Genomic DNA, 71,312 nt, shown 5'->3' on the forward strand with positions numbered 1-71,312 from the left:
CATTGATCTATCTTTACCTAGGTGGAATAAGAGGTATTGACCATTGCAGTGCTATTTTGATTATTGATAAGTTTCAGCAAATATGGAAAAAAATCATCCACATAACCCGATAGATGTTGCAGATTAAAATAGATTTAAACTGAAACTTTCACAAAAGATAATTATCTACGTCAAGTTTGATGGAGATGAGACCTGTGATATTGGGAAGAATAAGAGACAGCGAGGATGATTGCTCAACCGTAATTGATGCAGCAGCAATGGAGATCAGAGCAGCAGAAAAGGAGAAAATAGATGCTATAGAAGAAGAAAAATTTAGAGATGTATTGGACATTGTTATGGTAGTAATTGGAGCAAAGGGAGTATTGATTTGGGGGAGAGATGTTGAAGAATTGGATGCATTTTTATGTTCTTATGCCATGTTGATGTTTAGAGTCACAAAGAAAATAGCGACAAAGTGTTTATGGTAGCTCAACCTCAATTAAGATTGAATAATATGTATTTATAGGAGTGATTAATTACATATAGGTACTAATAAAAACATAATTATAGAAATACCCAATAATACATATAAACTACATATTAATACAGAGTTCAACGCATTGCTATTGGAGCTTGTTTAGAGACTACATGGGAAATATGATTGACTGGCAACTGCTTTGCTAAGGATTGATTTTTGCAATGCAATTAGAGAACTTTGTTACCCCGATCATTGTGGCATTGCTATGCTATAATGCTCATGGTAAACCCTATTCATCTATGGCTATATAATCTTTTGTTATAATCCCCTTTAAGATAACCCCAACACTTCTTTGAACACTCAACTAATTTTATTGAGTTAAAATAGCCCATATTCTCTCAAAAAAAAAAAAAAAAAAACCGGATAGTACTATCTAAGAAAAAAAAAAGGCTTGTTTGTGTTCTTAATGTTTTTGCGCAAATTCGTTTTCTTTACTTGAATAAATCTTTTTCTACATTGAAAAAGTCCAAATCGAGGCACGGTCAAAATAGAGGCAACTTGATCAAAGGTATATCCTTCCAGCATTTACTAATAGGTTATAAAGCAAATCCAAAGATAATACAAAGCTGCGTGATGTTATTAAGATTAATCGTAATTATCAATGTTAAACAATGGACAAAATCGCAATTCAAAAGATAGCGATAAACAAAAGGGCGATTACTAACATGTCTAGTACTTTCCCAACACAAATTCAAGATGCTACATTACGATACTTTAAATTCAATTTTTTTCCTATTGGACCAAATGTTTGACCCGATCATTGTTAGTTTTTGATAAATTTTAGTGTTTGTCGTGCATGATGAGTCGTTCTTTGCGAGGGCCTACCGTGACAATAGGTTGTGCAATCGAGCAGAATTTGATGTTATTTTATCAATGATGATCTTGCTCTTGCTCCCCCTGCCAATCTGCAAGAAAACAAAAATACAGGGTGCTACTGCTATTACAACTTTACAAGAACTTCATGTCCTTATCACAAAGTTTCGGTGAAATTAATGTCCAAACCACACTTTTATTCCCTGAGCATATGTTCTGTCACATTCACGCAAATGGTCAAGAAAGGGTAAATTCGCTTGTAAAAATCTATGCCATTCGGAGTAAATCGGGTTTATGTGATAATGGCTTTTTGTATTTTCATGTAAATAATTTTTTTCCTATAAAAAAAGACCGTTATGGATATAAATCACTTTGGAGAATCAATATGATCACTTCACTTTTCTTAATTGTCTATTTGTATGCAGAAAATAAGCAATTCAGAAAGTTTTCCTAATTGTGACGAACTTTCTATCTAGGAAAATATTTGGATCATACGAACAATATATGTCTATACAATTTTTTAGGGAAATTCAAAATAAGGACATGAAGTAGATATAGAAGTTTCAAATAAGAGCTTGACTTCACTGGATATTTTCATCAAAAGACAATTTTAATTTTAATTTTTTTTTCTCTTTTCTTTTAATTTTTTATTTCCTCTTCTCCTTTTTTTTTCTTTCCAGTGAATGCCGGGGCCTACAAGCCCTCTTCGGCCACTAGCAAGGGCCGCAACCCTTGCTCAAGCCCTCACTAGCTATGGGCGAGGCGACCCTCACCAAAATCTAGCAAGGGTCGACCTTGCCTAAGGGCGTGGATAGCCCTCACCTGTGGTCGGTGAGGGTGGCTCTTGCCCAGCCCTCTCCAAGCATTGTTGGTGGCCGAAAAAGAAGAAAGAGAAAACTAGAAAAAGCAAGAAAAAAAAAAAAAAAAAAATTCAAAAAGGTAAAAGGACAAAAGGGCCTTTGACCAACTGGAAAATCGGGCAATTTTTTAGAACTGGCATAACCTCACTTCCAGCCTTTAGTTGAAACAAAATCCACTCCAAACTCTTATTTGAGAAAATGAAAACACTTCAAACTTCTATTTGGAATTTTCCCTACATATGGAGAAAAAAAATTTGACAACTTATTTGTCTAAGGTGATATAACACAATCCAATTAAGAATTCTTTTTTTAATTTTTAATTTTATTTTTCGTGTGACAAGTTGAATCGCCCTCCAAATTGCTCCTCCTTCTCAAGTTTTTGAATCCTCATAGCTGTAAAGTTCAACAAAGAGAGATTCTTGAAAAATATTGCCAAAACAAATGGATTAATCCTCACAAGGCCTTTGAATTTCTATATTAAATGACATTACATGCCTCATCTACAATATCTTGGCATGTAAAATTTAAGGAAGTCGCAAAAGAATGAGGAAAAATTACATAATTAGCAATTGATAGTTGCCGGTGACTTGTAATTCTCTATCATAGCCTGGTCATGTTCATCATCGATCATAAACTCCATAGATCATATTCATCATCACGTAATTTCGAATTTCGGGACTTAAATTGTTGGTCATTTCAATTAATCTACGAGCAGTAACGAGGTAGATACTCAGAGAAATCAGAACGCTATCGATTTAATGGAAGCTTACAAAAGAAGCGTTTGTGTTTTATTGATACAATGGACATTACACTGCAAGTCTCCTTCTACATAGCATGATGCTGCTAAAGAAACGCTTTAGTTAACCCTGCTAGAGCTACAACTGAAAGTGTAAGTGTGATTTGATGTCGAAGCAAACTCCTAGCCATACAGCGTGAGAGCTGAGAATCGTTCCGTTCTCTCTCTTTTTTTCGGTTTTCCGGGGCAGACAAAGAATGATTAGCTGTTAAAAAAAAAAATTAAACCTATCAGTGAGAAAAAGAATTCCTCCTGTCGGGCGGTTGGGAGCGACAATCATGTTCCAGTTCGGCGTGAAACTCAGTTAAGCACAGAGAAGGCATGGAAGAGAGGATCCCAGGAGGCGTTGGCACCACCCGGGAAGTTGCTTTCATAGTGAAGCATCTGCTGCTCAGTGGGCCAAGCACATTCCATGCCCGTTTGATGATCGTTTTCAGACATCGGCATACTCATGGAGCTTACTTTCCAGCTCCTACTCGCCGACAGTTCGGCGGAGCATTGATCTGTGTAGGGCGCACTGATGCTTGTCCCAGCAGCCTCGGAAATCAGCCACGCCTGTGGCATGAAGATGGTGTCGCTGATGGTGGTGCCGTGATTGAATAGGCCATTCTCCAGGACTGGATTAGTATTGGTGTCCCAGGGCACTTCGAAGGATGGCTCGCTAGACCACATAGCGGTGCTCGTCATGGCCACACTTTGGCCGGGGTACTGAAATTGGATCTGGGCATGAACTGGCGCGACTCCGTGCCGCTCTTGATGGTCGTAGCTAGGGATGCATTCAGGATTTTGTCTCTCGGTCTGGAGGGACGCCGAGTTGCCGGGATTACCCTGTGCGGGATTGGCCAACCTATTAGAGGCAGGAGCAGTCGGGGCGGCCGAGACTCGGGGCTTGTCCATGCTGGTCCTGCAAGATGAGTTCACCATGACTTTCGGCTGGGCGGGCCAGTTGCTCAGGGGCGGAAGCATGTTCCGTGACTTCCCGTCAAACAGCCTCGCTTTCAACGCACCCACAAGCCCTTCCGCCTCATTCGCATTCCCGCACATCTCGTCAAATGAGAACGGCACCAAGTTATCCGTGATGCAGCTGCCTCCGCTGCCATTCCCGCCGCTCGAGTTCAGCTCGGACTTGGGCAGCTCGAAGTTGGTCCGAGCATTGGCCCCGCGCAAGGCCCTGGCAGCCTCATCATAGGCCTGCGCCGCATCCTCGGCTGTGTCAAAGTCCCTAGCCAAAGCCTAACCTTTTGCAACGAGTCTTTGATCTCCGCTACCCACCTCCCCGACGGCCTTTGCCTCACTCCGACGAACTTATGGTGGCCTCGGGACGAGGACTTCTTCCGGCCCCTTAAACTTCCTTCTGGCATGCCCATTTTTTCCTCGGCCGATTGGAATCGGTCCTTTTTTTAATCGAACTAGCCCTATTTCCGAGGTGGTTGATGTTTATAAGAGCCCTTGATGAATCTAGCATCTGCAGGACTTGAGAAATGGACAAGGAGGAACTGGCCAAGCTCCATGCGTTGGATTGATTGTGACATTACAATTGCAGGCTAACGTCGTTCATATCGACCAAAAATCCAGAATTGAATAAATATTGCAACTGGTTAAAATCAACAACGTAAGTGTTGAGGAACTTCTATACATAAGCAGACAGAATTTGACAGTTCTTTAATATATTTTTGTACGTGTGGACTGGGCACTATGTCAAAAGGTGAGACACTCAATGTGTCCTTGTGGAATACCAATTCAAAGGAAACCATTTCAGTACCTATCACTATCGATCTGAGACAATCTGCCTGATGAATTCTTCGTATTGACAAGATCTGCGCTGCAAGGTACCGCTAGATTTGCACATACATGTCAGTCTTATGTCCGCAGTATGCCTGGCACGGTATTTTCGTGATGGTAATAACGTGGGACTAAAGCCCGTTTGGAGTAGTCGAATCTACCGTGACTAATGAAGGCGACATGAAATTAACAGGGAACATTGAGATAGCAGCGCGAATTAGACAAGTGGAGCGCATACTTTGGTAATTCACTGGTCAACCATGAACTTGGCTGAGGTAAGAAGATTGGGTCGCATTAGGCCATGAAGACATCAATATGTCCAGTATTTTTCACTCGGTTTCGAATTTACTAGCCAAATTATGTTTAGCACTTATCAAATTGAGTGGTCATATGTTTCGATTCACGTCCAAAGTTTTGGAATAAAATTTGGGTTCCACGATAGTATTTCCAGGTTGGGTTTGATAGGAACCACCAATTTTAGACTAAGCTCCTAGTGAACATCTGCATTCGATGTAGAATCCTAGAGTATAATCCGAACTGGGAATTCAGGATGAGAGAGAAGATCAAGCAGAGAAAATACCTAGGAAGCTGTCCGTCTTTTAGCCATCATATGCCTTGACGAACTCAGTTAAATCCTTGGGTACAATATCTCATTTTTGTGCCAGTAATTGATTTCAATTTGCCAAAAACTGGTAACTACGACACCGTAAGAGAATATAGTTGATCGATACTGCACAGTACAAAAGCAATTTCCACTTCATTCTTTAGCTGATTTTTTTCCATAAAAAACCAAGCATCATATCGTCACTCTGAAGCGACGAACTAATCGTAGGGCTTAGTCCGTCTCTCTTTTGAATTACACAGCTACCTTCTCGTTCATCAGTCACTCCTTTTGTACCCAGCATCTTAAACCTCAGAATTACCCTCCATACCTCGGGTCCACTACAAAAATTTACCATGATATATTGGAATAATGCAACATGAAATTGTAACGGTGACAAAAATCTTCTCCCCGAACATGCAACACTCAAAAATTCTATGCAAGAGGACTCAGACTGATGATTTGAGAAGCAAAGAAAACATATGAATGGGTTTGCCACCATATAGATGAGAAACAAATGGTAGACAACCACCAAACCTACTCAAAGATTATTCAAAGCACCAATCACGCGATAATTTTCACAGAATAAGACATTTCTTCACATAGAAAGGTGAAAGGGCGACTAGCGTTGGTACTCCTATGATCGTCATTATACGAGTTCCATACTCTACACACCCCGTAAAATGTCTAATCTGACAGATAACTACTGCCTAGAAAGGTGTGCCCATCACCACATGACGCAGTCCATGACAATGCAATTGAAGGATCAATTTAGCACAAGGGTCATTCACAGATTAACCAAGAAGCAATTCGTATCTGAACCTAGGACCAAGGCTTCTTCATACTATTTGGGCATGAACAATGCAACTTGTACCACTTGGCCAGCTGCCTGAGTAACAAGTCTCGTAAACAGGACATAAAATAGGGGCTAAAGTTTCAGTTGAGAACCAAAGCAAACAACACATTCAATTGAACAGCAGATATAACCGACGGCTAACAACAGCAACAAAATAACATTTCAAACATTTCCCCTGTTCCCAAAACATAATAATTTCTAGACATCCGTCTACCATTCCTAGAAATAACTATCACTGCAAAGTAGTACTTACCATAATATTAACAAAGGCTGGCAAGTTATGCATCCCAAAAGGTTTAGGAAGTCCCACAGGAGGAAACATCAGCCATTCGATCCTAAAGACTGACCACGACCAAATTATCTTTTGCCAGCAAATTGATCTCAATTACCACCTCGGCCACCACCCCACCCACTTCTCCCACCTGACCATCCTTGGCCCCCATCAGATGGTCTCGGCTTCTCCCAACTGCTCCCATCTGCATCATCCATATTCCCTGACCCTCCTTTCTTCCAACCACCGGAACCCTCTCCTCCATCAGAACTCACAGTTTTCTTCCAACCATCACCACTGGTTCCACTTCCCTGCCCAGCCCAGGAAGACCCACCACCTTGTTTGCCCCATGAAGAATCTCCACTTTCTTTATTTGAAGATCCTCCATTTTTGTTCCAAGACCCACCCTCAGCGTCATCTCTGTTTCCAGACCAACTCTTATTCCAACCACCAGATCCTTCTCCTCTGGAACTCTCAGTTTTCTTCCAACCATCACCATTGTTTCCACTTCCCTGCCCAGCCCAGGAGGACCGATCACCTTGTTTGCCCCATGAAGAATCTCCACTCTCTTTATTCCATGACCCTCTGCCAGGGTCATCTTTGTTTCCCGACCATCCCTTCTTCCAATTACTGTACCCTTCTCCTCCACCAGAATTCTCAGTTTTCTTCGAACCATCACCATTGTTTCCACTTCCCTGCCCAGCCCAGGAGGACCCACCACCTTGTTTGCCCCATGCAGATTCTCCACTTTCTTTACCAAGAGAGCCTCCATTTTTATTCCATGACCCACCATCAGAATTATATTTGTTTCCAGACCATCCCTTGTTCCGACCACCAGACCCTTCTCCCCCAACAGAACAGTCAGTTTTCTTCCAACCATCAACATTTTTCCCACTTTCCAAACCACTCAAAAAAGAGCCTCCATCTTGTTTACCATAGGAAGAATCTTTATCTTGTTTATTCCAAGAGCCTCCGCTTTTGTTCCATGACCCTCCAATGGCATCGGAAGCCTTTGGCTTGCTCCACTGGTCCATCTCCTGGCCAGTAGATCCACCTTCATTCAATGCATCCGCACCAGAATCTGCATTTCCAGTGTCGCAAGATTCCTCGGATTTTTTCCTGCTGCTCTCAGCGTTGCTTGTGAATTTGTTCTTTCCCCATGGTGCAGCACTGGAAGAAGACTTATTAAGGTTTCCAATCATATCATCCCACTTGTCATCCCCAGCTCTTGAAGTGTCTCCTGCGTGTTCATTCCATGAAGCATTTTCACCTTGTTTGTTCCATGAAGACCATTCAGAAGAAATCTTTGGCTTGTTCCAGCTATCAGTTTGATTGTTGCCACCAGATTTACCTGTGCTCCATCCACCAGGTCCTGAATCCCCCTTCTCTTTCTCCCAGGAGTCCTTGGATTTAGCCCAGTCACTCTTCGAACCTTCTTTGTTCCCCCAGGAAGATGCAAAATCAGCTTTCAGTTCCTGATTGCCAGAGTTACCTCCAGCATCATTCCAAGATCCTCTAACCGGTTTACTCCAGGATGATCCTTCATCTTGTTTACTCCAAGATCCTCCATCTTGTTTATTCCAAGATCCTCCATCAGCGCCAAAAGATTTGGGTTTGTTCCAACTGCCTCTTTGATTGCGGCTCTCATATCCACCATTACCCCCAGAAGAAGAATCCACCTTTCTGTTGCCCCAGGATCCCTCTGAGCTTCCCCATCCACTGCCTGAACTTTTTTCTTTAACCCAAGATGCAGCACCATCACCTGGAGCAAATATCACAATCTTCCTGAAACCAACTGATTTTTGACTAAATAAATTTGACAAGAGGAAAGTCTATGGCAAAAAGAAACCAGATGAAGGCATAATGAAAATAAGCAGAGGTTCACCTGACATTATAAACTAGTAAAGATTGAAGGTGAAAAGATCTTCAATCTCTACAACAAATTACGAACATTAGAGAAATGTAAATGTTCTTGAGTTTTCCTGTTCTCATTGTTCCCAAATTTACTACAAAAAATTTCATCCATGAAGTTAGCTTGTTGCTTATTCAGTGAAAATTTAAGGATATGTATCTGACAAACTAAAATTACATAATAAAACATGTGCAATAATTTTTTATTGATGTAACCTATTCAGAGTATTCAAAGAGAAATGGTAATATACTGCAGTGAAAGTAATGCCATGCAGGGCATATAAATGATGACAATTTATAAGACAGGATAATCTCACAATATATAATCAAGCCACTAAATAAACAGGTAGAAAGATATCCCCCTAAAAACTGACTTTAATTTAGCCGAGCAAAATAAATCAATAGTACTTAATCGTCCAGATTTCAGGAAAAAATAAGGAATCAACTTTAAAAGTCTTGTCAGCTTATTTCATCTATTGTTTCTTCAACTTCAATACGGTTGACCAGACTTCAGTTGTTCTATGCAATCCTTGACTTTGTTGTAGTATACTTTCTTCTTTCTCTTTAATTTTGCAGTATCATTAGTAAAGTAGTGGCTGGTGTTTTGTCTGTTCACTGAATTAAACTCATGATTCGTTTTTTTTTTTTTTTTTTGGTGAATAAAACTCATGATTCTTTATACCTACATAATGTAAACAATCCCCCATCAAGGTTCTATAATCTATAACAGAATGTACTCCAGTTAGCAGTACATGGACCATCTAAAAAGGCTCGGAGTATTTGCAGCAGACCTTCATTTTTCCATCCAGATGACGAATCCTGACCGTATGATCTTCCTCTTCCAAAACGACCACCACCTTGTTGACCACCTCTTCCTCTTCTCCCACCTGATCCACGACCCCCATCAAATGTTTTCCGCCTCTCCCATGAGTCTTGCTTATTTGAATCATCTTTCTTTTCCTTCCCCCAATCTCTGCACCCTTGATCTCCACCAACAGTTTGAGATGTACTCCATCTGTGACTTCGGTCCTCATTTCCTTGTTTGTCCCATGAAGATCCTCCAGTTTGCTTACCCCAAGAAGAACTTCCATCTCCTTTCCCCCAGGAACCGCCATCTTCTTTATGTGCGTCAGCTTGCTTACTCCATGATGAAACCCCATCTGCTTTACTTGTTTTATCCCAATGACGGTCAGCTCGTTTGCCCCATGTAGAAGAGCCATCTTTCTCATTACCATCATCTAATTTACTCCATGAAGAAACTCCATCTTGTTTCTTCCACGAAGAAACCCCTTCATCTCTCTTTAATGATGAGCCCTCATCAGCTGCATTCCAAGAACTTCCATCTGTTCTCTTCCAAGAACCTCCAGCTTGTTTACCCCATTTATCACTTAAATCCTTGTTCTTTTCTTCAAAAGCTGCAGCCTCACTAGAGGAATCAAGATGACTTTTCGTCTTGAGGTTCACACCACCCCAACTATGAGAATCCTTTGAAGGGTCTTCCGCTTTTCCCAATGATGAACTAGCATCTTGATTATTCCAATTATTCCAAGAAGAACCGCCATCAGTGCTAGAAGTCTTTGGTTTGTTCCAACCACCTTTATCCCCACCAAAGGCATTATCCTCCCCTCTACCAAAAGATTCATCCGAATCCTTCTGTGCACTTTTGTTAGTGACATTCCCATCCTTTTCATTCCCAGCTCCAAGTGTTGCATTGCCCCAATTGCCTGCATCATTTTTAGAAGATTCTGCAGCAACTCCAGTTTGTTGCGATCCTTTACCCCAGCTGCCTGAAGAACTGCCACCAAAACTACCTTTTGTGCTAGCTTTGTTCCACATGTCATCACCTTTTCCCCACCCACTTATTTGATCATCATGAGAGGCCTCTTTATCAGTGGATGCAGCTTTACCCCAAGTGGAGTGCTGTTCTGGAGCCACTTTTTTCTCCCATCCGTTGTCCTCTACATCTACATAATTGTAAACAAAGGGATATGAGACAGTTCAAACACGATGACAAATAGATCAAACAAAGATCAAACATATAAAAATTCTCCTGACCCTTTTTGGAATCAAAACCTGCAGAGCTAGATGGATCTGCAGAATCATGTTCAGTTGGAACCTGCATAGCCAGACCATTTTTTGTACCAAACTTCTGACATTTGCATTAAATAAAAGGAATGGAAAAGTGAGTAATATATAAAATAACAAGAGCCAGTTTACTAACCGAAAATCCTGAGGCAGAAAAACTAGGCCAGGAACTCCTAGAATAGAGAAGAGGCAATGAAGGATTGTCACAACTACCATTATGTAATTAAAGAAAGAAACAATCCCCCACTGGTACAATATTCATGCAACCACATGCAATGCCTCCAGTAACAACCCAATACTGGATTAACACCTGGACTTAGGCATTTTATACGACAAAAGTTTCACCCATTCTTTGAGATCACTTAGGCAACTAGACTTTGTCTGAGCTCTGAATTCCTAAGATAGAAAGCAAAGTTACATATATTGCACTCAGATCGAGAGGTACAGAATCAGATATTCTAATCATAGAGCTGATGTTCAGTAACCAACAAAAAAATTCCAGAGAGTACTAATAGCACAAAGAACCAAGGACTAAGTGACCAAGCAAAATCACATCAAAGGCATGCAGTCACAATGCTTCATGACAACACTATCACTAACAAACCAGTGAATCAATAAAGTAGATCTTAGAGGCTGCTCTTTGGCTATATGACCAGGCATGTGACTACAGTTGACTTGGTCCACAGAAACATAAAAGTCCATGCTAAAGACATACATTTCAAGCACAAGAGAAAGCAACAGAAGTTCTAAAATTGCGGGGAATGTTTCTTGCATATGGTAGCTTATTTGTTTTCTTTTTTGGTTCGAATATGCACCAAATAAATAGCTACTTAAACCATGAGAGTACCCCGTATCAGATGACCCTCCAACGTTCCAGCCACTGCCACCTGCTGAAGGTCCAGCTCCACCTATCCAATCTACATATAGGAAAGAACACAAAATATTTTATGACACCTAATTTCAATCATTAGGGCATCTCTTTTATATGTTCTCAAAAACCCAAACCAGTACGAAATTGAGAAAGGAAAGACATCAAAGATATATGTTCAAAGCAGAGCATTAAAGAACAAAGATCAGAGAAAATTTCCAAACCAAATGAATCAGGAGATGCAAATAAAACCTCCTAACATAATAATTCAAAGATGTGATTTAGTAAAACAATGAATGAAAAACGAACATTTGTTATATGAACAGTAACAATTGGGCGACCTAAGAGATTCACCTGTAGAACATCCCTCATTTCCAGAAAGATCAAATGGTTTTGAGGTACTGGAGTCAGGATCCACCCTATAAAAACCCAAAGAAGTTACATAAGAGCAAAGTACAGGTGCATCTCAGAGTTCAGGAATACTCACAGATCACGGAATATATAAGAATTACCCATTCAATATAGCAGTGCTCCTTCCACGAAGTTCAGCAAGATGCTCCGATTTAACTGTAGCAATAATGACCCATGAAAATGTCACCATGCTGACTGACCTAATCAAAAGAACAAGTTCAAAATGATAAACAAACCTGTAAGAACTTTTTGTTGAGAGTCAAGCTTCACTGTGATGTCAGAACGCCTTACAGCTATGACACGGCAAAGATATCCCTTCAAAGGGCCAACCCTGATTCTCAATGTTTGCCCGACCGAGAATGGTCCATCTTTATCACCTCGAGTAACTTCACATAGATGTTAATTACCCAACCACATGAAAGTATGGACACTTACACCAAGTAGTTAGATACTTACAGTCATTGTTTTCCCTCGCTTGCCATGACTTCTTAGGTGACAAAGGGGATTTGGGAGAAGATGGTGAATCATCAAATCCAAAAAAACCTGATTCAGCACCCTGAAAGTGGGAGAGTTTAAAACAGAGAAAAGGAAGAAAAGATCCTCATGTATCAGAAAGGAGCAATACAAAGACACTTGGCACCTTCATATTTTGAAGAGATTGCAGAAAAAGAGAACCTTTTCAGAGCATGCATGAACTGGAGCTTTCATTTTCTCGCAACATTGAGCTTTGCAACAGGTATAACCCCCATTTTCCTCCTCATTCTCATTGTGTAGAAAGACAATCCCTCTGTAGATTTGCTTGACAATCCCTTCCTTATCCTGCAAGAGATGAATCAGAATGCCAAGGTTGAAGTCTGTGCACGCATTAATCAAGAGTAAAATTAGTTAGTCTGCAACTGTGTAGCAACTGCTACAGACCTTTGATGGACCTTCCAGCACCCGAACTGAGTCATTAACTGAAATGGGTTTCTTGTGCTGATCAAATGCTGTAAACTTTCCCTCAAAGGGTCCATTCTTTATATCATGAACACCCACATTCAACACTTTACTTCCCTCTGAGCCCTCTTGAAGGATCTGGACAATGATAAACCAGTAACCGGGAAATAAGAAGTAACAACTGTACATATAAGGTTAAAAAGGTGCATCTATAAAAAGAGACAATAAAGTAGACATTAAAAGTTTACCTTGTAACTATCATCTTTGTCAAATCCAACAATAAGACCAAAGTCTTTTCCCCTATAAGCGCAATGGATGCAGGTATTCAAATTATATTTAGAAAAAAGGAGCAATAGATGCAGAGGCAAAGTAAATGCAAGTGACTGATGTATCATGATCAATTATCACTGCACAAGTAAACAAAGACTCACCCAAGACTGACAAGTTCATATAGTTCGTATTTTTTTGCAGAATTGGAGCTGGATGAGCCATCTCCTTTTTCACCACCTTTATCACACTCTATTGTTCGCTTTTTCTTTTTCTCACCATAAATCTGTGAAAGCCATTCCAAATCTCCAGATTCATTATTCTCAGAAGGCTGAAACTTCAATAATTCCTCTTCTGTAGGCATGACACTCCAAAAGCTTAATGCTTCTAATGACATTCTTTTGTATAAATATCCATCCTTGAACATCAATCCATCAAGAACCTCAAAATGTTTGCCAGTATCACGATCGCGCCGAAACTGCATCATAGGACGGAACTCCCTATACACGAGATGGAAAGATATATGTCATAAACCAGAGCTGATAAACTATATCAACTAAGATGTCTATCTTACACTTACTCGAGTTCACTTGAGCTGATTAATTTGGGCGCTGGTACAGCTGTTCTCTTAATAGAAGCACCCCCACCCTGGGGAAAGGAAAATATGCTGATCACAAATCATGATTACAAACTCATGAAATAAATCATAGTGCCATCAGACTTCACAAAGCAGTAGAAACTCTGTGCTTTAAACAGCCTCCACTAAAATTTTCATGTAAAGCCAACCATTAGTGGCCAGAATTCTTATAATCATAACAAGACAAAGCGTAATGCCTATAAGAATAAAATGAAGAACTTATAATAATGGTCCTTCACGTAGGACGAGGACAAAAGAACTTGCGATGTCGTGCTGCTCTCAAACAAGACAACTGAGTACAAAAAAACCCACAAGAAGTAGCACAACACAATGACAGAGCCACATCAGGATACAAAATTCAGGATCCAATAGCTGATTGTGAATTAACTGAGGGAAAGATATCCATAGGAGAAAAGCAATATCAGAACTAAGTTAAGTAATTACAAATTTCTCAGCCATCGCCTGTAAGTCGATTCTGGGGATCAACTTCACTGTTGCCCTTCTTCGCTCATTATTTACCGCAACAATCTACAAAACATAAGTTTCAATGAATAAGTAATAGTTAAATCCGATTACTAATAGCAACCTAACCCCTGAAATCATACCTTTGCAAGGTCCCCCTTGTATTTACCATTCTTCACACGGGCCCATGTGTCCACAGAGACTTCACTGCGATTGCTTCTCAAAGAAAGCAAATGGGAAACTTCGTTTCTCGGAACTGGTGCTATTCGACTAGTATAGATACTACAGAGGCCCCTACATGACTGATATAAGAATGAAAATAACCAATTACCAGTCATTACCATAAATAAACCTTCGAAAGTTTAAAAAAAAAATTAGTACCGATGACTTCTTTTAGATTGATCCATAAATCAAACAAGAAGACACATAATATGCACATTTTCGTGTACTAACATCCATAAACAAATCAGTTACCTCAATTACATCAGACTGACGGTCTGCTTCAATGTAAATGTAACCTTTAACATGGTCAATAGCAAATGCAGATATAATCTGAATCTTGTTACCCAGTGACATTAAGTCAACATACTTCTGCATAAGACAAAAGGCTGAATTTCTCTCTCGACCAACCTGAAACATTTAATCAATGCGAGAAATCCTATTAGGCAGGAAGAAGATGAAAAGAAACCAGAAAAGATTTGGCTCTATGTCACAGAATAAAGGAAAATAAATATCTACCGTGCATTTAACTTTCCAGACCACTGGATCCTTAACAGAAGGCATACCAGAACCTACTTCAACCGAGTCCTTCGCATCATATTCATCAGCAAATCTTACAAGCGCTGAGCCATCTCTGTAACGTGCTTCCATAATTTTATCAAATTCCTCCTCGAACTGCTCTTCTTTGGGGAAAACCGGAAGGTTATGTGCTTTAAATGCATCATTCTTGAGATTTTGCACAGCATCAACTTCTTCCATGAAACCTGTTACCGAATAATAAACAGCACAATGGACAGAAATAAAGATTAGTCATTTCATAACTCATCATTACACCTCAAGAGGCTTTAAGCTTGCAAACTGTACATGTGCAATTCAACATTGGATCATTGCTCACGACTCAACATAAAATCATCACTACTTCCTAAGGACCAAAACTAGTCTTCACTGTTCAATACCACGAGATTATCCAGAGACTAATCGGTCCTATGGAAATGCAGAGTCACAAACATTAACCACCACAACTGACCATGAGCCTCTAACAAAAAAAATATGTTCAATTCAACCAAAAGTTTAAAGACTAACATCCCCAGAGCATAAGAACAAGCAAAGAGAAATTTGATTTTGATTATATCGAGTAAATATGATATCCGGCCTCGCAAAGTTGAAATTGACCAAAGACTCTTTGTCTGAGAAGGAGGCGAGGTGAAGAAATTGGACAGTGGGTGAGGAAAATTGTAAAAAAATTCTTGAGAAGAAAAGAGCAGGAAAATTTTGAAATCTTATTCTCTAAACCTATATTTTCTCTCTTCTCAGATATAGCACACGGGTTAGGAAAAAATCAACTACTCCACAAGCAACTCCAAGTCATGCAATTCTTTATACTTGTGAGTGCAGATGGTAGGAGAGGACATGAAATGCACACTTATCTTCTCCAATGTATTGTCAAGCCAAATCTAGGTCAAAACAACTAATACAACTGCATTCTAAGTAAAGAGAAGTCATTGGCTGAAAGGAAGGCACACCATACAAACATACATAAAGGAGAAGCTAATTGACTAATCAAATTAAAGCTAACTAGAAAAAGATCAGGCAAAGTTTCCGCACCACGGGACTCTAAACAGCATGCATTTTAGCTCTCACTTCAAATGTTTCCAGTCTGTCAAATGTGCTCTTGTTTACATCTCACAAAATATCCACTTTAAGTGCAACCGTTCCTTCTCCAGCTTCCTATCAACTTTAGAGCCACTAAATTAACTAAACGAGAAAGGTCGATGGCTCCACCTATTTTAATAACTTCGTACAAAGCTTGCTCATCGCCCTTCTTACATCACCTTACATCATAAAATACCTGGAGAAACTAGACAATCGCAACATCTCCTCACTCTCCAGCGTTAACCAGAAAAAATTATGCAAATTGAACTCTGAGCCGCTTGGATAAAAATATAATGAAGAAAGAATCTTCCGACCCCAAAACCTTCAACTGGATGACTAACTGATAGCAAATTTTCAAAGAGAAACCAACATGCAAACACTAGTCATGATCTCCAGTCGCAAGCGATGATTCAAGCAGAGAACTTGCATTAAGCATCAGCTGCCAGCAAACCACGGCATTCTCCCAAAAAAATCGAAAAAATCGAAAAAATCGAAAAAATCGAAAAAATCGGAAACAGAAAACCTCAAAGCCCTCCCTTCCCTCACCCTGAAACCCTAGATTGTGAACATTCCAGCATATCCAACCCCATAACCTCAAGCTTCCGGAGAATACAGGACGCGAGCTCAACGTCATCACCCATCTCCACAGTTCGGAATCCGCGACATTGTTTCAGCGCACGCACATACAACCCGCGGACGGAAACCAAAAAACACCGTAAGAACACCAAAGCACAATAAACTCCCCCCCATCCATTCACCGCAATCCCCCCCCAAAACCCTCCCGGAAAAGGCAGAACCGGAATGCAGACCCAAATGCGGGCTGTCGCGGAGGAAGGCGCGCGAGAGAGAGAGGGAGAGAGAGGGAGAGAGAAGGAGAGTCGCGGACCTTCATCGTCGAAGATGCTGTCGTCGCTGGAGTCGTCGCCGCCGCCGGTCTCGTCGGCGGCGTCCTCGAAGAACTGGAGGACGCCGCGGTTCCTCCGCTTGCGGCCGCCGCCGGTCTTGTCGTCGTCGCGGCGGTCGTCGTCGACCTTCCGCTTGCCGGACGATCCTTTCCCGGCGACTTCCTTGCCCTTCTTCCTCGCCATTTCGCCGGACACACCCACCGGACGGTCGCTCTCAGGCTGACATTAAGAGAGAGAGAGAGAGAGAGAGAGCTTTTCAATTTTGTGAGGGAGCCGGAACGACTTCTGAAGAGAGAGAGAGAGAGAGTGGCACCGTAAAAATGTGATCGGACGTTTTTACCTCGATCGCTGCGTGCGACACGTGGCCTGGAAAAATTGACAGAAATCATGTTTGAACTTTAACGCGAAGTGCTATATCTTTCCTAAATAAGTGCTAAATCTAAATCCTTAAACGATATATGATTATATTCGATATTATCCTCTCGTCCATTCAAGTTAACGGATCGTGTCAATTTGACTTTCAATGGTAAGTTTGAATTATGGGAAAAAAATTATAGCTTGATCGAACAAGACTTTAGAATGTTATAACTTTTATTGCTCTACCATCCTTTTCGGGTAATTATTTTTTGGGAAAGATTCACAAATATTCTTAATCCGCATTCAACACACATTTACGTTAAACTTAAATTCTCCATCATGACACATTTACTCTAAACTCAAATTTGCATTTGTATGACACATTTATCACTCATCAAAATTTCATTAGATGATTTTTTGGCCGAAACAATGCTATTTTTATTTCATTTCATATTGACACTATGTCAACATTGTTTGCTTTTTCGGTATCCATATAGGTATATTTTTAACGGTTCTAATTGATAGAAAATTGACGAAAAATAAATAAATCACACAAATACAAATTAAGGATTTCTAATATCATAAAAAAAACTTTACCATAAATGTGTTATGGTAAGCATAATTTAGGGTTTTTATGTGACTTCCGCCCTTTTATATTATTCATTTTGCATAAATTTCCAAGTGAAATGTCATGGCATATAAGATATTACTACAAGCTTGTTTGGAAAAAAGCTATTAAAACACTTCTCCCATTATTTCTTACCAACTTTTTAGAGATTATATTAAACAAATTGAAAGCTTAACAATGACATTTTTACATGAAGTTAAAATTCATGGATCATTAAAAGACCATTTGGGTTTTTTTTTTTTTTTGGTAAAAACCATTTGTGGTATTATCTTCTCTTGTTAATAGAAATATTATACTATTCATTTTAATGTTAGATCATAATCATACTTAATTACGAAGACAAATCACAACATTTCATGCGTTCCCGTTCTATCATCAACTCTTAAAGTTCTTACTCATATGTTAGTAAAATTCATCGCATCCTATTATTTACTCGCCTTGTACCTTATTGTCGAGCCATTAGTAACTTGTATTTCATTATATTTATAGGATATTCTCCGTTTAGTCCAACAATCTTTGCAAAAAGTATGTCATTAACACTTTATAAGTACATCTACATAGTTATCATTGTAACATCAATTTTATATCAAAGTAAGAACTCAAGGCTTTGCTAGCTAGAGTAGCACAAGGTTGGAGAAGGGTAGGAAGCTGGAGGGAGAACATTTGTGCGTTTTCCTCTTTTATAGTACTTCCACCTCTTTTGCTCGAGCTTTAATTTCTCTTATTGAATTTGATTTAATGATTTTTCATTATTTTTTTTTCCATTTAAAGTGACCATCATGTTATAAATGCTTATGTTGACCGTAACAAGATATAGTAATCACTGCTAAGATTATATTCAAATCACTATACTTGGAAAGAATCCCAAGGACAACTTAGGAGATTAGGTCCATGTGCCCCAATAATAATCCCGTGCCCGCAGGTGGGCGAATTCCATTTCAAGTGCAAACTAGTTAATTGAGCCTAAACTTTAAGATACTCGATTGAAGTGGCTTGTGAGTCTAATCGAGTGATCATAACTACTATATTATAAATTTGAATAATACATACATACACATTAATAAGTATATAGTAAATATTCCAATTATGGTATATTTTGACAATTCAAGCTCAAGTTCGAGTATGATTCGAGTTTTAACTAGAATTTGTTAATTATTAAGTGGACTTGAATTTAAATTCAATGAAAACTTTATTCAACGAACTCAAGCTCATTAAAAACTTAATTGAGCACTCGAGGCTTCTTTTATTTAATTTAAATCTCCTAAAACTTTTAGAAATCTATAAATTATTTAAAATCAACAAGAGTACATTTACTTCTCCAAAAATGAATGATTCGAAATATATTTTCAAAAAATATGATTGTTTGAATCAATTAAAAAAAAAATTAACTGAGTGAAAAATATAATTATAGTCGAAGAAATTATTTAGACATAAATTGTTATCAATAATAAAATATTACTCATTAGCCAACAGGCAATATGGGCAACTAATTTTTTGAAAAATCTTTTCTAAATGATTCTCGTCTTCGGAAAATAAACAGAACCTTAAATTTATATAACTTAATGGTCAAATGAAAAAATTTAAATAATTTCAAATGTTAACAATATGCAATTTCGATGATATAAGGAGTTAATTATTAAGTAACACATATAAGGGTCAAACACTTGCATCGTTCGCAATGACTTGCTTGTTTTCCCTCCTGTTTTTCGGCTCACAGGCCAACTCAAGGTGCTCGGAGAAAGGGAGGAATCTATTATTGTGCATGCAAATTATCAAGCACCATAGTAGATCAGTGTCATCTAGAAGAAGCACGTACATAGAAAAAACATGACCTAAGTTTTCATAGAACACGCCAGCTGGTAGGAGGGGTGGCACGGTACATAGACAAAAACCAAATGAAAAGGAAGAAGTACTTAAAAACATGCTAATTGTCACAGCTGAAACATCCTACATGAAGATAAGCAGGACATCGACAGTCGGGCATATAGCCTACGCAAGACCAGAGGCAGGACAGTCGGAGAGCACTCCCCGAGTGTTCAATAGCGCTCAAATGAAGATGGGCGGCCTCCCCGGCTTGGGCGGTCATAAGGACCAGCCCTGCTTCGGTAGCTCCGATCCTCGTTACGTGCCGGCCCTCCACTTCCATACCTATCACCACCTCCTCGTGGGCCAGCATCCCTGTCATAGCCTCTATCTTTGTTGAAACCGTTCTGAGGATAACGATCTGAACCACCACCATATCTGTCGCTTGCAAAGCGATCACCAGAGGGGTACCTGAATGATTAGCAGAACACACGTCAACTACAAGTGACGGCATCACTATCACATCACAAGCACATCTTGTCTTACTTGAATTGTTACCCAGACAAAAGGAAGAGCACTTATCTTTGGGATCTAGGACAATATACCTACATAATATATATATTACAAGAAGTAGGAGCTTTGTACATGGCTTCATACTAGTCTATACAGGTGTTATTAACATGACAAAATAAGTAGAGCTTAAGACCAACCTTAGTACCAACAAACAGACAGGAAGCACGAAATGCACCTCTCAGTAAACAAATGTCGAGTTGAACTCCACCCTTTCCATATAGCTGAATGAAAAAAAAGAAGAAAAGGAAGAAGAAGAAGAAGATTCAAGTACCTGTCGCTAACATAGCGATCACGGCCAGTATGTTTGAGATCTCTGCTCTCAAAGCGGTCCCTATCCCCAAAACGGCCTCCATCATAGCGGTCATCAATTAAACGATCACGTTCTCCTCCGAAGCGATCTCCACCACCACCACCACCACTGTAACGAGAATGTGAGGAGAATGGAGGACCACCCCCACCTCGTCCACTACCTGCCGAAGGGCAATCACGAGCCCAATGACCAAGGCGCCCACATTTGAAGCATTCGTCTTGTGAAGCAGGCCTGTCTCCTCCATAATTTCCCCGGCCCCCCGATGAGTAGCCTCCACGATAGGCATGATCTGCATCTTCCGCCATTTTAGGTTGAGCTTTGTTCACTGAGATAATACGGTCACCAAATTCACGTCCATGCATCTCTCTGATAGCATCCTCCATACCACGGCGATCTGAATAGGTTACAAACCCAAATCCACGTGGACGGCCTGTGTCTCTTTCCAGCATAATCTACAGAAGAACAATGTTAGAGAAACTGTGCAAATGAAGCATTTGACAGAAGTCTAGTCATTTGTAAACTGGACCAAAATTAAAGCACAATTTGTTCTAGAGCAAAAGCCAAACATCATATGCAAAAATGGACCCAAAAAAAAAAAATCATATGCAACAGAAAGCTACGGTGAGATATTCATTCTATTTGGCAGTTACTCTTGCTTATATATTACCAGAAACATCTAGTACGCTCAAAAGATAAACACAAGACAAAATATGAATCTCAAAAGAGGGAGGGAAAGAAGATAGATTAAAGCCCTTATGAAGACCAAAATCACGACAACAAGAGAGATACAAAATAAATCATTGGCTAGCTAAATGGTACCAGAAACATATACTCTATTTTACAAGCAATAAATCCAGAAACATGTAAAATTCCTTCAGATTCATTAAGGGCCAAGTTCAACCATACTGACAAAACGTAACAGCCTCAATGCAACAGCTGTGGGAGTAGAGATACAAGAAAAAGGGAGGCAACTTTCCTCAGCCACTGCATCATTTTCACAGATAAGGTGCCAGAATGCTTCTTTATGAACATGGCAAGAATCCAGATGAAAACCCAAATCTGGTATTATTCCGCAGGGCTAAACAGACCAAACAGAATTTTCACCAAGCTAATACTAAGAAGACATGATGGTTAAATGACAAAGGAACAATGTTCACATACTATTTATACAAAGATATCGGAAAGAAAGTTAACAAGTTGAACATGCTCTGTCCATGGTTTCATCAATACCATATTCAAGGATCCTACCTCTTTCACACTTTCATAAAAATAACTGAAGTTAGAGATTAACTTATGGTTTATGTAAGCTTCATATTCACATACGCAGTAAATAGAGAGCTAATCAGTAATAAAGAAGCTGAACTTACTCGTTTTGTATAACAAGAAAGGCATGGGAAGAAGTCAAACAAATGCAATGTATCTAACACAAGACGGTCTGCCATTGCACAGTCCAAAATTAGTTGTAACAGAATTTCGTTCTCAGTACCCCAAAAGATTGAGAAAACAATTCTGGCATCAGCCAATCAAGTCATAGACCACACAACTGACAACTTTTGAATGGGATTAGAAGTGTCCATCACATCTGATTTTCTTCATTTTCTCTACAAAGTGGTGGTGCTGCCAAGAGACTTAAACTCAAACAGCTCATACCAGCAATGAACACTGTAAAGATCAAACTCACGTCAAGGGTTCTGCAAGCATCAATTTTTCTTAATTGTCCTCTCAACAGATAGTGGATAGGCATTACCCACAGAAGAGAAAACTTTACAGTGATCCAGCATTTTTGTCAATGGATACTGAATTTACTCAATACTAATGGCAGATGACGGTATGTTTCCTCAGATTTGTGTTGGAAATTTTGGTTCATAATTCGACTGCATTCTTGGCACTACAACATTCTGATTGGAAAGCTATCTTGATTCCAGAAAAGGAAACGGTGAAAGAAAGAGAATAGAGACAGCACTCAAAGGAAAATCTACAATCTTTCAGGATTAGCACGCAGATACAACTGTAGGTGTCCACGCTCCACCTTGCCCTTGTTATATGAAAGTCGCTGATCCGCCATCAGAAGATCACACATCATACTACCACTTCTCTTTGGTAGGGTATTCCCAAGTTATACTAAGAGGACAGAATGCATCTCAAGAGAGGACAGGAACGAAAGGTTATTCACGCCAATCAGCACTTGAAACTGCCAAAAGCTGAGCCAATCAAACAAACTCAAATGCTAAATCACAGATGGTACCACTCCAGACTGACAACACAAAATTTGCGAGAGCTGATCCCTGAGGCAGAGCTGATTCTCCTCTCGGACGGACAAAACAGATCTGATGAGTCTCAATATGGCTATCAAGCAGCAGGACGTAAACCTAACATGGACAGCTGTTGATGAACATATACTGGGTTGCATTAGTATCCTTGTATTGCAGCCCATGCAGGAAGATTTCTTATTACATCCTCAGCTTCTACATAAGCAACCAAATCATCAGGGTCTAATTTTAAGTTTCCTTATCCATAAAAAGTTTGCTATCAAAAAGTTATATGTTAATCTCAATCAGTAATCAGCATTAGCAATCAATCTTTGATCTCCATGGAGCTTAAAATGAATCTTCTCACCATCCCTCCTCGCAAATGGACAAACAGAGCCATTTGACTCTGCCTACAACATATTTTCCACAGAGCAACAGATCAAGGATCGGCAATCCCCTCCTGCTTTACACTGAATACTGAACAGGCAACGAAATAACTGATTCTTTAGATTCTCAGGACACTAAAAACAAGCAAAGTACTTTCTCAAGATTGGCGAGGAAACTGTTGATTTACTCTTACTTCAACTGAACTTCCCACATCCTTTAGTTCTGTACCGTTGCTTATATATAGATCAATGGAAAAAGGTAACAAGGAGCATATTTGGCCAAAAAGGAGATGGTTGATATCAGAAGCCAATCACTCTAGCAGATATCTCAAGCTAGCCTCAAACACATTCCCCTAGCAGCCGGGAATTGTTATCCAACATATCCTCACCAAAAAAGAATGGTTAAAGTCGGTGTATCTCTTCCAGCTGCAAAGTTACAGTTGATAAAATCATAAATCCCCTGCTCTGACATCTCCAAAGATAACATGTGAAAACTCGAAACAGAGATCGGAAGCCCTGAACTACTAAAAAAGGAGGCAAACCAGCAAACCGCATCCCATTTCCACAAAAGGATGATGCAGGAAGGCATGGATTCTAGGCCTCTCGTATCAAGTAACTTCTAGGAACCAGGCATCGTTTCTTCATCTCAAAGAAAAAAAAAATTGCACTTCCATCGTGCAAAAGCAACTTTGCACTGTCTTTGTGTAGAGACTGGGAAAGCAAGCTACCCAGAAATCTCTCTTCTGCTGCTAAAACAGAACCTTCTATTTGCTTTTCAAGTAATTCCCACAATTCTACGTGCTACTCTCATTTCAAATGTGTGACCATCATTAGCCGCTGTGCCCAAGTATGGACCCTTTCATGAAGACTCTTTCATGCTTAGTCAAAAATATAGAGATTCCTTCCACAAAATCGCATACCATCCACTGAGATATAGAGAAGATCGGATTACATACATCAGCCATGTCTTAGTTCATTGAAATAGCCTTCTGATATACTCTACTAAATGAGCCTCCAGAGATTCTGCAATTAAACTGAGCAATAGCATCTCTAAAACCATCTACAGCATCTCAAAAAACCAAACCAGCATCCAGCAGCAAAAGAAATGAACCACGATTAATATAGTACTAAAATATTTGAATATAGAGATAGCCAATAGCGAAACCAGCATTTTGAAATAACATGAAACAATGATTCCAAAAAAATAAAAATAAAAAACTTTATCTATGAAGATTTTGACCATTTTTCCTTTACTCGTGTTGTGCGCTCCACTTTTCCCCCACATACTCATGCTGTAGAACCATCGGTACAAATGCAATAACTGTATCATGAAACAAAAGGAGAAAGCATCTGACTATAGCCAACGCTCCTGAACCCTTTCATTATTATTCACATCTTTACTCAAAATGGATATTTGCCGATTCATTATAATTTTTTGCTATTAACTGGCCTCATGAATGCCCATCTAATTAAAAACATAATTAAACAGGAGAACAGGAAGAACTAAGGACCAACGTACTCCACTTTTAGTAACATCGACAGCAAACACGGTAAAACACCAGCATTTCTCTCTTGAGAAACGCACCCAAATTATTCCATTTTGATCGGCACTTCACATTAACACAGTAAACTTCCAAATACTGCCAAAATTACAAGATTTACCAAGAAAAAGAACAGATAAACTTTCTAAGATGCCTAATGCTAGGCAGCTATTAAGCCTCACCGGTCCTTGAGAAATAAAACACAGTTTCTTAAGCGAATTGTCCTTTTCCTTTATAAAAGAAAAAGAGTTTCAGCGTACGAAAACCTAATTTACACCCAACTAGGTTTGCATGCCCTTCTTCATGTCGAAAATTTTACCCACGACAGAGCTCAAGTGCTCAAAAGAAACCCAACAAAAATCAGTCCCCACGTGCCTCGCCAATTTACAGTGCCAAACCTAGCTTTCTTCTCCAACAGAAGAAAATTATTTCAAATGTGCTTCACATGAACCAAAGAAAAAAAAAAAACCAACTTGACAGAGAAAAACACCTCAAACACGTCCAATTTCCTCTCGAGAAACCGAAACCGAGGGTGGGTTGGAAGCCCGGAGAACGATTTTCCTTTTTTACCTGAGCCTCGATAACCTTGCCGAAACGGCCGAAAGCCCTCTCGAGCTGCCGCTCGGTAATGTCCCACGACAAGCCGCCCACGAATATGCGATAATCCTCCTTCACCATCTCCGCGCCCTTCTCGCTCAATCGCCTGAAAGCCCAAAAAAAAAAAAAAAAAAAAAAAAAGACCCACACTCAATGACCAAGAACCCTAGAAAAGACACCGGGCCAGCCCTGATTTCGCAGACGCCGCCGGCAAAACGTAAATGGCGAGAGGAGAGCGGCGACGTCGCTGCATACCTAGCTGCTGCTTCGTCTTCTTCTTCCTGGGTGTTTCGGAAACTGCGCAAAGGGGAGAACTTTTTTTTTTTTTTGAAAAACCCTAGCGGATGGATTTTGGGGAAGGGAAGGGACGGTGCCTTGGTCCGTTTCCTGCGGGAGCGTATAAATATCTTCGTGCCGAATCCCCGACTCAGTGAGTCACTCGTTCCCACGTCGGAGGAATCGAACCGTCCCGACGTTCGCAAGGCCCTTTCTCGGTCTCGGGGTCACGTGTACGTTTTCAACAGCACAAATAACGTAAATTGTCCGTCAATTTTGGGCCCAATTCGCAATTTTGTCCCCCAAATTTTTAATTTATTCCATTTGGTCTCTAAAACATTTGTGATCTCTAAACACTTTTAAGCCCAATGTATATTGTCATTCATGAATTTTTAACATATTCAATTTAGTCCGTAGACTATATGAATATGTTTAATATTATTTGTAAATTTGAATGAGTGGAACAATAACTTGGATGTTTTCATAAGAGATGTGGAGAAGCAATTTTCCATTTATTTGCTTTTCTTTCTATTTGATTATTTTCAATTTGGCATTCGACTAGGACCAAATAATTTTTATCCCATCCCTATATAGGATGAATAATATAGTTTTCATACAGATTTTCCTTGATGTTACTCATTTGAAGGTTACAAGACTCTAGTTAAGATATAAGTCATCCTATTCAAGCTACTATAATATGACTTCCAATAACAGCACATAATAGCATGTAGTTATCCAAAAAGAGTTAATTATAGCAAGTTTTCACATCATGTGACACCGGGTTGTGTAAAATTTGTACCTCTACATATTACAAGCAACATAGCTACTTGTAGCATTCTCCGTGATTCTTTATGTTGCCTTGATGCAGCGAAAAAAATTACAATTCGAAATGTGAAAGCAAGCTCCACGCTCTGAAGCATTTGAGAGACATTTATCATGAATTTCATCACTCTACAATGGTCAAACTTTTCATGGGAATCATTTGCACATAAGCAGAACCTCTTCTGATATGAATTGTTTGTTGCTGGTGTAGAGAAATCATTTGCAGAGAAGCCAGACGATACTTGAAAGAGAATGTTGGAAGTTAGGACATGGAGACAGGCTAAAAGGCACGTCTAGGAGAGCCTAGGAAGGGCCAAGGGGATCAGGAAAGCGAGAGGGAGAGGGAGAGGCAAGAGGCTGGCGACCTGAAAGTAGGCCGGTTGGGCGAACTGTCGGGGAAAGTTCAAGTACCATGTCTGGTATAACAAGCCGGACTGTGATCTGAGTTTGAAGGACGTCAAGTCGACGGGCTGGGTGGATGACCGGGAGGCAGGCCGTGGGAATGATGGCATAAATTGGAGAGACAACCACAAGAGTTCATCTGCCGATGGCCGGGCCAATATGAGGCTTAGGACTTTTTCATGAACCTAGGGGAAGAAGAAGACATCAGAGCCAATTGGCAGCAACTCTACATTAGTTATTTAGTAAATAAAGCATCGACACGAACTGAGAGCATGAAGACCCTGCAAACTCTATCTGGATAAAGATCTAGGCAGAGATAAATGCGCTCGATCAGTTAGGACGACTAAGGCTCGCATCTTCAAGTGAAAATCATTAAAACACGATCATCTATCGCCTTTCACTGGACATGAAGACCAGAAAGAACATGATCATCCATCGCCGTTCACCAGAGATGAAGACCAGAAAGAACAGATAACATACGACTTGCCTCCACTTAGATAGTTAATCATGTAAGGAAGGTGACCTTCATTTAGAGGCTCTTTATTTCCAATTGAGTCTCTTGAGCTGAGACTCATCCTTCCAAAGAATTAATGGTTATTAACATTTTAGCATTCCCCTGTAGCCAAATGATCAGACCAACTAGGATGTAATAATATACATGACTGTACAAGACATAGCACATACCCAAATTACTGCTACCCTATTATCGGTCAGAGACAAGGGTTGGGTTACTCGGGTAAAAGAGGCAGCTTGGTTAAACTTGTGCCTCCGCCGCCGCCGCCTCCATTAGTCAACAATTTAGAGCTTGTTTCTTTTCGTCCGCTCGAACCAGACTTCGAGAGCTTAGAAGTTTTCCTGTTTATCTTGAGCGGAAGAATCTGCAATCTGGGGTTCAGCTCAGTGCCTGAATTTTCTGCAGTTAGCTGATAGCTTTCCACCAGCTTGAGCTGTCGAGCAACTATCTCAGAGCGTCTAGGGAGAAGTTCTACTGGCTCTCCACCAGGAATGACGATGTACTCAATTGCAAGACGGACCTCCTGTCATACAATCGAGAAAGTTAACAGGAATGATCATGCGAAACAAACTATATTTCCTTTTGTCACTTAGAAGCAGAAATAAAAGATACGTAGATATGAGACACAATGTCTTTTCAGGGTGCAGCGAATAACTGAGCACTCAATGCAAATCTAAACTAACAACGGTGACCAGATTATGGGAGAACTAAGCTACTAGCGCAAGAGACAGACAAAAATGCAATGTCAAGTCACTTTCTGGAGACTTTAGTCCATGAAGTTAGGTTATCATGAGTTGACCATTCTGCGAGGAACAGCAGATATTTTTCAAGAGCATATTTCTCCAAAGAAAAAAATTCTTTTGAAACAAATCAAAACATATTAATTATTCACACCCTTTTACTTTCCTAGATCTCCTAAAGAATAAGCCATATTGCATAGAACATGTAATACATATTCCCTGGTGTGAAAGCACGAGCCCGTCTAGGCTTTTGCCTAATCTAAGGTAGATGCATAAAAAGGCTGGACACCACAAATTTCTGTCAAGAATAATGCATGACAAGCAAAAATTGACCAGAAATTTCTACATCTCTGTTAGAGTAGTGCACAAGCATATGTTTAATGTGTCAATGCAGGACAAATATTTTTTTCTTAATCGATACAACACATGAATGATTGGATCTTTCTTTACTTCTTTCAAGTAGCAGATGGGATCTTTCTGAATCAAGGCTTCAATCAAATGCTTTATCCACATTTCCCTATCTGAGGAAGAAGAAAATTTACCTCCAGCGCATCAATCTCCTCAAGGGACGGTTTCTGTGTCGGTGCATCATCTTCAATTTCAACATCTATATAGTTTTTGACAGGCTGCTTCCGTGAAGAGCTATATGACTCCATTCCGAGGATCATACGGACTGCCTTGACCATCTGGGCCATGGTATTTGACTGCGATACCAGAGAAATAACATTTTATTTAGAAGCATGCAACAAAAATGTTGCTGGAGAAGAGAATGGGTTCATATATACCTTGATAACAAATACTGGCAACTGGTGAAACTTAGCTACACTACGGATCCAAGGGTTCTCCTTCATTTCAGCACTGCAGGCAAGAATTGCATCTGCCGTTCCAATGTCATCGGTTACATCCATCTCATCTTCAAGCCCCATCACCATGGCCACTTGTAGTAGATCAGCTTCAAGAATCTGGATCACACCAAAAGTCAGGTATAAATGTTCTAATATCATCGGTGGCGTCATAAAAATTTCACATGACTAGCTTAAGATCGAAAGAGGGAAGAATACAGATCTGGTATTTGACAGAAGTGCCCTGGTGCAATGGGGTAGAAATGATGAAAATTGTATAATAATAGGATGAACAGTCGGAATATTTACCTTGTAAGTGTAAACAGAGACCGGCGAGCTTCTCTTTCTTGCAGAGCGATTAGTGCTATGACTTTTAGCCTTACTGGAATGATGATCCATATTTTCCTCATCAGACTCTATATCGTTACTTAAGCCTGTATTATCAGCCGAACTGTGCTCTTCTCTGCTTTCCTCCTCAAATGGTGGAGTAGATTTCAGAGGATCATTGGCCTTAAATTGCAGACGACGGATTTCAAACAGGGGAGATTTTCCTACAACACAGAAATGTTTTTTCATTAGAGAAACTGTCATTTGGAAAATCATATTGAGAGACATAGTCCTTCGACAATGTTGGAGGGTAGATATAATGATAAGGTCCCACTTCAATCTTTAAACTGGGGACGCATAAGTACCTGCCAGTATAGCATCAACACTCACATCCAATCGGTGATGAACGCGACACTCTGTTTTAGATATCATCTCAATAGCACAAGTAAATGTAGGGGGGCCTTTCCTCTCAAGAATCGTCTTCTGCACTTTCCTTTTCCTTGCTTCCTCGTCACCAAGTGTGACACTCTGTTTGAAAGGTAAATTTTCAGGCTTAATTTACCATAGAATCCTAAGGACTATGACTTTAGATGGACTGCTTTTCAACTCTCAAGGAAATTAGGAACATTTTCAGATATACTTTTGCCAATATCCTTGGAAGACTGTGTAACATTAAACATTAGAATAAAGAAACCTCGAGATACACGGACACCAACCCACATCAGCAGCCAATGGTGCCAAAAAGCACCTCGTCTCTACACTATCATGTACTGGGACTGTGCAGGTTCATATCTGGCTGATTGTGAGTTTATTCGCCAAGATGAAATGAAGGAACTGGAAAAGCAATTGGTAGCAGTAGATCAGTACAAACTAATTGATAACTGCATCACACCTCTATGCCCCCAACGAGGATCTGCAAAGATGGGTTTTTTATTATGTTATCAATTGTCATTCCATGTGCTGTGCCGACAAGTTGAACTCCTCTTTGAGCAATAGTACTGGCTGCTAGCGCTTCAAGTTCAGTTCCAATTTCATCAATTATGATTGTCTCAGGCATGTGATTTTCGACGGCTTCTATCATAACCTGTATAGAAAACACATGGTTTATAGCACGTCTGAGCAGAAACTACAAGAGCTTATAACCTAGTTAGAGTCAAAGCAGTGGTGAAAAGCTATATTAAAATTAAAACCTACATTATGTTGCATATGGACATTGGGCACTTGCATTCTCCTTGCCCGGCCTATTCCTGAATGAGGGACATCTCCATCACCTCCAATCTCATTAGAAGTGTCTACTATGATGACGCGTTTCATGTGCTCATCTGCCAACATTCTAGCAATTTCTCTGTCAAAACAAACTCCATTTAGATAAACCAGCCATTCTAGCACCAAGAAAAATAAGAAATAAAAATGAGCTAAATAGCAACAGAAAATGCCTAAAACACGACTTTAGGTTAAAACAATCTCAGTTGGAAGGTCTACTGGAGGAGAGAAGTACCTAATTAAGGTAGTTTTTCCAACTCCAGGTGGACCAATGACCAAGATCGAGCCTCCTCCCTCAATCAAATCACAAATTGTCTCAGCACTCCCAGATATAGCTCTCCCTACTCGGCAAGTTAGTCCAATAACTTGCATCTGACGGTTTCGGATGGCACTTATACGATGCAAGGAACTATCGATTCCCGATCTGTTGTCATCAGAAAACTCTCCAACCTGAAGAGAGAGAAGCCAACACAATGTAAAGCCAATTAATTTCCATGTCATCACAAATTTTCTTTCTTATGTCCAGATGATCAGAATTATCAGAGACCAGGTAAAATTGCTCAACTATCTAATATTCACTGTAAAGAACACAGTGTGGACATTGCATCCTAACAATATGAATTATGAATTTTTTCATATAAAAAGTACTGATCCAACGCCCGACTTCTTGTAGCTCAACAGTCAAATAGAAAGGATTTTCAAGCGCCACAATCACATCATCTATCCTATTCATCAATTCGTGACACCCATGTAACTGCAATACGCAGTTCGATTCTCGCAACGGAAAGCTGTTACTGCAAGATGCAATTCAGCAACAGATTACAAACTTTGCATCAGTCCTGTTCACTTAATATACTCAGGGCTGGCTTCATCAACATAGAAAATGATAACCCAGTAGCTTGATCTCAGACACTTTTTCCTCGAACCAAGCAATTATAATTATCAACAATGTCTAGCTACAACAACCGACTTAAAAAGATCACCTTGGATATAGCATGCCTCAAATCATCCAACTTAATCGGCTGCTCCGATATCACCCAGTCGCCCGACGGGAACCTGGCGAGCGGCTTCCTACCCAAATCCATCACGACCTCAATCAACGCCCCGATCTCCTCATGCTCGTACAGCTCACTCCTCATCCTCAAGGGCAACAGCTCAAGAAACATCTCCAGCTCCGAGTCCGCCGAGGCGGACCGCGACGTCGAAGCCGCGCCCGACGGTGGGTTCGGCACCGACCCATTTCCCCCGAAGAGCCGGTCCGACGGCCGCCGGATCTCCGGGGACGGAGCCGAGGGGGCCCGCGACCTCGGCGACGCGATCCCTCTGCGCCCGCGACCCGTTCGACGGAATGACGAAGAGACCGCGGGGGCGAAGGCGGAGCCCCGGAGGTACGTGAGGGTGGAGGTGGGGATCTGGTTAGCCGAGTGCCATGAGGTCTTGAGGTCAATGAGCAGGAATTCCGAGCACGACGCTCTCATCCTTCGCTCAAGCAACAAACTCTGCAGTGCTCTGCGATCTGGGTTTCTCACTCGGTGCTGCTTTTTATGTGGGTTTTGGGCAGAGACGGAGAGGTTGAAGATGAAGGAGGAAGAGGGAAGGAGGGAAGGAGAAGGAAGGAGGAGGAGGAGGAGAAGATTCGAAGGGATCTCCTATGGCATCGGAGGAGAAGTGGGAGGCCACCACGAGGGCGAGCGGAAGGGGACAAAGCGTTAACGACCATGGAAAAGATCGAAAGCGGGGAGCTGAACTCGAGACCACGTGGCGGCTGCTCGCGAGCGCAAGTGGGATCGCGTTTTGTCCGTGTTGGCATGGTGCGTGATAACTTGGAGTGGGATTGTTCTACAAGTCAAGGCCAGAAGAGTCTCGTCGGCGGTGGCCATCTTGATTTTTGATTGCTCACGAAGAAGACAGGAGAGACTCAAATGCATAAGAAGTTTGCAATTTCTTTTATGGATTGGGTGATATGACGAGACAATAATTGTATGCGATTATGACTTCACTTATCTAATTTGATAACATAATTTATCAGCATTAAGTTAAATGAATTGTAAGCAATAATTTTTTTTTTGTGATGAGACTGATCTAAGGATTTAGATGGTGTAATTTTCCTTTTGAAAGAAAGATGGTTGAGGAATGTGGAATTATAGCACTGGAAAACAAACTCCAAAGATTAGATTGATAGTGTGTCTTTCCTCTCGACTTTCACCATATGATTTTCTCTTTATGATAACTTACATCTTGGAAATTAGCAATTTTTATATATACGTTCTATTTGTTTCGCAAAAAATGATGATTTGAAAAATATATTTCTTAAAAACAATCGCTTATATCGTTAGATATAATTAATCGATAAAAAAATATTTTGATTATCGATAATAATTTATGCTTAAATATTTTTGTGGACAATAACAATAGTATATTTATATATATTCATTTTCTAAGTGATACAATTTTTTTATTATTTTTTAAAAAAATATTTTTCAAATCATATATTTTTTTGTGAAATAGATACATCCATAATTTCAAAATACATTCCTTGGGAAAGAAAGTTCATCAATTTCAATACTTCAAGTCTCGTTATTTTTGCTGGCGAACGATGAGCATTAATATTCATTACAGAATCTTAGTGTTTTTAGGAAGGAAAAAAATATAGTGCTTTTCTTTAAATTCCAGAATCTTAGTTTTCAACTTTAAGACAAAAAAAAAAAAAAAGGAAGAAGAAGAAAAAGAAAAGTCATCAAATGAGTTTTCGAGCAGGAAAAAGAAACTTCTATATTCAATAAATAAAACCCAAATTTCTGATTTGCTTTCTCAACCTTCCCTCCCTCCCTCCTTGTCCTTCTCTCTTTCTCTCTCAAATTTGCATGTGCTTCCTTTCCTTTTCACAAACAAGAACATTAATTCGTCCTAGTTCTAGTTGACCAAACCCCAAAACATGAATCTTCACATCGAAACAAGACGTGACGCCAACGTGAAAAGAAAACTAGGCAAATGACAAACCATCACGCGCCCCATGCACGCAACTCCCTCTTTGACCGCCGATTATCTCTCGTGTTCCTGGCCACCGGCCTCGCCGAGCCGCCAGCTCAAACGACGCTTTTCAGTTTCTCGAGAGACGACTCCGCCTTAGCCAACTCCAGTATCTCTACTCTGTTATAATCAGGACATCTTATGACATTGATAGTTAGCGTTCATTACTTAGAAAGATGGAGAATAAATTTTAAACTCGTTGAGTTTCGGATTTTCAAATATATATAAAGATTAATTATGTGTCGTTGACTATACTCGTGAGTATCATGGCTAATGTGTATGCGTGGAGGACCGATGATGGTGGTCAATTGCTTCCCCGTCTTAATCAGCTACCTCAACCATACCCACCCCGCCGTCCCCAGCTACGACGCGTCGGAGTGGGACTAGTTCCGGGGAGCGGTCCCCACGGCGGACCGCCACTACAGCATCCTCGACAGGGTCTTCAACCACATCACTATCACCTATTCCTTGCCATGCCTCACTATCTCGCAGCGGAGGCGGCTCAAGCCCTCAAGCCCTCAAGCTCGTCCTCGGCTTGTAACGCCCGGTCGACACCACCCCCGTCGCCGAAGCTCTCCGGAGGGAGGTTAGAGAGTGCCTTTACGTGGAGCAAGACGTCGGCGGCAATGATGGCGGCTCGCAAAAAGGCCTTTTCAGGTCTAAGAACAAGACCTGAGTTGTGCACATGGTCATGTTTGCAGGAGTGCTAAGTGTCCTTTAAAATTTGTGAGCCATTTAAGATACTTTCGTGATGATTGTTTAAAATTGTGATTCAATTAAGTGATGCATGATAAACTTTGATACCTGAAGATATGTTTGAATGTGTTGAATCAACTTAATCGAAGGTGGGATCAATGTGTTCAATGTATAGAATATGAATGTTTAATGAATTTATGGAAAAGTCTGTATAGAATTAGGAAACTTTGTCACCTGAGGAATTGTAGTTTAGATTCTTAGTTTTAATTTGATATAAAGTTCATAAATTTTGAATGTCATTAAGGTTGTGAAAGTCTAGTTTGAAAATACTGAAGTAGCCTAGAGTTTGATCTGAAAATTTTTGTATCCGAGTCAATTAATTTCGTTTCGCAAATAAGAAATAGTTTGAGGGCTAGTTTACAAAAGCTCAAATATGAAACTTCTAGGAGAGGTCCTAAACTGCAAATACCCAAATTTTCATTAAATTTTAGCAAGGATAAGTCGGTCAATTTGAATGAATAAGGTCAAAGTGGGAATTGACTTACAAAATTGATACAGATAGTCATTGCGGGTAAATTGCATAATTTCAAATAGTTAGAGGGCTATTTTATAAAATTTTAAAAAATAAAGTTGTAGAGCGTGTAATGAGCCGTTTGTCCATTTGGTGGTCGTTTAACTTTTTTTTTTTTTTTTTATTTTAAAAGAACCTGGTTGAAATAGGGTCAAATCTAGAGCAATCCGGCTAAAATCGAACTTTTTGTATCAATTGGGCCACATTAGGAAGAAATAATTTTAATGAGTTGAAGAGGACATCCTAAGCTTTAATTGGTAACTAGAATCACTTGATTTGGAATACGTTAAGGCCTTCAATTGAATTAAAGCTTAGAAGTCAAAATCAGGGAAAAAACAGAGAAATTGACCTATTGGTCAACTAATTCATTCGATGATTTCCAAGGCTATTTAGCTTTAATGCATGTCCATTTGATTTTGTTTGAGATTGAATGGATTATGGATTGCCATGATACCTTCGGCAGATAGTTTGATGATGGGGATTAGATTTTAATTAGATGCTTTGTGACTTCACCCTATCTAAGGAATTTTCAAGTGGGAGTTATAATCACTTGGCATTAATCAATTAACCCTTGGTTAATTATTAGGTAGATAGATAATCGAATCATATGTTGTTATTCAAATGTCAACCTAAACTAAACTCAGTTTCTTTGGCAATTAGTAAATAGCCATGCTAAGTAAAGACATGAAGATGAGGCCTCATGATATATATATATATAGAGCGTGAGATTTAGATTGTGTAATTTTCCTTTTGAAAGGTGGTTGAGGAATGTGGAATTATAGCATTAGAAAACAAACTCCAGAGATTAGATCAATAGATCTAGTCTTTCCTCTTAGCTTTTTTCACCATATGTTTTCCTCTTTATGATAACTTACATCTCGGAAATTAGCAACTTTTATATGTACGTTCTATCTCTTTCGTGAAAAATGATGATTTGAAAAATATATTTCTTAAAAATGATCATTTATATCATTAGAAATAATTAATCTATAAAAAATATTGTGATTATTGATAATAATTTATGCTTAAATATTTTTGTGGAAGATGGTAATATATATATATATATATATTCATTTTTTATGTGATACAACTTTTCTATTATTTTTTACAAATTATTTTTCAAATCATTTTTTTTTTGTGAAAAAAATGTATCCATAATTTCAAAATACTTTCCTTGGGAAAGAAAGTTCAATACTTCAAAGTCTCGTTATTTTTGCTGAAGAACGATGAGCATTAATATTCATTACATAATCGTGGATTGTTTTAAGGAAGGAAAAAATATAGTGTTTTTCTTTAAATTCCAGAAAAAGAAACTTCTATATTCAATAAATAAAAACCCAAATTTCTGATTTGCTTAATGCAAATCTCGTCTTCGCGCCCAAACGCGGCTGTCAAAGAGAAAAGAGGAAAGTCCTAAGAGAAGAGGAGAGGAGAGGAGAAGAGGTTTCCTCTCTCGTTGCGCTGCTTCCCGCTTCGATCTTCTCCGGTTTTGGCGGAAAGTCTCTCGCTTTCTTCGCATCTCGCCTCACTCGCCTCTACCCATCGGCGTCGGAGGGTCGCAGGTACGGGAATTTCTCTCCGCCATTGCAAATTCCTGTTTTGCTTTTGTGGGTTGGGTGCGACTGCGAGTAATGTGATGAAAACCCAGCTTCTTTTTCCCGCCCCCTACCCCTCATTCGCGATTGCATGACATGGTTGCCCGGACGGAATCGATGGTGGACGGTGGTCTGTCTTTGATTTTCTCGCTGTGGGTTTGGAGATTTCGTGTCTTTTCGTGACGTTGCCTTTTTTTTTTTTGAAAATCTTTTCAAGTATTGATTTTTTAAAAATATGCATACGTTTTGGGTCAGATTTCCTGTTCAATCGTCCTGATGGTGGTGGCCAGAGTTGTTCTAACTCGCATGCTTAGTTGGTGGTAATGTGGAAGTCTGTTCCATCCATGATCTCACTCTTACTAGATAATCTCGGCACTCGCAAGTTTGTTCTGTGAATCGGGCTGTCTTGTTTCTAGTGGTAATCTGTAATGAGCCATTCTTTCTAGTAGTAATCTGTAAATATTAAGTTATGAACTGGCAGCCATTGGACATCTCCTGCCTGATTTTGCCATTTTGCATGGATTAGTTGTAAGTTAGTGATATGCCGGCTTATCTTTTGGGTGATTTTATTGTGAGAAATTCATTCTTTGTTTTGTATTTGTGACCGTAAGAAGAGATCACCCTAATGAGTACCATTCTCTTTTTGATATTTGCAGTTTGTGGTAATCTTTCCAGTAGCAACAGATGAAGAAAGGTTCTCGTCGAGCAAGGGAAGAGGATGAGAGGAGAGATGGACCGGAAAGAAGACAGAGGTATGATAGTGACTTGAAGCAGGATGAGATAGAGGGAAAGGGAACAGATGGTGAGAAAGAGGGAATAGATGGCAGAAACGCTGATAGTTGGAGATCAGAGCAACCAGCATCGTGGGATGATGCATCAAACTTGGGCAGAAGTGGAGGAATTTACATTCCTCCATTTAAGTCGGCCCAAATGATGAAAGAGGTGGAAGATAAAAGCAGCATTGAGTATCAACGGTTGACGTGGGATGCTTTAAGGAAGAGTATAAACGGATTGGTCAATAAGGTCAATGCAACAAACCTGAAGCATATTATTCCTGAACTTTTTGCTGAGAATCTCATCCGTGGAAGAGGTCTGTTTTGCCGTTCGTGTATGAAGTCGCAAATGGCTTCTCCAGAGTTCACGGATGTTTTTGCCGCATTAGTTTCTGTCGTCAACTCAAAGTTTCCAGAGGTTGGCAACCTTCTACTGAGGAGGATTCTCTTGCAACTCAAGAGAGCTTTTAAGCGGAATGACAAGGTATGACCACACACCTTTAGGTTCAGATTTCTTAGTTCATGAGCATCTCTTTGGTTATTCAAACTTCTGATTTTAATTTCGTTTGGTTGTATTCTGAACAGCCTCCATTGCTTGCTGCTGTTAAATTCTTGGCACATCTAGTCAACCAGCGAGTGGCTCATGAGATTGTTGCTTTGGAGCTGCTCACTGTTCTGCTGGAAAATCCTACCAATGACAGTGTGGAGGTTGCTGTTGGTTTTGTGACCGAGTGTGGTTCCATGCTGCAAGACCTATCTCCTAAAGGACTACATGGTAGGTATATGTGGTGAAGTTTATATATATCCAGCTCGTTGCTCTTCTTTTTTTGATTGTCTGCATGTATCATCATTGTAGAGGGGTCTCCTCTGTTGTATTTATACTTGCAGTGTTTTATTGTGTTAGTTGATAGAATTAATATGTTTTTACCCTTCAAATTGTTAGGCAATCTATTGGAGAGTTCTCTTTAATGGTTGCAGTAGAATTTATCAGATCAGACTTGCAGATGATAAAGGAGATGGAAGTGTTAACGTATATCATTCATAAATGAAGTGTCACCATGCTATATCCCAAGGCTTTTTATAGACTTGTCGTATCTTTCAAATTATTACTTGTATGTAGTTAAGGAGATAATTTATAATATTTAGTGTGCATGACCAGGTAATGATGCTGGCAATCCTTGCTTTTTTTCTTGTGTCATGGCCTCTTAATTCTGATAATTTTTCAGGTATCTTTGAACGGTTTCGTGGAATTCTGCATGAAGGCGAAATAGATAAGCGAGTTCAGTTTTTGATTGAAGGCCTCTTTGCCATTAGAAAAGCTAAGTTTCAGGTCAGTATCTCCAATCTCTCGATAGGGCGAGAAAATACAATTTTTGGTATGGAGAGGTTACTTGAGTGCGCATGCCTAAGCCTTATACTATCATAACTTAAATTTCCTTGTGTACATGCAGTCTGCAGTTCGTCCAGAATTGGACCTTGTAGAGCAAGAAGATCGACTAACACACGAGATATCACTCCAGGAGGACATCGATCCAGAAATAACTCTTGGTATCTATTTGCCTATCCAGTCACATGAAGCTACTTATAATCCCTAATCCACATATCCAAGTGTCTGATTTTTGTTTTATGTCATACTTGTTTCTGTACAGACATATTCAAGCCTAATCTGCAGTTCGTGGAGAACGAGAAGCGTTATGAAGAATTGAAGAAAACCATCCTTGGTGATGAGTGTGAGGAGGAAGAAGATTCTGAAGGAGGCTCAGAAGATGGATCTGCTGAGGAATTTGATGAAGAAGAGGATGAACAGATGAAAATTAAAGATGAGACAGAGACAGATCTTGTAAATCTCCGGAGGAGAACGATATATCAAACGATTATGTCCAGTGGTGATTTCGAGGAAGCAGGGCATAAGTTATCACAAATTAAACTAGAAGCTGGACAAGAGGTGAGACGACATTTCATTTCTTGCTGCCAAATTTGAATACCTGTCTTCTTTCTTGCCCTTGATTTCTAAGAAGGTTGATCACTCATGTCCATTGATTTTGAGAATATAAGTAAATATTGCTGATTTTTGTCCTTCGTCCCAAACCGGCGATGAAGTTAGATGATTACAATTTTTCTTTTGAACTTGCTTTTATGCCTGAACTTTTAGAGCTTTTTACTTGCATGTTACGATTCATCCGTAAACGAGGATAGACTCGTGTGGCTTTTGTGCATTGCACCGACTTTGAAACTGCAGCAATTCTGAATCTTTATATCCATTTTTTTTTTTTCATGGATGCAAAAATGGTGCTTTTGCTTTTCCTAATTTGTCTCTGTATTTCATATGCTCCCTGTATTAAAATTACTAATCAATTTGTACGTATATGTATGGTTATTAGAAGACTTTCTTGTGCGTTACTTGTGCCACATGAGTTTTGACTAGATATGGAATAGATGAAATATTGAGATCTTGTTGACACTTCTGGTTTTTCATCTCCTTCGTGTATTGTGCTTCATCATTTTTATTTGACTCGGCTGATAAGGCATACGGCAGCTTAGACCAGATAGCTTGAAAGTAGAATTCTTTTATTTGGAAGCATTTAGTGCTTCACTGTTTCTGCAGTTAGTATGGTAGATGGCATGTAAAGCTACTTTAATGAAGTTTTGCTTGGTTGCATGACTGAGTGTCTGGGGTTTTGATTCTGCAGAGTTTAGAGTTTTCTAAAATTGACTTGTTCATAGCCTAACAGGGGCGAGAGCATTCAAGAGGGATGCTAAGCTTATTCTAAGCTAGACATTAGTGGACTCAGTTGAAATCTTTGATTGCAACTTTCATTGATGACCCTAATTGTAATGATTTATGTGTTGCTTGTAGTTTCTCATGCTAATTTGTTAGAGAAATTAATCATATTATGATTCTTTTCAACATTTTGCCTTCTTCCTTTTTGTGTTTTTGCCTCCTTACATCATGGAATGCTTTTGGAATTCTTATTTTAGTCTATCAGCTGCTTTATTGGCTGTCCTTGGAACTAGTTGTCTTCTTTACTTACTGCCTTGTTTTCTGGGCTGTGCAGATGGAGTTATGTATAATGATGTTGGAGTGTTGCAGTCAAGAGAGTACTTACCTCCGCTACTATGGTCTGCTAGGGCAGCGGTTTTGCATGATCAACAAAGTTTATCAAGAGAACTTTGAGAAATGCTTCCTTCAGCAATACTCAATGATTCACTGTCTTGAAACCAACAACATGCGAAATGTGGCAAAATTTTTTGCCCACTTACTTATAACTGATTCTCTACCATGGCACATCTTTGCCTATGTACGATTGACTGAGGAGGACACCACTTCATCATCACGAATATTCATCAAATTCCTCTTTCAGGTGGGTGAAAACCCTACTGATAAAATTTTAGACTTACTGTTGGTTTCTTTTACTAAGTTATAATGGTAGAAACAACTCGTCAATGCTTTATAGAAGACTATTTGTTTTTACTTACTTTGGTGGAAAGAAATTACTGATGGTCAGGTCTCTCCTCTTTGATTTTGGCACAATATGTATATGACCCAAGAAATAAGTTTACGTGGCATGTTTCCTTTTAGTATCTAAGAATATTTTATGCTGGGTGGAACGTGCACTCCTGATCGCTGGGCATTTTTTTCCATCTAAGTTTTAGATAGATACACCACAGAGACGGTTATGTTTTCTGGTACTCCTTTATGTATTTGCTCTATTTGTTGGCAAAAGTCAGTACTCCTTATGATCTCAAATTAAATACTTCTGACTGCTAACATAATTATCGTTTACTGAGACAGGCTTTCATTGACATCACTTTCCCTCTTGTAGGAACTGTCAGAGCATCTGGGGATCCATTTGCTTAACGAACGCCTGAATGATCCATTGATGCAGGACTCTTTTGAATCAATTTTTCCTAAAGACAATCTAAAGAACACAAGATTCTCCATCAACTTCTTCACATCCATTGGACTTGGCGGCATAACTGAGAACTTGCGTGAGTATTTGAAGAACATGCCGCGCCTCATCATGCAGCAGCAGCAAGCATCGTCAAGCTCAGATGATGAGTTGGGAAGTTCAAGCTAATCTTCTTCTGAATCATCTGGAAGTGAGAGGGATAGGAAACAGTAGATAACATAGTAGGGGATACATTTGTTTTGCTTGGGCTACTGATGTAAATAGATTAATGTGTTGTTGTCATACTTAAATTTCCTTTACCCTTGTTATCTACTCTAGAGGCACTCCGGTTGATCTTAATGAGCAAAGGTATGGGGATTTGCTGAAAGAAAAGAGTTTCTTCTCTTTAATGTTGACAGTGAAGACATATGGTGGCATCATCATGCGGCAGCAGCAACCATCGTCAAGCTCAGATGATGAGTTGGGAAGTTTGAGCTCATCTTCTTCTGAATCATCTGGAAGTGATAGGGATAGAAAACGCAGTAGATAGAGGACATATGAGGTGATACTTCTGTTTTGCTTGGGCTACTGGTGTAAATAGATTTAATGTGTTGCTGTCATACTTCAATTTCCTTTACCCACGTTAGCTACTCTAGAGTTACTCTGGTTGATCTTAACGAGCAAAGGCATAGGGATTTGCTGAAAGAAAACAGTTTTTTTATCTTAAATGTTGACAGTGAAGACATGGAGGCAGAGTAGGATATGCTGAAAGCTCAGTCTAGTGCTGTTCTTCATGAATTTGTGCATCTTACTTAGCATCTCAACTACTCTAGAGGCACTCTTCTTGATCTTAATGAGCAAAGGTATAGGTATTTGCCGAAAGAAACAGTTTTGTTCCCTTGAATGTTGACAGCGATGACATATGGTGGCAGGGTCGATGTATATGATATGCTAGAAGCTCTGTCTAGTGCTCTGGTTGATGAACTTGTGCACCTTGCTTAGCATCACTTGTTAACTACACTAGAGGCGCCCTGTTTGATCTTGATGAGCAAAGGTATGGAGATTTTTTGAAAGAACACAGTATTTCTCTCTTAAATGTTGACAGTGAAGACACATGGTGGCAAAATATATGGATGTGATAAGCTAAAAGCTCTGTCTAGTGCTGTGGTTGATGAACTTGTGCATATCTCACTTAGGTGGGCACTGGCCAAATTGCAAATTATCAGATTTCCTTGCTTTCGTTGGAGGATGATAATGGGTCTCACATATGAACAGAAATAAAAAGGAAATATTCACCCAAAAAAGATAAAAATCAGCTTTAATTTGAAAATGTGGCTATAAACACTAATTTTACGAAACATGCAAATAATAATGCATTAAGAACTATAAATTCTTTTTAATTTTTAAATTTCTTCTCCCTCCATAAAAAAGAAGACTAGGATATCTTCTTCCTAGCTACCCTCTTAAGAGATTTGATCAAAGCACAGTGCATAGCAATGGCGCTGGGTAAGTTAGGGGGGCAAAAATTGAAAGAAATCCAACGGGTTCAAGAGACAGGCAACTCGATCCGAGCCCAATGAGGTCACTGCGGGGTTCGCCGGAGCCGAGGGAGCACCGAGAGGCCATAAAAAAGGCAGGCTATTGAACGGTCATATTTTTTATTTTACGATTCGCTAAAGCGTGATGCCGCTGGGATGATTTAATATGACGGCATGAACACGCTCTACGTGTCTTCCGAGCAAGAGTAACTTTTCAACTTAGACTTTAGTCTTCATGCAAGCTGTTCTCTTGACCCGAGCTCCCCAAGATGGCAGAGGAAGAAGCCATCGTAAGTTAAAGATTCAAAAGTTTGCAAGAGCTGACCCAGAATTCTCAACGCGATGGTCCTTTCAGCCCTAAAATTGCCTCTCCAACCATAAAGAAGATCGAGTCTCTTGGATGAAAAACTCCCACGGGAGCGAATATTTCTAATCTAATTGGTATTTTCTTGGAACTTTGCTTGCGTTATATTATTTGGTTTACATACTAGGACTGAGAATGTTCGAGATTATGCAGGAGCACAAAGTGAGCGCAGAAGGACCTGTTCAGAAATCCGTTAAATGCTAAACTCAAGGAATCATCTTGCTGACCGAAGCTTGGCTCCGAGAATTAATCGGCAATGCTAAAATCCAGGTTAAAGCCTTTTGGGTTTGGGATCGGGATCGGGCCTCCGGTCGAAGATCGGAACAGAAGAGAGAGAGTTCAGAGGCCTCGTTTGGTTCAAAGATTGCGGGCCTGAAAAATTTAGGTGTTTGATTCAAAGATTTGGAGGTGTCTTTGGTCAAATATTGACATTTGAAATACTGAAAGCCCAAAGCAGGTGGGGACTTACTTTGCGCTTTCAGATTCCGGAAATGCAAGTCCACATCTACTGTTCATCCGTTAACTTTTTTTTTTTTTAACCGTTCATCTTCCTCACACCCCAACCGTCGTTGATTGGTGATGGAGTTTCATCGGATTTTTTATTTTTATCTTTTGAAAATTAATAAAAACCCAAAACTTTTTTTTTTTATCAATCATTTTTATCTTTTGATAATTAATTAATGAATTTATCAATACACTAAAATGATCATTAATTAATGAAGATGGTTAATACTACAATAATTAAAAAAAAATATTCAAAGTTGAAAAAAAACCTAAAAAACCCTAAGCCAAAAGTTGAGTTTTGCATCTAATCTATAATCAAATTATTTTAATATAATTTTTAAATAAATTTACTAATATATATCTTTTACATTGCTCTCAACATGAAAATGTAAAATGTTATATAGTCATTGTTTCTTTTTTGCAATTTTAAAAATACTAAAACTAAAAACTTAATTTTTTGAGTTTTGCATCTAATCTATAATCAAATTCTTTTAATATAATTTTTAAATAAATTTATTAATATATATCTTTTACATTACTCTCAACATGAAAATGTAAAATGTTATATAGTCATTGTTTTTTTTTTTGCAATTTTAAAATTTCTAAAACTAAAAACTTAATTTAGTCACACTAAATGGCTTTTCAAATACATGTTTACCAAACAGTCTTGCATTTTTCTAAATGACTTTTCAGTTATAGTTTATAAACAGTCTCAAAGATTTCGAAAAACCCCTTTACTTCAAAGGTATTTACATTCTCCCAAGGAATTTCCTCAAAGCTAAACCAAACAGGCCTAGAGTAAAAGCAAATGTGCATCACATCACCGTCTATTGCCATTGGAAGTAATTACAAGATAATAAGGTTGTTTTTATTCGGGAGATGGCATCCGTCCTTTGACCGCCGTCTATCTTCCCGTCCCCGGCTGCCGAAATAGCCTCGCCGCCGGCTCAAACAATCGCCTTTAGTTTCTTGAGCAACAACTCTGCCTTAGCCGGCTCTAGTATCTCCACTCCATGATAATCGCCTTCGCCGCCGAAAAGGCCTACCACTTCCACGTCCTTCGCCTCTAGCTCCGCCACCAACTTCCTCTGCCAATCTATCAGCGGGTCTCCCCCACCGCCCGCCACCACCACTCGCCACCCCTGCGTTCTCATCCTCTCCCACTCCCCCGATCTCTCCCCAGCCGTCGGGTTGCAATACTCGTGGTCCCGGTTGGCGCCGGCCGGCAGTGCCAGCTTCCACATCAGGTCCGCCACGTTCATTGGCAGGGTTTGGTTGTTGAACAGCCGCACTTCCGACTCGGTCCTCTGGGACCCACCGAAGTAGTGGTGGTGCAAGATCAGCCCTCTGATCACCAGAGGCTCTAGATCGACCGCGGTGGTGCATGTGCGCAGGCCCGCGTGGTACGCGATGTTCCCCACGGCGTTCGTGCCCATCAGGTAGCACCGCGAGAAGTCAATGCCCTCACGAAGCCACTCCTCGTCGGTGGTCCTGACCCAGCGGAGGGCCTCCACGGCATCGTCATAGGCTGCGGGGAGGTGGTGCTCCGGAGCGAGGCGGTAGCTGGCGGAGACGACCACGGCCCCGAGCCTCGCCGCCATGAGGGAGCAGAAATTGTGGTTCTTCACGGAGGCCGGGGAGATCAAGATGAAACCCCCGCCGTGGTAGTACACGATGAGCGGCAGTTTCCGGTCGGGCGGGGGTGACGGGCGAGGCAGGTAGATCCGAGCCTAAGTGTTGCGGGTCGGGTCAAGCGGGACGTCCTTGGAGCGGACGGCAAAGGGCTGGTCGGGGTTGGGCATGGCGGGGACAGTCGGATCGTCGAGGCCGCGCGTGACCATGCCGTCTGGGTGGAGGACAAGTTTGAGGTGGTCATAGGCGTCGACGGCCGGAGCAGGATCGAGATCCGCATGTTGACCGGCCATGTTTGCTCTGCTCGACCTCGAGGTGGAACTGAAGAAACAGGGAAACCGTTACTTATTATTGACCTGAGGTGAATGATCATACTTTAGAGGCAGGTCCATCATGGCGAGTTAATAATTGAGTTTCTTATTAACCTCTCAGCAATTGAAAACAGCTTACATTGGGATCCAACTAATTCAACACTTCACTACATTTATATAAAGGATTAGGCACAGTTGATGCCATGATTTGAGAACAATAATAATAATAATAATAATAATACTAATAATAATAATAATAATAATAATAATAATAATAATAATAATAATAATAATAATATACTTGTCAAAAGAATAAAAGGAATATCCATCAAGGCTTCATGCAAAAGAGAGAGAGAAAGGAAAAATAATACAAATTTTCCTGAATTTTAGCATAATATGTAATTTGATTTCTAAATTTTTAATTTGTTTAATGTGATCTTTGAATTTTAGTCCGATGTGCAATGTTGTTCTTAAATTATTCAATGTGGTCTATGAATTTTTAGTACATGTTATATTTGTTCCTAAACAATATGAAAATGTAGGAAATTATCCCTGATTTTTTTTTTTTTTTTGGTGGCTATCCGATTTCTCTCAAAAGTCAAAAAGTCAAATGCAGTCTAGCGCAAGGGCCATGATAAGGATTTTTACATACAGACATATATTGGTTCCCCTGTCTATTTCCCCATTTTTTCCACGTCACTTCAGTCATTACATGTTTTTCGCCTCTTCATATCCTCGAGTGATAGTTGTCACCTCTTTCTATTAATGTAATTAAGTACAATTAATGTAATTAACTGAGTGATAATTATCACCCCTTCATATCCTTGCGCGATAATCGCCCACCATTAGGGTAACAACATTGATGAAAGGATGTTATAAAAGCTAAGAATGAGATATGGGAGACAAATTTAAGCCAAGCTCTCTCGTAAAGGAAAAACACGTCAAGTTGGGAAAGAATATTAAACTAGTGGTGCCCATTTTTTTGAGTCAAAACTTTGCGAATTCAGATTCAACTGAGCTTAATCAATGGCCAGAGGTTAGTTACAATTCATCTTATTTTTTCCACGTTTGATTCATTTATGCACGGATTTTTTTTTTCAATGCATAATTAGATCATACTTAGTTTTATCATTTGGTGCCCATTTTTTTGGGTCAAAACTTTGCAAATTCAGTTTCAAGTTTTCAACTGAGCTTAATCAATGGCAGGAGGTTAGTTACAATTCATCTTATTTTTTCCACGTTCGATTCATTTATGCACGAAATTTTGTTCTTCAATGCATAATTAGATCATACTTAGTTTTATCATTTGGTATCAGAGCCATTGTCTTGGTGTTTTTTTTTTCCTTTTTATTATAGGGTTTAGTAAATTAAAAAAGAAATTCATTTTACCCCCTCGCTTGCCACCATATGGAAAATATTTTTGTAAGTGAAACTATTGAGAGACTAGTTTAGTAATTGTTTTAAGTATTATTTAGTCAGTAGTACTAGTTAGATATAATCACTCTACTGAGAAGATTTTCAATTTAATCCTCCGCTTGCAACTTTCCAGAGCTATAGGATTTACATGGACTGTTTTGGCAATTATTTAATTACTATGTAGTCAATGTTTGCAGAATTTTTTTGCATGAATTAAAATATCTAGTGATCAATATATATTTTAATTTAATTAGAGATTAGCTACCACATCTTTAATTATATTAAATTATATATTATAAGCATTTGGATCACATATAGAAAATTACATTTATTGTGATTAACACAATGAATTTTATCCCATATGAATTTTCATTATATTAATATGATTAATTAGGATAAAATACAATATTATTTTTTTAATCCATGGGAATTAGCAAAAGGAACTATCAATATATTTAAATTAGAAACTTAGCCCACATACAATTTTTATATGTTATTTGATTCATAGTATGTAACAGGATTTACATTGGTAAAACATGATGTATGTTTATTTGCCTCAAATTTTGTGACATAAGTATGTATGTTTGTTATGTAGTTTTACAACTTGTGATTTCTATTCAAACGTGATGTTCCTGAATTGAATGGTGAAAACTATAAAATTTGGAAGGAATAAATCAATCTTCAATTAGGGTGTATGGACATTGATTATGCTATTCGGAAAGACGAACCACTTGCTCCTGTTGATACTAGCACTCAAGCTCAATTTGCACTTTATGATCAATGAGAGTGGTCCAACCACTTTAATGTAATGTTCACAATGACTAAATTTTTTACTAGTACTTGTGGTTCAATTGTTCAACATAACAATGCCAGCATATTGTTGAAGGCTGTTGACATGATATTTGAGACTTCAAAAAACACATGCCTTGACTTTGATTATAAAGTTTTCATTTTTGAAGCTCACTAGTATAAGAGATGTGCGTCAGCATGTCTTGAAAATGTTGCTCAATTAAGAATGTTGATGTTGAGATATCTAAGTCCTTCATTGTGTACTACATTCTAAACACTTTTGCACAATAATACGCACCTTTCAAGATCTTTTTTAACACACATAACAGTAAATGATCAATAAATGAACTCATGACCATGTGTTTAAGAAGAAAAGAGGTTGCTTATAAAATTGGGAGAGAGTGTTCCTTTGACAACACAAGGAAAGAACAAATGGCAAGGCAAGTAGAAGGGAAATGGTAAAATAACCCCTCAAGCTTAACACAAAGAAGGAATCCAAATGTTTTTTCTATAAAAGAGAGGGCATTTGAAGAAGAATTGTGCCAGATTTAAGACTTGATTCAAGAAGAAAAGTAATCAAATTTCATGTGTTTATATGAAACTAATATGATTAATGTAAGTCAAAAACATTTGATTAATTGATTCTGGATCTATAGTCCATATTTCGAATTTCTTGCAAGGTTTTCAAAAGCATAGGAAACCAATGAGAAATAAATAATGCATTTATTTAGGAAATAAGATGTGTTCTTATGTGAGAGCTATTTGGGACGTGCGGGTTAGTTCTAAGCAATAGTTTTGTTTTGAATTTAGAAATGACCTTTTATATTCCAAATTTTTCTACAATTTTTATTCAGTTTTAAGACTTGTACCATTGGATAATTTTTTTAAACTTCTCATATGCAAACTTTAGTTTGTCTTTTAAATCTAATATAGTTGGGAATTGTATTTTGTCTAATGGTCTTTCTTTTTTTAAAATTAATTTTCAAGATAATGCTTTTTATAATATGATGCATGCTCATGATATCGCTGGTATAAAGCAATGTGTTGTGAATGAAGATTGCTGTATGTTGTGTCATGAGATTATTACACTATGCCTAGTTCTCCGAACCAAAATGGTATAATGAAAAGAAGAAATTGAACTTTGTTGGACATGGCACAAAGTATGCTTAGTAGCTCCAAACTTCCTAAGTCCTTGTGGACCAAAACTCTTACGATAACAGTGTATATATTAAATCAAGTTCCAACCAAAGCTATTTCAAAGATGCCATTTGAGTTAATGAAGGTTGAAAATTGAGTTTGCGACATGTATGCGTTTGGGGATGTTTGTCTAAGGTGAGATTCTTTAGTCTACAAGAAAATGAATTGGACCTAATGATTATAAGTGGGTATTTGATTGGATATGTTGAAAAGTCCAAACATATATATATTTTATTGTCAATCTCATATCATTAGGAATATGGAGTCAATAAATGCTAAATTTCTTGAAAATGACTTGATTAGTGGGAGCGATCAATCCCATAACCTTGTTCTTAAGAAAAATCATTTTGATATTTAACCTTCCACCTCAATTATTAGATTGGTTGTTGTTCACAATGCCTTTTTAATTTTATCTGCTATTGAATAACCAATCATTGAAGTTTCACAACTGGCTAATATTGGTATGCATATTTAGTTGTTCAGTAATTATCAAAATTTGTTAATCAATTAGTTGAATAACATATAGAATTTAAGAAGATTTGCTAGAATGAAGAAATTAACAGTTTCTAGTGATTACATTATGTATTCGTAAAGGCCAACTACAATATTGGAGCTAAGAATGATTCTAAAACATTTTTATAAGCCATGAGTTGCAATGTATCTAATTTATGGTACAATGCCATGAAGAAAAATATGAGCTCTATGGCATTTAATGAAGTCTAAATTTTGGTTGAGTAGCCCAATGGAGTGAAGGCTATTGGTTGTAAATGGGTTTTTAAAACAAACGATGACTCATTGGGCAACATTGAGAGACATATAGTTAGACTCGTTGCCAAAGAGTTTACTCAAAAAAAGGAATCGATTATATAGAAACCTTTTCTCTTATATTTAAGAAAGATGCTCTTTGTATCATCTTGACATTGGTTGCCCATTCTGAAATGAAATTACATCGAATGGATGTAAAAACAATGTTCCTCAATGGGGATCTAGAGGAGGAGGTTTGGTTATACGAAAATATTTTCTCCCGCATCCTCTTCGTATCCTTTCAGCATTGGATGCCCATCTTGAATTGGAACTGCATCAAATAGAGTGAAAACAACGTTAATCAATGGCCATCTTAAGAAGGAGGTTTACATAGAACAATCATAATGATACTCCTCTAATGATGGTGATCATTTAGTATGCAAGTTTAAGAAATTTTTATATGGATTGAAAATAGCATCATCTAAATGGTATTTAAAATTCAATGATATCATTTTTTCATTTGATTTTGTAGAAAACGTCATGAATTGATGTATGTACTAGAAGGTTAGTGGGAGCAATTTTTTTTTTTTTTTTTTTTTGGCGCTATATGAATATGACAATTTACTTGCAACCAATAATAAGGGGTTACTACATGAGGTGAACAATTCTTCTCTAAAATGTTTGACATGAAAAATATGGATGTGGCATCTTATTTTATTAGCATTGAGATTCATATGGATAGACCTTGAGACGTTATAGGACTATATCAAGATACCTACATCGGTAAAGTGTTAAAAGAGATTTCAAATTAAAAATTATTTACCAAGTACAACACCTATCATGAATAGTGATGCTTAATTTGAACTAGTGCCCAAAGAATAATCTAGAAAAGGAATAAATGAAAAACATTTTATATGCTTCTGCTGTTGGACTAGATTTCACAGTTACTAATCTATTAAAAGACAGATCTATGGCAATATGTGTGGCTTGCTCTTTGCTCTATTTTCTTCTCTTCCTCTTTTCCGAAGAGGATCAAATGGGGGCTTTTACTGATGCCGATGGATCACAAAGAGACCGCAAAAAGGGGGGCTATCGAGAGGTTGTATTTTATATTCTCGACGTGCTAAAGCTTTTGCCTTTCTCCACATTCAACTGAACAGTGAGATAGAATTGAAGTGGTAGGCCGCGAGCAATCTTCCATAACTCGACTCCAATGTGTGGTTTACGCCACGCATACCGATTCGAAAATCTCCCGAGGCGTAGAAGCTATTGATGCTTGAAGTTCGTATGAGGATTGGTCCTCCCATCAATGATTGGAAAGGAATGGAGAAAGAGTGCAAAAGAAAAGCTTACGTGCATCACACATCATAATCATTGGGGTTGAAAGAAACCCATGCCTTTTCATATTGTGGAGATAAGAATGACGTATCAGGGCACATTTATGCTACTCAACTTCACTTTCTTACAAGATAATAATGTTACTTTTATTCGATAGATGACATCCGTCTTTGACCGCCGGTAATCTTCCCGTCCCCGGCTGCCGGAATAGCTGAGCCGCTAGCTCAAATGATACCTTTCAGTTTCTTGAACAAAAGCTCTGCCTTAACTGGTTCCAGCATCTCCACTCCATGATAATCGCCTTTGCCGCCGAAAAGGCCCACCCCTTCCATGCCCTTCGCCTCCAGCTCCGCCGCCAACTCCCTCTGCTGATCTATTATTGAGTCTCCCCCACCGCCGGCCACCACCACTTTGCCACCCCAGCTTTTTAATCCTCTCCTACTCCTCTGATCTCTCCCCAGCCATTGGTTTGCAACACTCGTGGTCCCGGTCAGCGCCAGCCGGCAGCGCCAGCTCCCACAACAGGTCGGCCCCGTTCACTAGCGTGCTGGGGTTGTTGAACAGCCTCACTTCCGACTTGGTCCTCCGGAACCCACCGGAGAAGGGGTGGTGCAAGATCAGGCCTCTGATCACCAAAGGCTCCAGATCGGCTGTGGCGGAGCATGCGTGCAGGTCCAACATGGTACGCGATGTTCCCGCCGGCGCTCGTACTCATCAGGTAGCACCGTGAGAAGTCAACGCCCTCGCGAAGCCACTCCTCGTCGCTGGTCCTGACCTAGTGGAGGTCCTCCAGGGCATCGTCCTAGGCCACGGGGAGGCAATGCTCCAGAGCGCTGCGGTAGCTGGCAGAGACGATGATGGCGCCAAGCTTGGCTACCATGAGGGAGCAGAAATTGTGGTTTATCACGGAGGACGGTGAGGAGAATACGAAACCGCCGCCATGGTAATACACAATGAGGGGTAGTTTTTGGTCGGGTGGTGGTGATGGGCGAGGCATGTAAATCCGGGCCCAAGTATTGTGGGTCGGGTTGAGTAGGACATCCTTGGTGCGGACGGCGAAGGGTTGGTCAAATTGGGCACGGCGGGGGCAGTTGGATCGTCGATGCCGCGTGTGATCGTGCCGTCTGGGTTGAGGACAATTTTGAGGTAGTCATAGGCGTCGACAGCCGGAGCTGGGTCAAGATCCGGATGTTGACCGGCCATGTTTGGTCTGCTCGAGCTCGAGGTGGGACTGAAGAAAGAAATGGGGAAACAGTTATTAATACCTTGAAGTCAACGATTATACTTCTCGCGTCTTCCCTTGCAAGTTCATCTTTTAGGGGCGCCCAAGAGCCATCGTGATTTCTCGATAATGGAGTTTCTTATTAACCCTCGACACTTAAAAAAACAGCTTAGATAAGGACACAACAACAAATTCAACACTTCACTCCATTTATAAAAAAGATTATGCCGAGTTGATGTCACGATGTGAGAACAAGAAAAAAATAGTACTCGTAGAAAGAATAAAAAGAATATCCATCTAAGCTTCACGCAAAAAAAAAAAAAAATGATATGAATTATCCATGAACTTTAACTCAATATGTAATGTGATTCCAAAACTTTTAATCTGTTCAATGTGATCTATAAACTTTAGCCCAACATGTAATGTTATTTTTAAACTTTTAAATTATTTAATGTTATCTCTAAACTTTTGGTACTGGTTCAATTTAGTTTATGAACAATATAAATATATTTAATATTGTCTCTGAACTTGTTCTTTGTGGATGTTCAAGTTCTCTTAAAAAAAAGTCAAATGTTGTTGAGTGTGATGGCCAAGATAAGGATTTACATATATACATTATTGGCACGTGATCGTGCCAAGCACAACTTTGAGGTAAGTCATGACCATCCTCGATTGTGATTGAATCAAGGTCTGAACCATGACCGGTCATGTTTGCTTTGCTTGAGGTGGGAATGAAGAAAGAATTGGGAAAACATGATGTACGTTTATTCGCCTCAAATTTTATGGCATAAGTATGTATTTTTATTATTCAGTTTCACAACTTGTGAATATTTATGATTTCAAAAGCGATGTTCCTAAATTAAACAGTGACAATTATAAAGTTTTGAAGGAATTAATCAATCCTCAATCGGGGTGCATAGAATTGACTATGCTAATCGGAAACATGAACAACCTGTTCTTGTTGATACTAGCACTCAAGCTCAAATTGCTCTTTACAAGCAATGGGAGTGGTCTAGCTGCCTCAATGAAATGTTCAAAAGACTAAAATGTGTACTAGTATTTGTTGTTCAGTTGTTCAGCATTGCAATGCATTAGCATTGTTGAGGGCTATTGATACGATATTTGAGACTTAAAAAAAACGTATGCCTTGACCCTGATTAGGGATAAGTGGAATAGAAGTCCTAAAACTTGTTACGAAAATGCAATTGAATTTTAAAACTTGCAAAAAGTGCAATCAAGTCCTAAAACTTGTCAAATTAGTTCAATTGAATCCTAAAATTAACACTGTCAGACTTACTGACGGAAAATACTGATGTGGCATGGACATGGCATTTTAAAATTATTTTTATTCAAAATTAGATTTAAAAACTAAAAAGAAAAGCTAAAATTTATTTTAAAAACTTAAAAAAAAAGGAAAAAGAAAATGGTAGCTCCTCCGCCACCGCCGCCCATCACTTTGGAGGGGCCGGTGACGGTCACCGGCCTTGGGCGGAGCAGGCAAGGCCTCATCAACCCCAGGTGAGGGCCGGTAACCCTCGCCTAGTGCGGGCGAGCCTTGTCGACGACTATCACCGGCCCCCCCTGAGGGTTAGCATGCCCAGATTTGGGCGCCCTCGCTTGGGGCCAGCGAGGCCTCACCTTGGTCGGGCGGGGGCCGACGACCTCCACCCAAGGCCGGTGACCATCGCCAGCCCTTCTGACAATGGGCGGTGGCGATTGCGACGGAGGAGCTGCCATTTTATCTTCTTTTTTTTTAAAACATTTTTTAAAATAAATTTTAGCTTTTCCTTTTTAGTTTTTAAATCTAATTTTGAGTAAAAAATAATTTTAAAAAGCCATGTGGAAAATAAAAAATTATTTAAAATGCCACGTCGTCATTTTCCGTTAGTAAGTCTGACGATGTTAACTTCAGGACTTAATTGAACCAATTTGATATGTTTTAGGACTCGATTGCACTTTTTGCAAATTTTAGGACTCAATTGCATTTTCGTAACGAGTTTTGGGATTACTATTGCACTTATCTCCCTTGATTATGAAGTTGTTATCTTTAAAGCTCACTATTGTTAGAGATGTGTGTCGGCATATCATGAAGATGAGGGATGTTATTACTTAGTTGAAGAATGTTGACGTTGAGATATCTGGATCATTCCTTGTATACCACATTCTAAACACTTTTCTACAATAATATGCACATTTCAAGATCTCTTATAACACGTAGTAAGTACAATTCAAATGACAATACTTTCCTATGACGTTAATTTAAGTGTCAACTTTTTTTCGTTCACTTAAGTGCCACATATTTGAAAAGTCGATCTCTTGAGTGCCACTTCTGATTTGACTTGTTGGAAAAGCTACCATGGCATTACAATAAAATTAAACTTGCCAACGTGTCTCGCCGACAAGTTGAGTAAGCAAATGAGATGGTAAACGACGTTGTTCACCCATATAATTATAAGAAGTGAAGGGGCTTCACAAATTGGGGCAAAATCTCAATTTCATTCTTCATGAACCTTAACCCTAACCTTCGATCCACAGACTCTATTTAATTTCAGGGCAAATCATCTCATCAAATTCACAATGGGGAGCAAAAGCAAGAGAAACGGCTCATGAATTTCCGAACAATGTGAAGATGAAAGTTAGTATTTATGCTTTTGTGGATTGCGAAATCCAACAAGAGTTTTTTGGACAAGAGAAAATCCTGGGAGAAGGTTCCATGGATAAAGAAGACTTCAATTGTGAATATTTCAAGTGGGTTGATGTGGAATTTTCGAATCAAGCGATGAAGGTAATCTTGGAGCTCCTTCAAGGACAACATGGATTTGCACTTGTAATGAAAGATGAGTTGGACAGTACCTACTCTATGTAAGCAGAAAAAAAAGGTCTAAATTTTTTTTTATGAATCATTTAAAAAAATGAAGTTTCAAGTATAAAGATTGAAAGAGATATTTATCGAGTGTTGTTTGTCTTAATGTTGTTGAGTTTGGTTTGGCTTGTGGTCATATGTAATCTCACTAACAAGAAGAAGTTACTGAGTCTACCGTAGTTGAAAAACAATGAAATGTGTTTCTGTAGTTGGTGCAATAACTTTGTTTTCTTTTTTTAATGATATATATGGGTGGGTTACTGGTTTTGTATTAACTTGAAGGTTGAATGGCCGGGTGGATATTGGTGGACGTTGAGTTTTTTGATGCAATTTGAGTCCTATTGTTGATTTATACAAAGAATAGATGGCTTGACACTCGCGGTAGTGCAGTAAGAGAAGGGATGGTCCTGCATTTTGTTGTTGGTTTTAGTGTTTCTACATATGTTGAAGGACAATTGAAGTTTCAAATAATTTTACAAATGATCATTTAAATGCCATTTTTTTTTTTAAAATGAACACTTTGGTTCATCAATTTTTTAAGAATTATAACTTAGGTTCCTTAACTTTTTAAAAGTGATGACTTGGGTTCATCAACTTTTTAATTAAGTTATTGGTTTCACTTTTATCAAACACATATTGCATCGTGTAATAGCTTAAAGCAGATTATCATCCTATAACAACATACAAAATAAGACTTCTTTTGACAAATATCATCAGTTATGGCATGATTTAACCCGAAATGACATTACATCATACACATTGCACCAGAAGGTCTTTTACATCAACATCGATGTAATGATAATATGAAATAAAATAATCTCGACCACCTTATAAATTCAAATCCAAAACAACACTCCTGTTGCTAAACACATCTCTAGCCAAAATATATTAATAATCTCCACCGCCTTACAACAAAATCCTAAAATCTTAAACATTAACACATAACAACAAACATAAAAAGATGGCATCCACCCATTGATCAATCTAAAGATTCTTATCACTTCATTTTTTTCTTCTTCAATAGTTTCATTTGATTCATGAGTCTTGTACTCTTCTGAACTAGAATTCTAGTTACATCATTCACTCGTGTACCTTTTCTCATTATCTTATCTTTTAAAGGATCCGTTGTTTTTCTTTAAGTTTTGCATGTTTTGGTGTTGCCTATTGTTGAAGCTTTTGTAATTAGTATTGGCACTGTGGTAGAAGGTTGCAAATTCCCATGATCATTCATATGAGGTGGACTTGATGTTGAAGTCTTATTTGATGCCTATTTTCGAGCCGCCTTCTATTTTGGACTTGTCATTAGTTGTTTCTTCAATTGTGTTTGAGTTACCATTGATTGGTTTATTGATGCTTGCCCTTGGCTTCTTCTTATAGATGCAGTCAATTTTTGACTTGGTCCTCCTTGAGATATCAACACTTCCAAACTTCTCCAAGGTTACAACCATATAAATTTCATTAATTACCATGTCAAACAAATCGAATACATTAAATGCATAACAACTAAAAAACTGGCATTCAAAACTATCATATCAATATTCATATCTGTAAACAACTCATAGCCATGTTCTCTTATCATTCTCCCAATTGCACCATGTGTATATTATAGTGTAAAATTTTCTGAAACTAAAACCTCTTTACTTTTTTCTTTTTATAACCTGTAAAATGATATGACAAAATATGAATTTATTCCATGACAAAATACATAATACAACAACAATAACTATAACAGACACCTTACTTGATATTTACTTTTCTGTTATACACTATTGGACTCAGTTCGCCTTGTAGTTGGTTTTACATTGCTTTATGTGTTGCTCGAACATGCCTCTACATCACTAGGCTGTGTCGTCACTTGCTGCTGCTGCTATTATTGCTTCTTAGTTGGATAACCAATCTTGTTGTGCCATTTCCTATAACAATGTGAGTATCGAACCATTCCACTAGCCTTACTTATTGTATTAGTGCTACTCTCAATTTCCTACTTTTTTTTTCCTTTTTAAGCCTATCGACTTGCTTCTTCAGTGGTAGAGGCTCTAGGACCAATGGTTTGTTTTGTCCAAAAACTTGCTACTCCTTAGAGGCTATAGCATGAATTGGTATGCTGCAAAAATAGTTTTTTTTTCTTGTCACAGTCTTCCACATAATCCTGTAAATTGAGTTGCTTTAATTGGATGGCACAAATTACATGTGAACAATGTATTTCATTCAATTGCCATGCTTGATAGAAATATTTTCTCTTGAAATGAACAACATATTTGTCACCATCATTCATGATCTCAAATCCATTGTCTTCATTCTAAATTGAATGACAGAACCTACTAGCAGCAACGTTATCTTCCAATTTTTTTACAATCTTAAGCCGATATTGTCTAAGCCACTTCGAACATTCACTTTCTGTTTTTATAGTCTCGTTATCACCATAAATTTAATGTCTTTAAGCATACTGACAATTGATTTGCACCTCACTTATATAATCCCGCCATTGAAAGTCTTGCAAATGTTGTTGTCAATATTATTGTACTTGAATTTCTCACTAAAAAAAGCTATACAACAATGCTTTATTTCAATTTGGAATAATGTTTCACAAGCTTTAGTTAACAATGCATGTAAAGCTTATTTGTGAATTTTGAAATCTGCTATATTTGAACTCTTTGCAATCAACTAAAACTATTTATGCTGTTGGTCACCTTTATACTTCTTCGCCTCATTTGCATATATGTGTTGAGCACACATTCTATACTCGACATATTGCATTAGCTTGGCTATAGCTAAAAAAGTTCCCTGTAAAATCATCCAACATTTGTAAATTACATGAATAATATGCCGAACCTTTTCCATCAGTTATTCTAAGTTTTGGAGAAAACTTTCGTATTTGTTTTGAAGCTGGCAAAACATTTCCATCAGTCTAGTCTGAACACTTGTAGACTCTTTCGTCAAAGTCTGAAGACCGCCGAACCTCCAGACTCAAGATTCAAAGTCTACCCTCATTGATAGTTTCTAGACCGTCGAAGAAGACTTATCCAGAATTGAGTATTTCGTTAAGGATTTGATTCTATTGACTGAAGAAGATCTCTCGGCTGGATATAGCATCTTGGAATCTATTATTCATTTTGATTCGGGTAATTTAGATCCGTTAATTGACGAATCATACGTGGAAGGTTCTACTTATGGAAACTTGGATCCTGATTGTATGGACAAGCAGGATTGATGGGCTATCGTCATATTCCTTAAATAATTCGAGATCTCCCTAATTGATTCTGTCTAACAGGTAGATTTGAAGAACTCATTTGGAAAATGTCAACGGTTATGAAGGCATGAAGGAGTATATAAGGAAGATGTTCTAGTTATTCAAGTGTGTGCACAGTAGAAGAATTCCAAAGTTTGAAGCTCCTTGTTCTTTGTCAATTCAATTGTTGAGCATAAACTTGTACTCAAAAGAGAGTTTATACACTTGTGAGATCTTGAGGAAGTGTAGCGAAGTCTCTACACTATGGAATTAAGGACGTGATACTGTAACGACTCTTTTGATTCATAGTGAAATTCAGCTGGTGGGCTGTCGGTGCGGGAGAATGGACGTAGGCTTGGATTAAGTCGAACCACTATAAACCTTGTGTTCTTATTCTCTTCCCTAAACTCTTTTACTTTATTCGTAACTTTATTTAATTGTTAGAATCTCGCTTCTATCTTAAAGTCAACTGTTAAACAGACTCAGGTTAAATTCAGAGTTTTATTCTGTCCTTCACAAAAGTTTGTTTTCGCACCTATTCACCCCCTTTAGGTGCTCATACTAGTATTCACAATTGGTATCATAGCCTGTGTACTCATTTAAATTGAAGTGTTTTTACTTCAGAGCTAACGATCCATGGCTAGTATGTTGGCTCCAGGCTTGGTTAAAGGGCAAAACAAAACCAGACTGCCATACTGTGATGGGAAGGAATACAACATATGGAAAAAATAAAATGAAGGCGTTCCTGAGATCGAAAGACCCTCTTGAATGGGATGTGGTAGATAAATGAATTATTCCTAAAGCTACAACAGTCTCAGAAAGGGGAAAGAAAGTTGTTGAGTCCAGCGATATGATTTATGAAGAGATAACCAAGAAACAAGCTCTTGATGCAAAAGTAATTTATTCTTTATATTGTGCATTGTCTTCTACTGAATATAACAGAATATCTTCTTGTGAAACAGCTAAAGAAGTCTGGGATAGATTGCACATCACCTATGAAGGAACTGATCAAGTTAAAGAAACCAGAATCAATATTTTGCTTGGTCAATATGAAGCATTTAGGATGAAACCAAGAGAATCTATCACTGACATGTTTAGTCGTTTTACAGAAATCGTGAATGGTCTTGAGTATCAAGGTCAACCAATCTCTGGATCCATGAAGGTTAACAAGCTACTACGTGGACTTTCCAAAGATTGGAATCACGTAAAAACCTCAATAAGAGAGACACAAAGAATCATGCTGCTCTTTGTTGACGAATTAGTTAGCACTCTTCAGTCTTATGAAGTGGAGCAAATCAATGAAGATAATGATCCCAAAGGTAAAAAATCTATTGTATTAAAATCTAATGATGATTTTGATGTTACAGATTCTGAAGACGATATGGACAATGAAGAGCTTGCTCTCATGATAAGAAGGTTCAGAAAACTGAACAAGAAGGGAAGAAGATTCAATTCAAAGAAACAAAGTTCTCAAAAGTTTCAAAATAAATCGGTTGAGGATGATGATTCCAACAAAGATGTGGTTTGTTTTGAATGTAAGAAAAATGGACACATCAGACCAAACTGTCCCTTACTAAAGAAAAAGAAAGGAAAGCTGAGAAGTACAGAAAAGCTCTCAAGGTAGAAATTTGGAGTGATACTGAGTGTGAAGAGAGTAATGATGATTATGCTAATATTTGTCTAATGACATAATCAGACTCAGATAGTGAAATCGAGGTAAGTAATTTAAAAATTCCTACTAAAGTCTCTAAATATATTGATGAATTGTGTCTTAGTCTCAAAACCTCTCTCAAGAGGATTTTCGAACTAAAAAGAGAAAACTCATTACTGAAGCAACAAGAGATTGTTTGGAAAGAAAAAGTCGAAAATTTGGATAAAAATATTATTGCTTTGAAATAAAATGCAGACTCACTTTCAAAAGAAAATATATTTTTGAAAAATGATATCTCAAGTATTTCAAAAAGGTTTTCTATAGGTTCTAAGAAATTAGAAAAGATTATTTTGGCACAAAGACCTTACTTTAACAAATCAGGTTTAGGAATGACTACTGAAACCATTCCTCTAATTGATTTTCCTAAAGTAAAGGAAAGAATTAAACAAAGACCTACAAAAGATTTTTATAGAAATCATTTTCAAAAAATCTTTGTAAAATCTGTAGGTCGTAGTGCTATTAAATGTTCTAAGTGCAATAGCTAGATCATTTTGAGAAAGAATGTCCTATGGTTTGAAAATCTGTTAAGAAGGTTTGGGCAAAGACCGTATATTACACTAACTCCATTGGACCCAAGAAAATATGGGTACCAAAGAAAGCTTGAGTTTCTTTTCTAAATGCAAGTCACTATCAAGAAAAAATGTTAAATGGTACTTGAATAGTGGATGCTCAAGACATATGACAAGAGACTCAAATTGTTTCATAAAACTTGTGCAAGTTAATGGTGGAAAAGTCTCTTTTAGAGGAAATAGCAAAGATAGAATTGTGGGTTACGGAACCGTAAAGACTGGAAGTCTCATAATCAATAACGTTTCCTTAGTGGAATGACTCAACTACAACTTATTGAGTATCGGCCAATTGTGCGACACAGGTTACAAAATCAACTTTCAAGAATGAGTATGTTTAGGAACTAGTAAAGATTCATCTCAGACATTCACGGGGAGAAGACATGGAAATATATATCTCTTGGATATCAATCTAGAAAAATCCCAATGTCTAATTTCAATTCAAGAGGAAACTAATCTCTGACATAGAAAACTTGGGCACATCAACATGAAGCAAATAGCCAAGATCTCTGTAAAGAAGCTTGTTCATTGATTACCCAACCTGACATATCAAAAATCTGAATTATGCACACCGTGTGTATTGGGAAAATAGGTTAGAAACTCTTTCAAACCAATAAATCAAGTTTCCATTAATCGTGTGTTACAGTTCTTACTTATGGATCTTTTTGGACCAACCAGAACTCAGAGCATTGGAGGTAAGAAATATTGCTTAGTGATAGTGGCTGATTATTCATGATTCACTTGGGTATATTTCCTGGCAAGTAAGTCTGAAACATTTTCTTATTTTATCAAATTTGTTAAGAAAGTACAAAATGAGAAAGGGTATGTTATTTCAAGTATATGGACAGACCATGGAGGTGAGTTTGAAAATCAAGACTTTGCTAAATTTTGTGATGAATCTGGTTTTTAGCATGTATTCTCCTCACCATACACTCTAGAACAAAATGGAGTTGTGGAAAGGAAGAATAGATCATTGCAAGAAATGTCTAGAACTTTATTAATTGAAAGTAACATTTCCTCTCGTTTTTGGGTTGAAGCAATTTTTACAGCGTGCTATAGTATTAATAGTCTTCTTAAAGCCTATTATGGAGAAAACTTCCTATGAGTTGTTCAAAGGAAAGAAGCCAATTGTCTCCTATTTTCATGTGTTTGGATGCAAATGTTTTATATTGAAAAATGCAAATGATCAAATTGGTAAGTTTGAAGAAAAATCAGACGAAGGAATCTTCCTTGGATATTTAACCACCAGCAAAGCTTATAGAGTATACAACAAAAAGACTCAATCTGTGAAAAATCAATGAATGTCAAATTCCAAGACTTTATGCAAAATTAATCGATTCAGACTCAACTTGAAGATTCTAAACCTGCTCCAGATTCTACAAAGTCTAAATCTTTAGAAGCAGCTCAGACTTTAGAAGACCAACAACGAATGATCGTTGAAGAATCAAATGAAAAAAGACCAACAGTCTGACAAATCAACCGGCAATTGGAAGCACAAGTCTAGTCATCCCAAAGAACTCATTATTGGTGACATTAATGAGGGAATTCGTACAAGATCCAAAAGGCGTGAAGAGTCTAGTGTTGTGGCTCTTATTTCTGAAATAGAACCCAAGAGCATAGAAGAAGTTTTAACTGATGAAAGCTGGATTGAAGCTATGCAAGAAAAACTCAGGCAATTCAGTATCAATGATGTCTGGGAATTGACTCCTAAACTGAAAGGTAAATCTATCATTGGAGCTAAATGGGTTTTTAGGAACAAGATGAACGAGAAAGGAAAAGTTGTAAGGAACAAAGCAAGATTCGTGGCCAAAGAATATACGCAAGAAGAAGGGATAGACTATGATGAGACTTACGCACCAGTAGCAAGGTTAGAAACAATTAGATTATTACTTGCTTTTGCATATTATAAGAATTTCAGGTTATTCCAAATGGACGTCAAAAGTACTTTCTTAAATGGATTTATCTAAGAAGAAGTCTATGTGGAACAACCTCCCGATTTTGAAGATCCAAGGAAACCAGACTCTGTATTTAGACTAAAAAAGACGTATATGGTTTAAAGCAAGCACCTCGAGCTTGGTACGACAGGTTAAGTAAGTTTTTAATTCAAAATGACTTTGTTAAAGGTAAACTAGATACTACATTATTTATCAAAAGAGAAAGCAAAAACTTTTTACTTGTTCAAATTTATGTTGATGATATTATTTTTGGATCTTCTAACGAAAATCTATGCAAGAAATTCTCTAAAACTATGTAGGATGAGTTTGAAATGAGCATGATGGGTGAACTATCCTTCTTTCTTGGACTTCAAGTAAAATAATTGAAGAAAGGAACTTTCATCCACCAAGAAAAATATGCTAAAGAACTTGTTAAAAAGTTTGGATTGGAGAATTGCAAAAAGACTAATATACCAATGTCAAGTTCCTTGAAGCTAGATAAAGATGAAGGAGGAAAGAAAGTTGACCAGAAGCTATATATAAGTATCATTGGTTCACTTATTTATCTTACTACTTCAAGACCTGACATTTTGTTTAGTGTTTGTATTTGTGCCAGATTTCAATCAGATCCCAACGAATCTCATTTAAGTGCTGCAAAACGCATCATTAAATATGTTGCATCAACTTCTAATTTGGGTCTCTGGTATCATAAAGAATGAGACTTTACTCTCATAGGATATTCAGATGTAGACCTAGCAGGATGCGGAGTTAATAGAAAGAGCACCTCAGGCACTTGTCAATTACTTGGGAACATGACAGTATCTTGGTTTTCAAGGAAGTAAAGTACTGTAGCTCTTTCAACAGCAGAAGTAGAATATGTGGCTCTTGGAAGTTGTTCACAAATTTTGTGGATAAAGCAACAGCTAAGAGAGTTTGGAATCGAAGACTTATGCACCGAGATAAAATGCAACAACACCAGCGCGATTAATCTCACAAAGAATCCAATTCTTCATTCGAGAGCAAAGCACATAGAAATTCGATATCATCTTATTAGAGATTATGTTCAAAATGGAGAAGTCTCGATTCAATTCATTGACTCAAAGAATCAACTAGCGAGACATATTTACAAAGCCTTTGGAGAAAAGTCAATTCGAGCTTATTCGTTTCAAACTCAATATCTTAAAGTCTCGAAGAAGTTCGAGACTCGAGGATAAAAGTCTAAAGATACTCAGACTTAGATGATCAAGATTCATGACTGTAAGTTATTTCTATTTTAGAATTTTATCTATTGGATAAAATCTCGAAAAGGTACGATCATCTATTAATCTGTAATTGATTGATGTTATCTTCTCCAGTTTTCATGATTATTGCAATCATTCCTTTTTCGAAAAAGAAGTTATTTTTGAAATGACGGTTATTTATTTTTTCAAAAAGGCAGTTATTTTTTGAAAATGCATTTTTATTTTTCCTTTTACGTCGTTCCTTATACCTCTTTTCGACTGCTTTATATACTGATCGTCTTCCTCACAAACCCTAAAAGCACAGACCATCACTTTCTTATTTTTACTCTCTAGTTTAATCTTCAAAGTTCTAACATTTTTCGTGAATCGAGTTTGGAATCTCTCAAAGACTATGCGAATGACTTCACAAAGAAAGTCTTCAAGGATCGCGAACAGGGGACCATAACTCATGTGTGAGGGTCCTACGCATTTTGACCTCACCGAGGAAGAAGAATCTCCCAGACAGCAGCAGAGCCCACAACATTCTCAATCGCGTCAATCTCCTCAAGCTAGACCTCATAGTGTTGATCAAAGAGCGGAGGAAGAAATTATTGAAGAGGCTGAACCCGTAAGAACTCAAAAGCCTGTTTTTATCTTTAAACTTTACTCTGCTTTGAAGAATGGAGGCACTCCCTTGAACTATATTGATGCATTTTTGAAAGAGAAAGGGTATCAAAATGAAACCCATTTTTTTGCGAACAATGGAACGATTGGGGATTGCTCATGTAGGGTCGGCAGAACGAGCATTTGCGAATATTCCCAGTGATCCACATGTTGGGGGTCTTAGTCAGCCTGATGGGAATGATGATGACAAAATGTACACTCATTTTAAGCCTAGAATGGGTGTTGGGGCGAATATTTGAAGCAAAAGGACAAACTTGTTTCGCTCGGAGGAACACAAGCGATTTTACTCTAAGTTGCTAAAAAGAGGGGTGATCAATCCGAGAAGTATAGACTTTGATTTTCTTGATTCTTTGAATGTGAAGCTACAAGAGAAATTCACTCAACTTTAGCTTGAGCAATTTTGTTCTAAGACAACAGAGGCATGTCCAGAGCTTACTACTTATTTCTATTCTAATATAAGTTTTTTGGATGCGAATAGATTTTCTTTTAGTGTTCAAGATTAGGACTATATTGTTGACATGGACACATTGGCGGATGTGATTGGAGTAGAGCGAGGGGCATTCCAATCGATTAGTGTGTCTGTTGGCTGTGCGACAGTATAGCTTGTTCGTGATAGAATGGCAGGAGGAAGAATTTCGTACTTGAGGATGAATGCCTCAAACATTTTGCTTCACAAGATTGTGATCAATTGTCTCAGACCCAAATCGACTTCGAAAACCGATGTCTCCAACTCAAAAGCAAAGTTGATGTATGCTATCAATGGTGGGAAAAAGTTCTCTCTGTCTCACACAGTCATGTTTCACATGTACAGAACGATGGTGAAAGATAAGGGACAACTTCCTTACTCAACGCTTATCATAAAGTTGTTCAAACACTTGAATATTCAGCCTCTTAGGATTCTGTGTGTTCAATCCTGTGATCAAATGGTGGTGGGACTGAAAATGGTTTCTAAAATGCGTCTGAAAGAGCTAGACAAGGCTTTGGAGTGATTGAAGGAGAAAACCCTTGTCAAGACTCACCAAGGTTCTTCAACTGCAAAACGGAAAGGGAATGAGCCCATGACAGCTCAATCTAAGAAAAGAAGAGCACTCGTCCTGGAGGATGAAGAGGACGAGGACGATATTACCATTTCCGCTCTTGCACTGAGAAATCTACAAAGTGCTGTTCTAGAGACTGAGGAGAGAGAGGATCAAGATGAAGAAAAGGAAAGGAGTGGAGAGAGAGAAACAATGCGAAAAGCAGCAGAGGAAGAAAGGATTGCAGAAGAAGAAGGTAGAAGTGAACAGGAGGAACTAGAGCATGAAGCGTACTTCTCACCTCCTGAAGGCATTGAAACATGGGGAGTTGCTGAGAAAAGAGGTACATCTTCAATTGCTTTTACTAGTGAAGATGTTAGTCATTCACCTGCAGATCCAGAAGAAATCTATGCATATCAATTTCTAGAGGAAGGTCATGAGGTTTCATCGCCAAATCTGAGTGACCATGCTGGCTTGCCATTATTTGCAAATACTCCTACTGATCATGCAGAAGCTAGCACTTAGACTGATAATTCACCAGACTTTCGAAGACTGCTTGATATTCTTATGGAGATGCGAGGACAGATCTATACTCTGGGATGCAAAGTTCAGAACTTGTAGAATGCAAGTCAAGCCTCTTCAGTTTCCTTACATGATCAAATCCATGTCCTTGCTCTTCAAGTTCAAGCAAATGCCAATGGTGAAGAAGTTGCTCAATTGAAGGAGGATTTGAAAAAGCTAGAAGGGATCGTCCAGTTGATGGGAGATTTCTAGCTCATTCGCGTTCCCAAGCAATCTTGATTTCATTATCTTTTCGTGTCTACCTTTTTCATGTTGACAAAAATGGGGAGATGTTGCAGATTTGAGATTTAACTCTTGTTTGACTTGATGTTTGATTGACTTTTACTTTTGTTTGGTTGTTTGGTTGTGACTGGATTTGGATTTGGATTGTTTGATCGTTTGAATATTTGCTGCAGTATCTTAAGCACTGTTGGTATTTCATGGCAAAGATAGTTGTTTGTTTACAGGACTAACTTTCTTATTTCCTGTGGATGCAGATCTAATGTTATCTTTACTAAGTCAATTATCTTTTGTGAAATATCCATGTTTGCTTGAGTATTGTCTTGTAGGTCAAAAGTATCCAAATCTATAGGAAAGTTTTGTCACAATAAAAAATGGGGAGATTGTTGGAGAAAACTTATGTATTTGTTTTGAAGCTCACAAAACGTTTCCATTAGTCTAGTCTGAAGACTTGCAGACTCTTTCGTCAAAGTCTGAAGACCGCCGAACCTCCAGACTCAAGATTCAAAGTCTACCCTCATTGACGGTTTCTAAACCGTCAAAGAAAACTTATCTAGAATTTAGTATTTCATTAAGGATTTGATTATATCGACTGAAGAAGATCTCTCGGCTGGATATAACATCTTGGAATCTATTATTCGTTTTGATTGGGGTAATTTAGATCCGTTGATTGGCGAAGCATACTTGGAAGGTTCTACTTATGAAAACTTAGATCCTGATTGTATGTGCGAGCAAGATTGATGGGCTATCATAACTCGAGATCTCCCTAATTGATTCTATCCAACGGGTAGATTGGAAGAACTCATTTGGAAAGTGCCAACGGTTATGAAGGCACGAAGGAGTATATAAGGAAGATGTTCCAATTATTCAAATGTGTGCGCGATAGAAGAATTCCAAAGTCTGAAACTCCTTGTTCTTTGTCAATTCAATTGTTGAACATAAACTCAAGAGAGTTTATACACTTGTGAGATCTTGAGGAAGTGTAGCGGAGTCTCTACACTGTGGAATCAAGGACGTTATTGTAACGACTCTTTTGATTCATAGTGAAATCCAGTCGGTGGGCAATTGTTGAACATAAACTCTTATACACTTGTGAGATCTTGAGGAAGTGTAGCGGAGTCTCTACACTGTGGAATCAAGGACGTGATACTATAACGACTCTTTTGATTCATAGTGAAATCCAGCCGGTGGGCTGTCAGTGCGGGAGAGTGGACGTAGGCTTGGATTAAGTTGAACCATTATAAACCTTGTGTTCTTATTCTCTTTCCTAAACTCTGTTACTTTATTCGTAACTTTATTTAACTGTTAGAATCTCGCTTCTATCTTAAAGTTTACTATTAAACAGACTCAGGTTAAATTCAGAGTTTTATTTTGTCCTTCACAAAAGTTTGTTTTCGCACCTATTCACCCCCTCTAGGTGCTCATACTAGCATTCACACTAAGATCAGTCATCAGATTTTTCAAAAATCAAAACCAATTGTCCTTGTTTTTTTTTTTTTTTTTAATTTTTACCATAGTCCAAGTTATTGAAAATATTTGGTTGTTTCCATCCCTCCCGATGGTAGGCAAAAACTCTCCCTTACATAACCCTTTCAAAAAATACCCATCTAATCCGATCACTTTTCTACATCCAACTAAAAATCATTTTCTACAAGCATCAAAGTATATGTACATCCTATCAAACTGTGTCCTATGATTAGGTAAGGGTTTCTCCACAACTTTTACATGAATTCTGTCAGGTGAATTTTACAACTTACATTCCATAACATAGTCTGAAATCTTTGCATATTTTCCTTATAAATTCCCATCAACGTATTCATCACCTCGTAGTAAGTCCATTTGCACTGATTGTGAAAAACATGTACACCTACCTACTCTTTCATTAGTTATTTCAATTGAGAAATTTTGATATTTGACATTGCTTTGATGATATTGAAAAGTACTTAGCCAACAAACATTAGTCACTTTTTTATTCTCAAACACAATACCACATGTATACTTCTCTTGTAGTGATCGAATATGGAATGAGTCATTCTTCTTACTCAATGCCACTATATATTGTTCATGGACGATTGTCTTGTGCACACTCTGCTTTAACAAAATTATTGGTATTTCTAATAAATTTAGGATTTCGTCATTGAGAGATTGAGTACCTGACAATAGTATCTCTAAATTGCTTAACATCATCAAATGGCATTGATACACAAAAAGACGGGATTTATACTAGTTTAATCATAAGAAGGATATGACTTCCCATTTTATGTTGCGTTGTACCATCTTCATCATCATCCTCATGGTTGTCGCCGTTATTACGACAACTTTCCCCATAAATAAAATCATCACCATCAGCTATAAGAGCTCTTGCATCTCTATTTACTGCACCACCTTCATTCATTGGCCCACATTGTGCTTTTCTTCTTTTTTCGAATGCCCTGACCTCTTCTCTTACTTGTGTGATGTCCTCATTGTTAACATCACTTGTACAAATGGTATGCACAAATGTTTCATCATTTTCATTGCTGGGCAATGCAATATCCCAGGCGTCTAGGGTTATTTTAGTCGATTCTTCAACAAATGTATCCTCACCATTAGATATGCATTCGGTATCCTTAAGAGGCTGAAATATCTCTAACACAAATCATGTATACAAATCTACGGCGTCCTCTACTCTCACATATCCTTCCAAAATAGCTCCAACACTAACTTAAGTTTCAATAGTAGTTTTCAACACTATTTGCCCATATTCTTCATCGTAATTAGACACCCGGACCCCTGGAGTGCCAAAAGTTGGCACAAAGGGACACTTAAGTGCTGAAAGTTACTAAAGTGACATTTAAGTGCCAAAATTGGAGCAAAATGGATCACTTAAGTGCCAAAATCGGAGCAAAATGGATCACTTAAGTGCCACCGGCGAGAAAATCCAACCAAAACGCTAACGTGGCAATTTTCAAATGGGCTATACGCAAAATGACGTCATTTTTGTATGCTTATGTGGTTAAACAGTGTCAAAACGACGTCGTTTGGTATAATTCGAATTTTAATATAATAATGAATCAAATTTTTAAAAATGAATTAATTTAAAAAATGAGGGGGAAGGAGGAGGAGGGAGGTAGCCGATGGCGAGGGCTCAGCCCTCATGATTGTCGCCACTGCCTCCCCTTCGTCACCGGGGAGGTGGGGGAGGGTTGGCTAGGGTTGCCGGCCCTCGGTCGGGCTTGGCAGCCCAGGCTGACCTTGCCCCACCTTTCGGCGATGGCGGGAGGCGGCGGCGGCAAAGGGCTCAGCCCTCACCGCCGGCTACCTTCCTCCTCCCTCCTCCTCCTCCTCCTCCTCCATTTTTTTTAAAATAAATATAAATTATTATTATATTGTTTTAAATTTAATTTAATTAATTTTTATTTTATATTAAAATTCAAATTATGCCAAAACGACGTCGTTTTTGTGTGTGTTTTGCTGATTTGGCATTCCGGTGAGCCACATAAGCGAGAAAATTAATAAAAAAAAAATGCCACGTAGGATTTCCAGCAAGGCTCGCAAGATGTGGCACTCAAGGGCGCGCTTGGTAACGTTTTATTCAAAAATTGTTCCAGAGAACAAAAATAGAAAAAGCTATTTCTGCTCCGGGAATAATTTTTGAATAGAATAAGGCGTTTGGTAAACTTGTTTTAGGAATACAAAATGAACAGAAACATGTTTGGTAAATTTGTGTTCTTTTTTTTGTTTCTTTTAATTTTTTAATATTTTTTTCTTTTTTTTCTTCTTTTGGCTGGTTGCCGGCCTTGGCCATGGCCGGCGACTAGCCGATGAGAGCCGGCGGGCTCACCCAGATCTGGCGAGCCCGAGCTTGCCCAGCCTTGCCCTGCGTCGGCGAGGCTCGGCCTCGTCGGGCCATCGCCAAGTCGGCGAGCCTCGCCGGTGGCTAGGCGAGCTTGGGCTCGCTAGATTTGGGTGAGCCCAAGCTCGTCCAGCCAAGGCGAGGCTTCCGAGAAATAAATTTTCTTATTTTTTGGAACACTTCGAGAAATAAATTTTATCTCTCCTATTTTTTTCCTCTTTCTTTTCTTCTTCTTTTTTTCTTTGGCTAGTCGCGGCCTTGGCCATGGCCGGTGACTAGCCGTTGAGGGCCGGCGACCTCATTGGAGTGTTGCCGGTCCTTGTCGAGGCTTGACCTCGCCTTGGCCGGGCGAGCTTGAGCTCGCCCAGATCCAACGAGGCCGAGCCTCGCCGAGCCACCACTAGGTCCTCGAGGCCGCCGGCCCTCATCGGCCGTCGCCATGGCCGAGGCCGTGACCGGCCAAAAGGAAGGAAAAGAAAAAAAGAAAAAAAGGGAAAAAAAAAAGAAAATAGGAAAAATAAAATAAAAATATTATAAAATTAAAAGAAACAAAAAAATCACACAAATTTACCAAACGCATTTATGTTCTTTTTCTATTACAGGAACAAGTTTACCAAACACATTCTTTTGTTCAAAAATTGTTCCCCGGAACAGAAATAGTTTATTTATTTATTTTTGTTCCTTGGAATAATTTTTGAATAGAAACGTTACCAAATGCACCTTAAGTGTCACTTTCGTAAGTTTTGGCACTTAAATGTCTATTTGTGCCAACTTTTGGCACTTGAGATGTACTTTTGCCATCGTAATTATGTTCAACATATACATAAACATCATGACCATGTAGAAAATGGTAAACAAGATCTTTCACCCCATTATTGTCGTGCAAATATTTTAAATTATCTTTAAGAGATTTAATGGGTACCTGCTAATATAATTTCGCCATTTTACATCTCAATTGGTCTACTATATCCCTTCTAAAATTGGTAAATGATAGTTTACTTAACTGACAAGGACAATGATGACTTGCCCACCAATGTATTCCTCCTCTTCCCTTGTAATTCTAAACTCTACTATAGCAAATTTTAATGGGTGCACTTGTATCGCCCATGTTAACACTATACCCAATACAATAAAATTTATTTCTACATTAGGGGTCCATATCACAAATAGACAATAATAGCAATCGGTCCCCACAACTCAAGCAAATGACAATATTAAATCAGACCCCACAACAACAATAAACATTCAGTCCTCACAAATTAAGCAAATAACAATATTAAATCGGTTCTCACAATCACAATAAAATATTTTCACTGTCGGCTGGTGAACACCAATCGACAAAATCTAAGCATGAATGAACTAA

General features: G+C 38.6%; 5 protein-coding genes across 8 annotated transcripts; 1 reads left to right on the forward strand and 4 right to left on the reverse strand.

The window, feature by feature from the left end:
* Positions 1-5,427: 5,427 nt before the first annotated feature.
* Positions 5,428-17,135, reverse strand: LOC104421759 (protein RNA-directed DNA methylation 3). 3 transcript variants are annotated; one of them, XR_001981879.2, is made up of 20 exons: positions 16,832-17,135; positions 14,812-15,056; positions 14,548-14,703; positions 14,217-14,375; positions 14,056-14,139; positions 13,555-13,622; positions 13,139-13,474; positions 12,956-13,007; positions 12,690-12,845; positions 12,447-12,590; positions 12,228-12,327; positions 12,008-12,157; positions 11,873-11,927; positions 11,715-11,779; positions 11,340-11,409; positions 10,629-10,665; positions 10,463-10,523; positions 9,199-10,371; positions 6,479-8,258; positions 5,428-5,710 (listed from the first exon to the last, which is right to left on the reverse strand). XR_001981879.2 is itself a non-coding variant. In XM_039302740.1 (20 exons), the coding sequence occupies exons 1-20, from the start codon at positions 17,031-17,033 to the stop codon at positions 6,607-6,609; spliced, it is 4,782 nt and encodes a 1,593-aa protein (XP_039158674.1). In that variant the 5' UTR covers positions 17,034-17,135; the 3' UTR covers positions 6,183-6,606. The 3 variants fall into 3 exon arrangements, 2 of the variants coding, with proteins under 2 accessions (XP_039158674.1, XP_010032136.2); XM_039302740.1 differs by lacking the exon at positions 5,428-5,710 and having other exon boundaries at positions 6,183-7,074; positions 7,258-8,258; XM_010033834.3 differs by lacking the exon at positions 5,428-5,710 and having other exon boundaries at positions 6,183-8,258.
* A 2,432-nt stretch (positions 17,136-19,567) lies between these two features.
* On the reverse strand, positions 19,568-25,701 carry LOC104421760 (glycine-rich RNA-binding protein RZ1C). 2 transcript variants are annotated; one of them, XM_010033836.3, is made up of 4 exons: positions 25,550-25,701; positions 25,268-25,400; positions 20,483-20,973; positions 19,568-20,109 (listed from the first exon to the last, which is right to left on the reverse strand). In XM_010033836.3, exons 2-4 carry the CDS (start codon positions 25,373-25,375, stop codon positions 19,872-19,874), a joined length of 837 nt encoding a protein of 278 aa, XP_010032138.1. In that variant the 5' UTR covers positions 25,376-25,400; positions 25,550-25,701; the 3' UTR covers positions 19,568-19,871. The 2 variants fall into 2 exon arrangements, with proteins under 2 accessions (XP_010032138.1, XP_010032137.2); XM_010033835.3 differs by lacking the exons at positions 25,268-25,400; positions 25,550-25,701 and adding an exon at positions 21,889-24,082.
* Positions 25,702-27,259: 1,558 nt separating this feature from the next.
* LOC104421761 (protein SEEDLING PLASTID DEVELOPMENT 1) lies at positions 27,260-31,958 on the reverse strand. Its single transcript, XM_010033837.3, has 9 exons — positions 31,464-31,958; positions 30,716-30,930; positions 30,412-30,562; positions 30,110-30,301; positions 29,583-29,745; positions 29,200-29,441; positions 28,834-29,010; positions 28,591-28,752; positions 27,260-27,831 (listed from the first exon to the last, which is right to left on the reverse strand). Exons 1-9 carry the CDS (start codon positions 31,956-31,958, stop codon positions 27,523-27,525), a joined length of 2,106 nt encoding a protein of 701 aa, XP_010032139.2. The 3' UTR covers positions 27,260-27,522.
* Positions 31,959-36,188: 4,230 nt separating this feature from the next.
* LOC104421762 (pre-mRNA-splicing factor CWC22 homolog) lies at positions 36,189-41,853 on the forward strand. The gene is made up of 8 exons (XM_010033838.3): positions 36,189-36,339; positions 37,029-37,629; positions 37,731-37,920; positions 38,372-38,475; positions 38,597-38,693; positions 38,795-39,090; positions 40,202-40,507; positions 40,970-41,853. Exons 2-8 carry the CDS (start codon positions 37,057-37,059, stop codon positions 41,222-41,224), a joined length of 1,821 nt encoding a protein of 606 aa, XP_010032140.3. The 5' UTR covers positions 36,189-36,339; positions 37,029-37,056; the 3' UTR covers positions 41,225-41,853.
* A 2,535-nt stretch (positions 41,854-44,388) lies between these two features.
* On the reverse strand, positions 44,389-45,042 carry LOC104423536 (probable carboxylesterase 120). The gene has a single exon (XM_039302809.1). The coding sequence runs from the start codon at positions 45,040-45,042 to the stop codon at positions 44,389-44,391; it is 654 nt and encodes a 217-aa protein (XP_039158743.1).
* Positions 45,043-71,312: the final 26,270 nt, after the last annotated feature.

This window comes from Eucalyptus grandis, chromosome 10 (genome assembly GCF_016545825.1).
Source record: "Eucalyptus grandis isolate ANBG69807.140 chromosome 10, ASM1654582v1, whole genome shotgun sequence".
NCBI lineage: Eukaryota > Viridiplantae > Streptophyta > Magnoliopsida > Myrtales > Myrtaceae > Eucalyptus > Eucalyptus grandis.

Bases quoted from the DNA above. Each gene is read 5' to 3' on its own strand.
- LOC104421760 (XM_010033836.3), bottom strand. From the start codon at position 25,375: ATGGTGAAGGAGGATTATCGCATATTCGTGGGCGGCTTGTCGTGGGAC. The intron at 20,974-25,267 runs GTAAAAAAGGAA...GTTCTTCTGTAG, and splicing joins GCAAGGTTATCGAGGCTCAG to ATTATGCTGGAAAGAGACAC. The intron at 20,110-20,482 runs GTACTTGAATCT...CTAATCATTCAG, and splicing joins GATCGCTATGTTAGCGACAG to GTACCCCTCTGGTGATCGCT.
- LOC104423536 (XM_039302809.1), bottom strand. From the start codon at position 45,042: ATGGCGGCGAGGCTCGGGGCCGTGGTCGTCTCCGCCAGCTACCGCCTC.
- LOC104421759 (XM_010033834.3), bottom strand. From the start codon at position 17,033: ATGGCGAGGAAGAAGGGCAAGGAAGTCGCCGGGAAAGGATCGTCCGGC. The intron at 14,376-14,547 runs GTAACTGATTTG...TTCTTATATCAG, and splicing joins GTCAGTCTGATGTAATTGAG to TCATGTAGGGGCCTCTGTAG. The intron at 12,846-12,955 runs GTAAACTTTTAA...ATCATTGTCCAG, and splicing joins ACAAAGATGATAGTTACAAG to ATCCTTCAAGAGGGCTCAGA.
- LOC104421762 (XM_010033838.3), top strand. From the start codon at position 37,057: ATGAAGAAAGGTTCTCGTCGAGCAAGGGAAGAGGATGAGAGGAGAGAT. The intron at 38,694-38,794 runs GTATCTATTTGC...GTTTCTGTACAG, and splicing joins CGATCCAGAAATAACTCTTG to ACATATTCAAGCCTAATCTG. The intron at 40,508-40,969 runs GTGGGTGAAAAC...TCCCTCTTGTAG, and splicing joins TCATCAAATTCCTCTTTCAG to GAACTGTCAGAGCATCTGGG.
- LOC104421761 (XM_010033837.3), bottom strand. From the start codon at position 31,958: ATGAGAGCGTCGTGCTCGGAATTCCTGCTCATTGACCTCAAGACCTCA. The intron at 30,302-30,411 runs GTAGGTTTTAAT...TTTTCTATACAG, and splicing joins ATGTCCATATGCAACATAAT to GTTATGATAGAAGCCGTCGA. The intron at 27,832-28,590 runs GTAAATTTTCTT...ATTGTATGACAG, and splicing joins AGGAGATTGATGCGCTGGAG to GAGGTCCGTCTTGCAATTGA.